This window comes from Sprattus sprattus (genome assembly GCF_963457725.1).
Source record: "Sprattus sprattus genome assembly, chromosome: 3".
Taxonomy (NCBI): domain Eukaryota; kingdom Metazoa; phylum Chordata; class Actinopteri; order Clupeiformes; family Clupeidae; genus Sprattus; species Sprattus sprattus.
The window spans coordinates 18,003,692-18,075,780 of record NC_137922.1 but is presented as its reverse complement, the minus strand read 5'-3'; the positions used below and the strand labels follow the sequence as shown (position 1 = coordinate 18,075,780).

At 42.7% G+C, this 72,089-nt stretch overlaps 5 protein-coding genes across 5 annotated transcripts; 3 read left to right on the top strand and 2 right to left on the bottom strand.

Annotated features, from left to right (window-relative positions):
- Positions 1–19,684: 19,684 nt before the first annotated feature.
- On the bottom strand, positions 19,685–20,966 carry c1ql2 (complement component 1, q subcomponent-like 2; the record flags this gene model as incomplete). Its single annotated transcript, XM_080835196.1, has 2 exons — positions 19,685–19,864; positions 20,385–20,966. The coding sequence occupies 2 exons, from the start codon at positions 20,964–20,966 to the stop codon at positions 19,685–19,687; spliced, it is 762 nt and encodes a 253-aa protein (XP_080691322.1).
- A 7,960-nt stretch (positions 20,967–28,926) lies between these two features.
- Positions 28,927–37,102, top strand: steap3 (STEAP family member 3, metalloreductase; the record flags this gene model as incomplete). The annotated part of the gene is made up of 4 exons (XM_080836026.1): positions 28,927–29,996; positions 30,457–30,984; positions 33,247–33,411; positions 36,818–37,102. The coding sequence occupies exons 1-4, from the start codon at positions 29,511–29,513 to the stop codon at positions 37,100–37,102; spliced, it is 1,464 nt and encodes a 487-aa protein (XP_080692152.1). The 5' UTR covers positions 28,927–29,510.
- Positions 37,103–40,165: 3,063 nt separating this feature from the next.
- dbi (diazepam binding inhibitor (GABA receptor modulator, acyl-CoA binding protein)) lies at positions 40,166–42,642 on the top strand. The gene is made up of 4 exons (XM_080834213.1): positions 40,166–40,229; positions 40,630–40,747; positions 41,405–41,467; positions 41,633–42,642. The coding sequence occupies exons 1-4, from the start codon at positions 40,221–40,223 to the stop codon at positions 41,710–41,712; spliced, it is 270 nt and encodes an 89-aa protein (XP_080690339.1). The 5' UTR covers positions 40,166–40,220; the 3' UTR covers positions 41,713–42,642.
- Positions 42,643–43,178: 536 nt separating this feature from the next.
- On the bottom strand, positions 43,179–47,960 carry sctr (secretin receptor; the record flags this gene model as incomplete). The annotated part of the gene is made up of 13 exons (XM_080835947.1): positions 43,179–43,343; positions 43,720–43,761; positions 43,845–43,983; positions 44,344–44,435; positions 44,569–44,638; positions 44,727–44,787; positions 44,972–45,122; positions 45,563–45,695; positions 45,817–45,926; positions 46,636–46,742; positions 47,355–47,450; positions 47,708–47,807; positions 47,916–47,960. 13 exons carry the CDS (start codon positions 47,958–47,960, stop codon positions 43,179–43,181), a joined length of 1,311 nt encoding a protein of 436 aa, XP_080692073.1.
- A 995-nt stretch (positions 47,961–48,955) lies between these two features.
- cfap221 (cilia and flagella associated protein 221) lies at positions 48,956–62,739 on the top strand (the record flags this gene model as incomplete). Its single annotated transcript, XM_080835380.1, has 23 exons — positions 48,956–49,085; positions 49,256–49,356; positions 49,484–49,570; positions 49,698–49,793; positions 50,091–50,191; positions 51,108–51,211; positions 51,498–51,654; positions 53,520–53,628; positions 53,909–54,029; positions 54,252–54,364; positions 54,481–54,564; positions 55,231–55,320; positions 55,682–55,777; positions 56,050–56,146; positions 56,316–56,404; positions 56,590–56,670; positions 57,794–58,084; positions 58,422–58,583; positions 59,011–59,111; positions 59,797–59,892; positions 61,362–61,463; positions 61,821–61,886; positions 62,613–62,739. The coding sequence occupies 23 exons, from the start codon at positions 48,956–48,958 to the stop codon at positions 62,737–62,739; spliced, it is 2,601 nt and encodes an 866-aa protein (XP_080691506.1).
- Between the last annotated feature and the right edge of the window lie 9,350 nt (positions 62,740–72,089).

Here is a 72,089-nt window from a genome sequence, read left to right as displayed (position 1 = left end):
CAGGACTGATAGCAGCTACCTCATATCAGCAGAGGTGTGTGATAGTAGTGTGTGTGTGTGTGTGTGTGTGTGTCTGTGTGTGTGTGTGTGTGTGTGTGTGTGTGTGAGCACACGTATGCAGGCTTTCTGGTAGTGTTCAGCCTTCATGATGGATTAGCGCATCGCCTCTGAGTTGCTCATTATGCACGCCGCTCTCTGAATGGAGACGTAGCGCACTTCTGACAGGGGCGCCCAGGCCGCGGCGGCCATTCCCACGTCCGTGAATCACTTGATCACCATTCCAGATCGGGCCACAGCGCCCAGATATGAGGGCATAATTCAGCCACAGGCGCTCATCTCTGTCCTTCTGTCCAACTCGGGAAATGGAATTATATCCCGGGCCAGAGTGTGACAGTAGGGTTTGATGAGTCTCCTGTATGTGAAAAGCTCACCCCTGGAATGCTAATATCAGCAGATGTGGAGGATGTGTGTGTGTGTGGGGGGGGGGGGGATAGGGTGGTTGACTTGAAACACTATGAACCAATGCCACGGTCCAGAGGCATAGACATGGATGTGGTCAGGTTGAGAGGAGAGTGAGGCAGAGTGCAATGGTTCATCGCTGTTTCAGTTTTTTTTCTTTCGGTTTCTGTTTTTTCGTTTGATTGTTTTTTTTAAGCGAGCAAATGTCAACATATTTGAAATTACACCGTCATGTTCTTGTGCCGTCTCAAAATGTTTAAGATTTGGGATTCAAATCAGCAAAGAATGTCTTGTTACTTCCTCGGGTTGAAATGTTTATTTGTAGAAATGCATAATGGGGTCAAATGCCGGATGCAGCTAAAATGTTTCCACACCCGGATTAGTTGGAGAGCTAGCGCTGGTACGGCCCACACAGAACTCCTTTTTCTTTACCGTCACATCCATTATCATTTGTATTTCATCTAAGCTCACCCTCTTTGTTTAACAGCCACTGCAGTTCTGTTTTTTCATTTGCAATTGCCAACAAGTGGAATGGTCTTCTGGGTCTCGTCCTTTGAAGTCCTTCAAGTAGTGACGGAGTGGGTCTGTATGCTCAGAAAATCACAGCCGGACATCAGCCTGCATTTCAATGCTCATCAGTGAACCTGGGCTTTGACTAGCTTGATTTTGACTAGAGCCTTGTCTTGTGAAATTAGTTGAGATGATAAAATGGTTTGTTATGCCTAACTAAGGCTTGAAAAATAAAAAACACATATACTCAGATGTCTCACCCCTCAAGAGAGATATGGATAATGGATGTTTAAAACAGCCATTACGTGACTTTGAAAAGCATTAAATGTCAATAACGAATTAAGCTGTTTTACTGTGCGTGCCACATTTGCTTTAGCTCCTGAACTAGGTGTTCAAAAAGTGGCTGCAGATAAAGACACTGCTCTAAACCTCTCAGTTCGGGGAGTTCAGATTCAGAGATATTTATAGGAAAACCCTGGGGCCAAATATCACATTCTCAAGATTTAAACCATGGGCCCCCAGGGCATACTTTAGTTTAAAGCGAAATTTCCAACATGACACCAGGATCTCAATTTAGCAAAAATATGTATTTGAGAGGATTAAAACGTTCAGGAAATGAATGTGGACTTACTGTCCAGGGTGGCATAATTCACACTCTGCTAAGTAAAGAAAGAAGGAAAAAGAAGGAAGTCTGCTTTAAGTATTTTGCAGTATCCCCAAATGTCCCCAGTTCAGCACAACAGCATCATGCATCAGTGCAGCAAAGCTTAGCTTCTTGGCTAGCTGATTTCAGAATGTCATAGTGGACACAAGTCCTCTGGACTTCAAAGACTGTGTTTATCTTTCGAGTTAGTTGCTTGCAGTGCAGCAATTATGCATGATTAGTGATGATGTTACTGTGAATGATGCAATCCAATCAAGTTCAAGTCCAAATGAGGATTACAGACGCCTGCACATCACACAGACCATGAAGTCATTTGTGTATTAATCCATCATGAGAAATAAATCCAATCCATGAGGAAACAGGTTACAAATTGACATGTATATGAAGCTGTTGAAGTGCAGCCATGAGTGAGACAATAATTGAAAATCATCTTAATTTCCAATTTGTCAAAAGAAAATCTAAATTATTTGCCCTGAGTTTGATTGCAATGCAATGTATCTGTGTTCCCAAAGCAACAGCATTTGAAATAACAGCTGTTTTTGTAAAGAAAACGTGACTGTGAGTCTTACTGCACGGCCGTTTTTATTGCCCTAGCTCAGTTAAGTTGTTATATGACTGACTTCATCACTGAGCTCTTCAATTCTGGACTGCCACTCTGAGGGTGAAATACAATGTGCCTAGTTAAGGACTGCTCTGCCATGAGGAGAGAGGTCAGGACTCTCTGAGACGTGCACACACGAACACACACACACACACACACACACACACACACACACACACACACACACACACACACACACACACACACACACACATACATACAGACACACACACACACACACACACACACACACACACACACACTGTCTCTCTCTTTCTGTCTGTCTCTCAAGCACACACACACATATACACACAACACACACACACTCACCTATCCTGGGATGTGCTTAAATCTAATTGAGACCTAATTATTCTGCACACACAGTGGATCTCTTCCTCTCGTACACTCCTCCAGGTCAACAGTTCTGGTTCAGGGGGTCAGCCAGGTCACTGCCTCTGTCACATGCTAATGCAGGTTGCTCCATTTCTATGGTGACACACATTACTGGGCACTGAATGTGTGTGTGTGTGTGTGTGTGTGTGCCTGTGCGTGTGAGAGAGAGTGTGTGTAAGTGTATTTTATGTATTTTTTGTTAGAATGTATAAGTGCTTACGTTTGCAAGTTATAATGTTGATGTTATGTTCGGGAAAAAAAATAATATCTCTTTCCCTCCCTCACTCTCCCTCTCTCTCATATGCAGTAGTTCTTTGAATGTGACTCTGATTTGAGTATTCAGAGAGTAATGTACTATGCTTGTGAACCCATGGACTGTTTGAATGTGACTGATTTGAGTATTCAAAGAGAAATTTACTTTGCTTGTAAACCAATGGACTGTCTGAATGTGACTGACTTGAGTATTCAAAGAGAAATGTACTATGCTTGTGAACCAATAGACTGTTTGAATGTGACTGATTTAAGTATTCAGAGAGAAATGTACTATGCTTTTGAAAGAAATGGACTGTTTGAATGTGGCTGATTTGAGTATTTAGAGATAAACGTACTATGCTTGTGAACCAATGGACTGTTTGAGGCAAAACGGCACATGCAAAATCAAAACAGCAAGACACAGACAATTTGTCAATTTGCATACTGATAACCCATGCTATAATTCTAAACATGAACATCACTCTGAGTTTTTGGAAAGTGCTCTTAAAGCAATTTTAAAGGCAATCTAATCATACACATGTATACTCTTATTTGCTGAGTTTGTGTAAAAAAGCTCTTTGTCCCCTTTAAAAGGCTTTGTTTCTTTTATTAACACGGCTTTTGAATAGATGTACCAGAGGACGGTGGGAAGCTTCTCTATTTTATGAGAGTGAACCTGAAATTAGAACTACATGAAAATGAGAGTCAATTTTCAAACAAGAGTAGTTTTTCTCTTCCGTAACTGCCAAATGTATTTAGACATCTGGTAATTTACTCCATTACTGAGCTGCACACAAAATGTCAGCACCATGTCTAAGAGTAGATATGTGCCTTTAGGCGGTGTCATCACTTCTCAGTTTCCTATTTAAGCCATCTTCAATGCAGCTGATTAATCTATTCACACTGTGCGTCTTAAAACCTTTTAATGTCCTTAGGGGGATATATATATATTACATGTTACAAGTCAGTATGGGAGGAGATGGTGGTGCTCTTACTGACACCAGACCATGATTTCAACACACATTTAATTCTCACCTTCTGCTTTTTAAAGACATTTCATTGTACTGTTCGCTGCTATGCTATAAAATGCTATATCATGACACGGGTGTAAACAGGGCTAGCATGGAAGACCGTTATTATCGTGAGTCCTGTTCCTCTCTATTTTAATCAAATCAAATCAAACTTTATACGGTGCATTTTGTACCAAGAGGCAACACGATGCGCTTAAACCACAGCATAACCCAGACTTATTAGCATCAGCGCCTTAGCTGGAGCTCATAGCAGGGGTTTCCGGTCGATGCTGGATCCATGGCTCCTAAACCGTGGGGTCAGGGGCCTGAGCAGGCCCAATCCCTCCCTTAATGAGTGCTGTCAGTGGACACTCCATGTGCGGGCGCTTCCCCATTCCATTTGGTCCTGAGCTGATTGAATTAATCATGAGCTGCTCACCCATTACCCCGACACCTCTGCTCCCACCTCTAGTCAGACGCTCGCCACCAGCCAGCTGCTAGACGGGCTACAGACATCAGATGCTAATGATCCCGATTGTGTGTGTGTGTGCGTGTGTGTGAGAGAGAGCGTTTGTGTATGCATGACAATGATAGAGGGAGAAGGGAAGCTAAATCTGTGCATTTGAGGTATGTGTGTGTGTGTGTGTGTGTGTGTGTGTGTGTGTGTGTGTGTGTGTGTGTGTGTGTGTGTGTGTGTGTGTGTGTGTGTGTGTGTGTGACTACAACAGATTTTCAAATTGTGTGCCCATGCATTTCAGTGTAATTGGTTCAGTGTGATCTGCATGATTTCAGGCCCATTGATTCTGCTTCACACTGTACACACAGACACAGTCTCATTTGGAGTAAGTAGAAGTATAACCTATTAATGTAAATGTCAAATATGTCTTAAACACTTCATTGTAGGGCTCTTCACTCATGCCCTTCTTCTTTCTTCCCCAAGCAATAACCGTATCATCCCTGTCTCCTCATCTTGCTACATGTTGCCTAAGTACTCAATCTGTCTTCACATGAAATTGGTGGTTTTAATGAGGCTTCCATGACTGGGGGCTAATTGACAGCTGTAGTCAGTGTGTCTTCCTATTGTTAGAGTTTATTAAATTTTCTAATTACTCAGACCTATGCAGTCTAAGGAGTATTTGGTGAAGGGAGGCTCTGTGCTTTATTAATATTCGTCACAGCTTGAGTTCCAAGGTCTCTGAGACAAAAACACATTTGCGTGGTATTATGAGCACAAGTATGAGGAAATGTTGCTTCATTCCTACAAAACAAGTGCATTTTATGACTTTAAGTGATGGCTGTTATGTACAGTGCCACTTGAAAGTATGTGAACCCCTTGAGCAATAAGAGTTTTCTGTTGTTTTACCATGATTTTTCATTTTTTGATCTGTGTGGGTACACCTTGGCACTACAGTAGTTTGGTTGGTTTCCTCTCTCTTTTAATCTGTGATGCCCAACCTTTTTCCTAAGGATGTCTCAGTTGATTGGTTTGCTTAATTGACTAATTAAGCACCCAAATATGTTTCACCGAATCTGTTACCTGCTTGACTTTACCAATGCAGCTGGGGGTTCACTTACTTTTGAAAATACACTTATTCCACGATTCATGTAGTTTTTTGGCTACTCCTCCAAACAAGTACATCGAATGATAAACATAAACCTGACATTTCATCTATGGAAAATTGGTGTTAAAAAATGAAAAATCATGGTAAAACAACAAAAAACGCTTAAGTGCTCAAGGGGTTCACATACTTTCAAGTGGCACTGTATATGTCTAATGGGTCTCTCATCAGTAGTATTTGAGATACTTCATAAGACCTCTAAAAGGTTGTTATACAATGAAAGTGAAATTATACATGTCAACCCCTTTGGATGCCAACTTGAACAGTATAACCTTCTGGAAAAAATACGTATATCCACAAAAAACGTAAGATCTAAAAATTGCCCAAAAAATGTATTGTTTTGTCCCATTGAAGAATGCTACTTATAGGTGATTGAAACAGATTGTGGCAGCAAGGCCCAGTGCCAGGATGAAGTGACTGAGGGGGGCAGTTAAAAATGTGAGGGGGCAAATATTTTTTATATAGTAAAAGAGTAGGTTATCATCCTGCTATGAATTTTTTTCATCCTGTGGGTGGCAATGTAGTGTCGTTTTGACTAGATGCGAACAATTCCCTACCCTACATTTTCCACGTGTCAGGGAAAAGGGATATAATAGGGAATATATATATATACAGTTGCGATCAAAATTATTCAATCCCCATTGCGTATTAGGCTTATTGGCTAATTGAACAATTTTTCAGCTGTTTGCAATAAACAAAGTAGACTAGTAAAACACTTGAAATAGTTAATAAAACTAATATTACCATGGTTTTCATCCAAATTCAATACAAAATGCTACTTTGGATCACTACTGCAATCTCAAAACTATTCAACCCCCTGTCTCAAGCACACCTGGTGCAACTTATCAAGGGCTTCATTAGTTCAGGTGTGCTTGAGATAGAACAAATAAATACCTGGACTGGCTAGGGTTTTGTTGTTAGAAATATGGCTAAGTCAAAAGAATTGTCCAAAAAGTTCAGAGAAGAGATAATTGCACAAACAAGGGAAAGGATACAAAAGATAGCAAAAGCACTGAATGTCCATAGAGATACAGTTGGCAAGTTCAAAGTTGAAGGAACAGTGGCTACACTACCTGGACGTGGCAGAAAGAGGAAGCTATCAGCTGGTGCCACCAAATTCCTGAGGAGGCAAGTCGTCAAAAACCCTTGAGTGGCTGCAAAACACATGCAGAAAGACTTGGTGGCAGCAGGCACTGAGGTTTCAGTTTGCACAGAAAGGCACAAACTATACACTAAAGGGTTCCATGCCCGGACTCCAAGACGCACACCACTACTGACCCAAAAGCACAAGAAAAGTCGGCTCCAATACGCTGAAAACCATATAAATAAGCCACCAAAGTTTTGGAATTCGGTTCTGTGGAACTTTTCGGGCCTATGGATCAGCGGTATGTCTGGAGGAAGAAGAATAAAACATATGCTGAAAGAACACCCAGCCTACAGTGAAGAATTGAGGTGGCTCAGTGATGCTCTGGGGCTGCTTTGCTTTGAGTCATACCGCCTGTGATGAACCTGAAGCTTGGGCTTTATTGGACCTTCCAACAGGATGATCCCAAGCATACCTCAAAGTCCACCAAGGCTTGGTTTCAGAAGAAGAAATGGAAGATTCTAGAGTGGCCGTCACAGTCGCCTGACTTGAACCCCATTGAAAATCTCTGGTGGGATTTGAAGAAGGCAGTTGCAAAACGCACAACCAAGAATATTACTGAACTGGAGGCCATTGCCCATGAGGAATAGGCTAAGATTCCTCAGGAACGCTGTCAGAAGCTGGTGTCTGGCTATGCATCACGTTTGCATGAAGGGGTTGAATAATTTAGAGACTGCAGTAGTCATTAAAAGTAGCATTTTGTGTTGAATTTGAAAAAAAAACTTGTTATATTAGTTTCATTCAACTTCTTAAACAGTTCTTGTGTAATTTGTTTATTGCAAACAGCTGAGAAATTGTATATATATTGTAAATGTTCAATGGGGGTTGCATATTTTTAATTGCAACTGTAGGGGATTGAGAGCCCATCTGGGTGTTGTTCTCTGTATATCGTACACTGTTTTCATGTGATTTTATGTGTACGCCCGTAACCAATTTAAATTCTGGAAAACCCAGACACTCATCTCATAGTAACCATAACACCATATTAGCTCATAAGCCTAACAAAAAACTCAAAGGTAACAATAATGTGGGGTTAATGTAAATCTCCTTCATTAAAAAGTAGAGGAAGAATGACACATGTTAAGTCCTTAAAAGGTTTCCTTGAAGTGATCCCTGCATTTTTAGGTAGCATCTTATAGTGCTTGTCCAACAGATAAATCAGAGCAGTTTTAGTCTTACACAAAGGTTTGTAAATCTTTACTTTGAGAAGGAAACCAAAGGAATTGCTCACAGAAACTGAGTATTTCCGTCAGTGTTTCGTAATGCTACTTGGATGTTTGTATGTAGGACCAGATTTGTTGAGGCACTTAGTGTTGTGACATTGCTGCTGGTCACAGGTAGGGCGAGTGATGGGGATGCCAAGTTATTTATTCGTGAGGCTGCCGCGACATGACTGAATGTGCCTCAATGTGAGTGGCAATCAGGGAAACAGACACTGACACCTCTCCCAAAATAAGTCAGAGTGACAAATGAGACATGGGGACTCTTTGCTCTATCCATTTCAGCCCAAAGCCAGGGATTGGAGAAACGATAAAAACTATGCTTGTTGTTAAAAGTAAATAGATGAGGCATTGTTTTTCACAAGATTTCTAATGTGGCGGAGTGAATGGAAAACAAATGGCTATCGCCCACTGACTCTAATCAGCACTGACAACAAGATATTACCTGTTACAAGCTACGGTGATGTGCAAAAGACCTGGACAAGGTAAGGAGCAGAAGCAAAAGCAAGACTGAAAGGAATGACTTTCTCCATAGTGAGTATGTCTCCATAGTGATTATGTCTTCAGTCGGAAGGAGAGGGTTCTGAACAACTGCATTCATATAAGCATGGAAAAACATCAGGCACTTGTACTCACATATTTAGGAGAGATCAGAGGACATTGGGGAAACAGGAGAAACAGAACGGATGTGGAGTCATGCAATGGCAACAACACACCTGACATGCCTTTCACATACTCTGAGTTTAAAATTATTCTCCTTTTTTAGATCCCCAACTTTTGCCATCGTGGCACCAACTGTCCCTGCAGGCAGCTGCACTGTGTTCACCCAGTACAGCAGGCATGCAGGGAAAGTCAAACAGTGGGCCTGAACTCCAGTCCAGGGCTACCAAGCCACAGAGAGACGACACCGGAGTGTGAATACGGGCGCCTCTAATTGCTGCGGCACACCGTCAGTAAGTCACCTGTCTCAGTGAATCACGTCTCCAGCTCTGAGCCAGACTGCCCCACCAGTATAATCCCCGAGTCTGCGGCTCGTCCTGTCCACCTCCCATCTTTCACCTGTCTCGCTCATACGGCTCAATCACCACTTCGACTCACCATGGTGACACCTGGATTGTTGATGTTGCAGTAAGTGTGAGGTATCCTACTATGGGGCGGCAAGTGTTACAGACCTTATTTTCTTGGTTATAGAACGCATTCTGAGCGACGTGCTATGAAACCATGTAACACCGTTATGCCTTTTGTCCACGAAAAACAAGCACGTTAGCGTGGTGTCCACAAAACATTAAACAAGCGCCTTAGCGTGGTGTCCACAACACATTAAACAAGCGCGTAAGCGTGGTGTCCACAAAACATTAAACAAGCGCCTTAGCGTGGTGTCCACATCACATTAAACAAGCGCGTTAGCATGGTGTCCACAAAACATTAAACGGCGCACAATTCTTTCGTGCACTGAAAACATGTTATGCACAGAATTGACTGTTGTGCTTTTCATTTAGTGGACAAAAGGCTAAATGCACTTCTGACTTTGTGGACAAAATAAAAACATTTCACAGACAAGCATTTATACTAACGCAAGCGTTTATTAGCAAGCATTAATACTTTAATGGTTCAAAATATACAATGCGCTGCACTTTGATCATTCTGAATAGCCACTTTTTCCACTTAACTCTGATAATACCGACGGTATTGCTGTGCTATTACCAAGCACTTACGAAGTACACTGCAATACAGTGCACTTACATCTGTAGTGCGTTCTGGTGTTGATTAGTGTTGTCTCAAATGGAACACTGAGCGATGCAAATGTGCAAGCCTATTACCCATAAATCTGTGTGCCAGCTAACTCCGGCCAACTGAAAATTTTAAACAAAGATGGCTGACCAAACTCCGTTGACGGGTGTGTTTTGAATGCAAATGTACATCTTTTGGCGTTTTCCCGCCTAGATTTTTCAAAGGTTACCAAGACACTGTTTTATCAGATAACACAGTTATTGTAACCAGCAATAATGGTTGAAGTGATATGCGTTGCGTCAGTCAACCAACTTTCCAAACTGAAAAGCTGTAAGTGCGCAGTATTAGACTTAGACAAGTCACCAAGTTTCAGGAGGAATTCTGTCCACAAAAGCTAAGGCTGCTTAGTCTGGGAAGTCCCGCCCCACTTCTTCCGGCCAAATTGATTTTGCCTCTGCAGTGGGTCTGGTCAACTTCGGATAGCCGTTCATTTCAAGATTTCCAGAATCCTTGGAGCCAATCACAAACTGGCTTTTGGCTACCTGGCGCGCCATTGGCGGATTTAAATTTACCACGGCTACGTTACAAAATCTACTGCACGGAGAGTTTTTAAACATTGGACATGGTGGCCGCCAAAGCACCGCAAAACTTCGATAAGGCAAGTTTTCTTTGAAAACAGAACAGAAACTTGCCCTGGAACAATTCATACAGAAAAAATATGTGTTTGCTTTATTACCGATCGTTGTATCGTTGTATAGTATCGTTGGTCTGATTGGTTAAAGGCGTGTCCAATTACGTGAGTGAAGTGGATCGCTAATGAGTAGTTGGCCAGACCAACTGAACAAATGGAATGCAGTGAAGGGGCAGGGAATTCCCAGACAAAAGGCTGCTTGTACTTTCGTAGACATCAGTGATTTGCTAAAAAATTTAATAAAAAAGGAATTATGTCCAATAGGCTATATTACTGAAAGTATGATGTCGGCAGGTTACAGAATGTGTTCTGTGCTCATAAGCAAAGGCAGCTTAAACGTTTGTAGGCTTCAGTGTCTGTTCAAACAGTGCCCCAAATCCTTGTTCAACCAGGCTCTGGAGGAAGCTATTAAGCAGCAGTTGAACTTGTGAAATTTGTGTTCTTCGATTGATATTATTATAAATCTGTCTTGTTATGTTGACAGTTTTAGCATAATCAAAATCTTCATCTTCCAAAATTTTCATTTTAATACTAGCAAGGGATTTGACTGATATTTTTCTAAATTCCACAAATTAACTGTTGTCTTAGTGTCACTCTTGAGATAGATGCTGCAAGATTTAGACACAGAAGTGGGTGTGAGGGCTGTGCTGTGATGAGAGTCTAATGTCAGCTTTCACCCAGCTGTGTGTCTCATCAAGCCGTCTGGAGCTGGAGGTCTGGGCTGTCTCCCTGCATCGCTTCTGGACAGGAACGCCTCTGATCAATGCACCTGCTGACCACTCAAGCACATGGGGTTCAGCTTGGTCTCTCTCTCTTTCCTCTATGTCTCACTCTGTTTATCTCTCCCTGTCTCTTCCTCTCTCTGTGTGTCCCTCTCCCTCAATTTTTTCTCTCTGTCTCCCTCCTTCTCTCTTTCTTTCTCACTCTCTCATTCTCTCCTCTCTTTTGCAAACTGCCTCAATCTGCTATTAAAGACAATATCAAAACCACCTCCAAAAATCATCATCTGGGAGAAATCAAACTCACTGATATTATCTGTGAACTAGAAAAAGCAAATGGTAAATGGAATAATAATTATCAAATTCCTCTTTATTATTAATTTCACCCTAATGTTCACATCACAAGAAAATCCATTCTTAGGTTCTACAAACACTGAACTGAATTCTAGCACGCAGTGCTGCTAAGGCTGTGTTATATTCTCCTCAACACAAAGACACCAGGGGTGAAGTCAGGAGCACCTAAATATAGAGAACCCTATTATTGTCCTAAACACTTATTTTTCACCTTAGTTGCTCTCACTCTCCTTAGCTATGGGTCAGAAGAAACATGAATGTGGAGGGGATTTGGCCATCCTCAAGTAGGTCACATTGTTATGTAAGATGAGGGGCCATCGGCTCTCTTAAAGCGATATAATGTCCAGCAGACAGGGTAAAGGGAACGTTTCGAGTCTCTCGTGGCCACTATCGGCTGACATAAGAATGTGTCAGTAAAGATGTCTGTGTTTATTTAATGATGGAATGAATACTTTTTTAATATATTTTAATGCTAATTTCACACACCTCAACCTAAACAATAGTGTTAGTTCAATGCTAGATACATAGCATCTCTGAGGTCATACGTTTTTGCTTTCAGTGAAAATATGATTTTTTTTGGTGAAGCTGGTCAGTGATTTTGGGTTGTTACTCAATCCTCAGTACAATGTGTAGCTTCATTTTTCTGCTAAACATTATGAGTGCCTCATAAGTAAGTATGGCTACAAGCAGCGATCATAGGGGTCCAATTGTGTGTGATGTGTGTCAAGTGGCAAAAGGTTGAAGGATCATAAAGCTTCAACAGGTCAAAGAGGACATTGACACTTTAGGAAATGTGAGCAAATAGGTAAAAGCACACCAGGTTTCAAATTTTTACATGAAGCGATTCTTGAGATAATGAAATTTTGTCGAGCCCTCTATGGACATAATATCACCAAATTTGGAATGCATCTGAAGAATATGATGATTGACTGTATCACTGTAAGGCTAGTAAGTTTGTACCTTTACATCAGAAGATGTAATTCATTATAAATCATTATGGGTCCCCATGGGTTAGTTTTGGGAGCTTTCAAGGAATCAGATGGAAAAAAAATATTTTTCTTTCAAACCCATATGGTTCTCGAGATATCAGCAAGACAAACGTAAATGTGCTTATTAAAGCACTCCCTACAGGTGAAAATCTGTCATTTCACTTGAGTGAGAAGATTAAGAGTCCATGGTTTAGATTTGGTGCTCCAGCGACTTAATGCTTTTTTTTCATGAGAGAAAAAGAAGTCTCAGAACAAATACAATAGGATCCCTAATTAACGGTTTGTGTGTGTATGGTGATGTGTTTGTGTGTGTGTGTGTGTGCATGTGCAGTCCCAAAAAAAGGTTCCAGAACATTCTTTACAGTAGGTTTCTATACCGCAGTTGTTTAATCTGTGTCATTTGTTGTCCCTGCACCGTATCTCTCTCCCACCACACCCTGTTATTTCACTGCAGTGTACACGCCGAGAAGAGAGATGAGCCAGAGGCTGTTGTCAGACGTTTTATCCACAAGGTGAAAGGGGAACTCCAAGGCATTATCTGAACATCTGGTGCAGTGCCCATAACCCCTGTCTATAGACCCCTGAGTGAAGTGGCTCCATTACCAGTGGAGAAATCCTGGATGGGTCCACCCTACATATCATCTTGTCTTTGGTTTGGACTATCTGCATGGGAGTGTCTTATGCCTGCTTAAAGCAGCAATAAGGAGTTCTATTCCAAAACTACCTAAAAGATATGCAGCAACCTTGAAAACACCACCAACAGCCCAGTTGACACTGATAGAAGCTTGCCAACACACAAACTGGTGTCTTTTGGCAGTATAGCTGGCAATGACATGCTGTAAAAGCTTTTTCTTCAATTTTTGCATAGAGTTACATAGAGAGACCAGGGCCTCGTTTCCCGAACGCGCACTTGCACGTGCACTTGAAATCGTTCGTAAGAGGAATCGTACGTTGCAGACGGTTTTCCCGACGCGGCACTTAGCTTATATCTTTCGTTGAGAAGAATTCTACGTGTGGTCAGGACCAGTAGTAACTTCACACTTAGCGATGCAATCCACCAGGGGCGTCGTTCGCCCTATTATAGAAGAAATCCAAAGGATGTTTCTGTGTATAGCACATCATGAGAATGTCATTGTTTCACCTGCCTATTCCCATCAAAATAGAAATAAAGAATATTGAGTATTTGAAAATAAAGATTAGGCTATACAAAACTAGTGCAGTGCCAGTAGGAATTATGCATTCTGTAGTGTTAGCAGACGTAGAGCTGTTGGGTAGTGTAATGGCGACATTTTTGCACTCCACATAGGTACAGGTTACACTGAAGTATTATTGTGATGCATGTTTCCTTTTCATTAAGAAATGTGTTAATGGTAGCCTTTTTGGAGAGTTACCAACAAATAAAGTTTGAGATTATGTGGATGCAGTTGAATATAGATGTCAACGTTGCTGTCTAAACTATAAACTAAATGTCATAAAGAAAGAAATTATTTAAAATGAAGTTATGGTTGAAATAGGATCACTTCTTTATTGTAAGGGTAAGGCCGAATCTCGATTCTTCTCCTTGCCCCTTTTGCTTAGTCTTGTCTTAGTCTTAACCCTAGCACTTGCAAGTGTAAGGGCCAAGGGCTGAGATCTTTCCCCTATGAAATGAGACGCCACTCGGTTTCGGGTACGTCATGCGTGACTGTATGAGCTATGAAACTAGCGATTTAAAAAAAGTCTAATGAAGAACATGGTTGCAAACATATATGTATACAACTGTGTAGAGCACGAAACAAGACTGTCGTCATTTTTAAATTAATTATAAGCCAAAAATACTTACATGTAGTGTATGTAGCATGATAGCTGGCAAGCTACCATATAAGCCAATGGAGTGGTGGTATACGCGCTAATTTGTATCCTAAAACTACCGTTTGAAAGCTTCAGTTAAGACCGACAATACTATGCATCGTTCGAGTAGCACATTTCAGATCAAACCGAGTCATTATAAACATATAAAAAGTTGTGTAGATAGCTTTATTCATGTAAAATATTCCTCGCTTCAAGCAGCCATGTTTTTTTGAAAATTCCCGAGCTGGTTTCGCGGTGTGCTCTGGGATAGCCCTTGGAGGAGTAAGGTAGCTCTCCGATCATCTCAAAAACGAGGGCCATACACCCCTTAAACTTACCCCTTAATCTTGATCAAGTTGGGTATTGAGACACCACTAGCTCTCACATGAACGCGCAATTTCAAGGGTAAGGGGTAAGATACGGGGTAAGGGGAAGTATTGAGAATGGGCCTAAGTGTAGGGTAAGAATGGTCATGCAGTTGGACTCAAATGTAGGTTAATTTTATTGAATGTATGTAGCCTACTGTACTGTATGACTTCGATGATGCTAGCTTTGACAGCCCACTCTCAGACAGATCGTAATAAATGTCCTTACAATGGGAACACAGTTTAAATACTCTGAGATGGCGTTACTATCCCCGCCCCGAATTCAGTGCACACTGCACGTTCGATGCACGCATAGGCTAGCTAATTTCACAGCAATTAACGTAAACAGGTTAACGTGACGTAAACAGCTCCTAAGAGATACTTAAGAACTCGTGCATGTTGCGCTCGTGCACCTGACTTTAAGTTGATGGTTGGGAAACGCACGTAAATAGAAAGTGTTACTTAGTCTACGATGTCGCGAAAATCCACGTAGGCCGTTAAGATACGTCGTTATCGGGAAACGAGGCCCAAAACAACATCGGTACTTCATTTACATTTATATTTAGTCATTTCGCAGACGCTTTTATCCAAAGCGACTTACCAGGTATACACATTTTACAGTTCACTTCAGTTTTAGTAATGTGTTAGAAGATAGAACTGGGCCTCGTTTCCCGATAACGACGTATCTTAACGGCCTACGTGGATTTTCGCGACATCGTACACTAAGTAACACTTTCTATTTAAGTGCGTTTCCCAACCATCAACTTAAAGTCAGGTGCACGAGCGCATTGTGCACGAGTTCTTAAACAGCTCTTAGGAGCTGTTTACGTCAGGTTAACCTGTTTACGTTAATTGCTGTGAAATTAGCTAGCCTATGCGTGCATCGAACGTGCAGTGTGCACTGAATTCGGGGCGGGGATAGTAACACCATCTCCAGCAGAGTAGCCTATTTAAACTGTGTTCCCATTGTAAGGACATTTATTACGATCTGTCTGAGAGTGGGCTGTCAAAGCTAGCATCATCGAAGTCATACAGTACAGTAGGCTACATACATTCAATAAAATTAACCTACATTTGAGTCCAACTGCATGACCATTCTTACCCTACACTTACCCTTACAATAAAGAAGTGATCCTATTTCAACCATAACTTCATTTTAAATAATGTCTTTCTTTATGACATTTAGTTTATAGTTTAAACAGCAACGTTGACATCTACAGTATATTCAACTGCATCCACTACATAATCTCAAACTTTATTTGTTGGTAACTCTCCAAAAAGGCTACCATTAACACATTTCTTAATGAAAAGGAAACATGCATCACAATAATACTTCAGTGTAACCTGTACCTATGTGGAGTGCAAATATGTCTTGCCATTACACTACCCAACAGCCCTACGTCTGCTAACACTACAGAATGCATAATTCCTACGGGCACTGCACTAGTTTTGTATAGCCTAATCTTTATTTTCAAATACTCAATATTCTTTATTTCTATTTTGATGGGAATAGGCAGGTGAAACAATGACATTCTCATGATGTGCTATACACAGAAACATCCTTTGGATTTCTTCTACAATAGGCCGAACGACACCCCTGGATAAGGTGTCGAGGGGGTTGAAGCGTACGTCATGCGTGACTGTATGAGCTATGAAACTAGCGATTTAAAAAAAGTTTCAATGAAGAACATAGTTGCAAATATATGTATATAACCATCTAGCTATAAAGCTACCATATAAGCCAATGGAGTGGTGGCATAAGCGCTAATTGTGCCATAAAACTACTGTTTGAAAGCTTCAGTTCAGTTCAGTTCAGCGACATACTCTGCATTGGTCGCGTAGCACATTTCAGATCAAACCGAGTCATTATAAACATATAAAAAGTTGTGTAGATAGCTTTATTAATGTAAAATATTCCTCGCTTCAAGTAGCCATGTTTTTTTTTTTTAATTCCCCTTTCTTCCGAACGACGGTCGAACGACGCCCCTGGTGGATTAAATCGCTAAGTGTGAAGTTACTACTGGTCCTGACCACACGTAGAATTCTTCTCAACGAAAGATACACTTAAGCTAAGTGTGGCGTTGGGAAACCCGTCTGCAACGTAGGAATCCTCTTACGAGCGATTTCAAGTGCTTTTTAGGCTAAGTGCGCGTTCGGGAAACGAGGCCCTGTTCAAAAGGAGCTTTATTAGAAATGGATAGAGCATATTTGTAAGCACTGTGGTAAAAACAAAATCTTCTTAAGTAGCATTTAACATAAGCTATTGTCTTGTGAGATGATGCAACAACACCCCTGTAATATGGTATCGAAAAGGAAAAGAATGATAGATACTGTGTTCTGAATTACAAATATCTCTCAAGATTTGTGTGGCGATTAGATATTAGAGAAAATGTGACCTTTTGGGCAGTGATTTGAAGGTTTAGATAATCATCCTCCAGTTTCGTTTGTCCCTCTGAAAAAAAATCTCGACTTTTTGTTCTTTTAGAAATGACTTGTGAATTGTGCAGAAGAGAAGCACATGGGAAATTATTCATTTACATTGGAATTAATCAGCTCTTCTCTGAACTGTCAGGCTATTTTGTATAACGCATCCTGACAAGAGAATAAAGTTCCGCTTATCTCTATATTTCAGCAAATGATTGCCTCCTTATTCTCCTGTCACCAGTCATTGTCATACGGAGGTGGCAGGGTCAGGGGTATTTTTAAATGCTAGCAGAAGACATGGCTGTCGGTGTCTCTCTCCTGTTGCCTCTTCTGTCTCCTCTCCCAGAGGCACTGTCCTGTCACCTGGCCAAACAGTCTCATGGTCCCTCTTGTACTGCCTAATTCTCAAAGGGCAAAAGCTGTCTCACAAAAAATAATCTCTCCTCCTCCCCCCCCCCCCCCCCCCGCCCCCCTCCTTTCTCTCTCACTCTCTTTCTCTCGGGTCATCTTTTTTGTTTTCATCATATCTTCTTTCTTTTCTTTCTCTTCCTCTCTCTTTCTTTTTTACTCTGTTTGTTTTTCATCTGCCCGCTTCACCTGCTAAAGGATGACAGGGGGTTAGGGAAAGTGTTTGGTGGGGGTGTGGAGATGAGTGTTGGAGGGGGGGGGGGGGGGGGGGGATGCAGACTGTCAATCCCATCCACAGAAGCTTTGTAAAATGTGCTGTTACATTTTTAATAAAGGCAGAGGAAGCTGTGGTAATCATAAAATACGACTAGCACTTCCGAAGATGAAAATTGATCACCTAGCCAAATTTTGCATGCAGATGTGAGAAGGAAGCAGAAGCGGTGAGCTTAGAAGTGTTTAACAGTTCAAGCTAATATTGGCTTTTCTTGATTGCTGTTTAGTTTATAGGTCTCAACAAACAGCTGGGGAAATCAAAACGCAGCTGAAGGAGAATGAAACAGACAATTTATCAGGTGCTCGAAAAAAAGAACGGCCTGCTTTGTTGACAATGCAACGCAACTTAACCGGACCATCCACATTATTTGAATAGCTTGTATTTGCTTTAGATTTGCACTGCCCGTCACAAATCAAAACATCTTCTCCCTGCCATTCAGCAGTACGACCTCATATAATCCTCCAAGGGTATGCACATATTTATGGCAAGTGGAATGCATACAGGCTTCAGTGTGACCACTGTTGGGTTCTCCAAAGGTAAAATGCCTTATTTAGATCTGAATTGGTCAAGGGCATATCAGATTAATGTCCCAGTGGATGTAGACCTGTCTTGACGTTTTTTTTTTTTTGTTTTTTTTCAAGTTGGCAAAACAGTGGGCCGTTCACCCTTACAGATGCCAACGTGGGGACGCATAGATCACTGCAGGATGGGGCCTGCCATCTCTGGCCCTACCTGCCTTAAAACCCTCATCAATCCATCATCCCCTTTAGCCTCTGACGCCTCCTCTGACAAGCCGAGCAGCGGAGGAATCGAAACAGGGGCTGGGTGGGGTGGCAACGGTGACAGGGAATACAGATGGCGCAGAGGGAGGTACACATTTGTAAATTGTATGGCCACAGGCTGTCTGTCTCGCTGCTTGGACACAATTAGGAACGTTTGGTGGGGTTCTGGTTATGGGGGTGGTGGTGTGCGTTGGCAAACTATGTGTGTTTTTTTGGGCTCACACAAGGTGTAAGACAACAAGTGTTTTGGTATATGTCTTTGTGGTTGTATATGTGTGTGTGAGGGTGAGAGAGAGAGAGAGAGGGAGAGAGAGAGAAAGAGAGAGAGAGAGAGAGAGAGAGAGAGAGAGAGAGAGAGAGAGAGAGAGAGTATGTGTGCTTGCACAGGTATCTGCATTGGGAAAAAAAATCAATTCAGATTTAAAAAATCTTTCAGTGGTTTAACATCTCAGCATGCTGCCTACATGTTGACTAAAAGCAACAGGAATTCAATTTAGGGTGTATTCCATGTCACAAAACTGATGGAATTGATTGATTGTGCCATGGTATTCCTGGTGAATGCACATGAACTAAAATACCAGGAAAAGACAAATAATTCTAGTAATTCAACAATGCTGGGCAAGTCTTATTTTTAAAATTGTAAAAAAAATAAGGCTTCCTGAATCAGCCGTATGACAGAATACCCTCCGCCAACTCTTGCTGAGTCATATACTGTGGTTTAAGAGTCACTACCAATATGCTGTTTATGAGTAATACACACAATTAACCCTTAACCAATGCAGCCACACGTGGAATAACTCAACACAACATACAAAAACAGTGTTTATTGATATGCATACTTGGTTAATGGCAGTTATCATTTTATATGAAAGCATTAAAAACATAATTTAACCTCCATGGGGACATCGCACATGGTTTTCTTTTCCTCAAAACTTTTGTTGCTTACATATAATTGTATATCACATATAATTATTCATAGAGACATATTTCTTGTGATTACAACACAGAGGTCACATTCAAACGAAATAAGCTGCTATGTCTCCTGCTGAACTACAGTGAACAGTGTGGTAACTTCTGACTTGCCCTGTGTGTTCTCTGGTCCTCAAAACATAAAATCAATAACAATATCACAAAATAAATAACAAACGATAAATAAAATCCTAAGAAGTGAACCGTACTTTGGAGTTTGGAACCATTTCTTTCCAAAGTAAGGAGAGTCACGAATGTGTGGCGAGGCTCATTGAGTTAATCTGGGTACAAAATGAAACCAGAGAAAGTGCTGTATTTGTTGTTGTTGCCCCCATGAGCTTTCCCTCCGTCCAACTTGACGTAAATTTCATCGCCCGAATCCAGATGCAGCACGACGCTGTTACTTGCGTAATCGTAGTTCTGGTCTGCGTCTTGGGCTATTGCACTTGCACGGACCTGTAGATTCAAACGGAAGCCGTTCAATAATTTTGTGTATCTGATCAGATGCTTTTTATCATATTGCTTGCTAGCATTTCAACTTTATTACATACATTATGGACTATGCAAGATACTTTAAAACAATAAACTCTTTTTGGCTTAAAATGTAAAATATAGTCTGCTCAACTCCACTTCCTGTGATCAACAGAAACAAATTGTGTGTCCGATGTTGTCTAGGGTGTAACATTCCATCATATTAAAGGTCGCACAAATAAGTCTGTCTTTACTACTATTAAATACAGTAATCTCATTATTTAGCAGACTGAACGGGCAGAATGAATGTAAGCACGAAGAGCAGATGCTCATAGCGCCTGTGAACTAAAGTTACGACCTTTGAATTACACACAAACTTTTCCTCCATGAGTTTGGGTGTAAATCTTGAGAGGGCATACTGTTAATTACCTAACAATTACATCCTTGGCTTCCTGCAAACATTCATATTTTGAATTCGTTCAGATCAGGAATGAAGACATATTACCTGTCCATTTTTGCAAAGATCGGCCCACATGCTTGTCCCATCTCCTCCACGCATTAGTACGTGGTAGGTGAAGAAATAGATCCCGGAGACCTGACAGGTGAATTTGCCTGTAGACGCATCAAAATTGTTTCCCAAGTTCGTGACCACATCGTCGAACTTTAGTACTTCATATCCTTCATGAGGGTTCTTCAATCCAACATAGAACGCTATTTTAGAGCTCCCGAAAGCCGCGCCGACCTCTTCCGTTTCGGTCCGCGCAGTTCCTGACGCCAAAACAGGGAAACCGGGTCTCCCTGAGTCGCCTTTGTCCCCGGGAGGTCCTTTAGGACCTGGTGGTCCCGGCTCTCCCGGTGGACCTCTCGGTCCCGGTTTCCCCGACCTCCCCGGTTCCCCTCTAGTCCCTTGTGCAAATGGCGGAGACGGAATTGCGCTTAAGTCCTGCATAACCTCCATAGCGTTGGCACTTGTTTTCGGGGTGTACGGATCGCAAATCATCCGACAAGTGCCCATCATCTCGTAGTGTGCAGAAGTCTTGGAACTTTGCACAAGAAGCGGTATGGCGATGATCAGCGCTAACACCATGACGATGCCGACAACAGCAGCAACTAGTCGCTTCCTCTGGAGAGCCCGTGAAGCCAGCGACAGAAAGTCGGGAGGGCTTTGAGAAGTAATCGTGAACGGTTTCTTTGTGGTGCGTTCTGGGAAGAAAAAACTTGATCCTAAAGCCGAGAGGGTGCTCAGGAAGAATGCTTATTTTTTCAACGCCACCGTTCTGTCGAGAGCGAAAGCCTCAGGCGGTCATGCCAGTATCACAACGCTTCAGAGAGCAGACGGAGGGGACGCATGTTGGCATGGCTGGACGGGCACTCGCTTCTCAGGACTGAGCGTGGAGCGCTCCAAGCAATCCCAGTCCCTCTGCGCGATGGAGAGAGAGAGAGAGAGAGAGAGAGAGAGAGAGAGAGAGAGAGAGAGAGAGGAGAGAGAGAGACAAGCTTTGCTGACGTAACTTCTTAAGAGGCGAACCGCGTTGAAATTTGGATTATGGTCGAAAACAATAATCGTGCAATCTTTATGTATGATTTACAAAACCCATTTCAGGACGACGAGGGAAATATTGAATTACAAAACTACCTCAGACGCTTTATACGTGTCAGATGTAGGGCTGTTGATCCGTGCGTCTCAGCCGCAATGTTTTAGGGTTTTAAAAAGTGGTTTCTTCGGCGAACTTGACACAACAGCGGAAAGTGACGCTCGGAAGAGCTTAATGCCACCGCGCCACTTCGCTGCGCCTTTTGGATGGTCGCTGTCCTTTCAGCACCACCGCGCTTGCACCAGTTTGGAGACACGTTAGTACATTCAGTATGTGTCACTGACTTTACACTCTTTATTCCCTTTCATAATGTCCTTTCATAAAGACAAACGTTTAGAAATGCGAGATGTGTTTGATCCTAATAGGCCAATCCAACACGCTTAGAGGAATGTACCATTAACATGTATTTAATGAGAAAATAGTGCGATGAAGAGAATTGAGTAGAATGGGCTTTAGAAACATTGGGTCACTATCATTCATGCTCATATCACCTCTATCTGATCCACACTAGCCAAGCAAAATCACCATTTTACGCTCTTGTACTCACCTCTAATCTCTCATGAAGTGATGGTTTCACGTCTGAAACAAATCTGATAATCCTTGTCTTCTGGTGCAGAAGGTTTAAGTTTTCACACCCTGCCCTCTCAGTTAAGCTAACAGTTTAAAAATCTTCCACAGTCTTCCCTGAGGTTTGGCAGTGACAAAATATCTCAGAGATTGTCATCACAAATTTTGGGGCAAATTTTCACTTTTTTAGATAGCAAAATGTCAGTGAAAAAATACAGACTTTTGGAAAGGTCATACATGGAAGGAATGTCAATATAACCCAAATTGGTTTTGTGTTTGCTTTTACGAAGGAGAGTAGAGTTTGTAGGCTCTGCACTGTAAAGCTGATACAATGTATTCAAAACGAGCTCCTGCCCGTCTTATTAAACTATTCATGCTGCCGGGCTACCTCACCTTGTTTCTGTAGTTTTGTAGATCGTATTGAGGGCTTATTGTTTCTTACAGTGTGACAGACAAGAGTATTCTGGGATGGACCTGGCCCTGTTCTGCTGACCTGCACTAGGTCTGTTTGCAGTCTGTTCCGTAATCAGTAGTTATGTGGGGGATGTCATATGAACACTGATCTCTGTAATCGTCAGATAAGGTGTTTTTATTCCTGTGACTTTCCTTCCTGAAAAAAACAGGGACCCAGGAAAAGCAAATACAGTATGATGTGCTGCCAAGAAAAAAAAACCGAAGTGATAGATTAAACAAAGTGGGAAAAACAAGCTGGACCCAAAGTAAATCTGCACTTCACTTTCAGTTAGCTACGTAAAATGTGACAGGTGAGGTCAGTCTTTGTATAGTTGAGATTCTCTGAGATGGGAGTGTAGCCTTGTGCATATTCACAGGAACGTTGATGCTTATCTAATGTAATGCAATTGATTATTACACTAATAAGTATGTAACTGCATGAGTAGCTTAAACTGACAACCTATTGGATAAATGAAATGAAGGGGTTCACTTCATCCTCCCCCTTATGTAATGACATTAGTGTGCACAAACATACACACACACACACACACACGCATGCACACACACACTCACACACACACACACACACACACACACACACACACACACACACACACACAAATCAACATTCTCAAACATGCACAAGCAATACATGAGTGGACCTCATCAGCAACTTCTCTCTCTTTCTCTCTCTCACACACACACACACACACACACACACCAATAGACATACATAACACACACACACACACACATGTGCAGCACCACAGACTTTGGTGAATGCTGTGGCAGACTGACAAACAAGTGGAAGATATGAGATCATGGCTCTAGTTGACACCCTGTCAGATTCAGGCTTATCCCCATGGGTGTGGGTGGGTGGACTGGGGCTGAGATGGAGCCTTTATCTGCAGCCTCGGCGGGCCTGTGTCAGAGCCCCCATTGCGCTCCATGTCCCCATCATTAAACCACAGTAATCTCCAGTTGAACAGGTCACAGAAAACGGGGCTTAATGTTTGTGAGGCCTCTGTGTGGATTATGCAGACTCTCTCTGTGGGGTTGCATGTTGCCCGTGGCTTACAGTGAAATATGACACTTTTTAAGGGTTTAAAATTCAGATTAGAAGAAGAGTTATATTAATTTGCTAAGCAGTTAAAGTGGCCACATGCATACACATCATGCATTACATTAGACTGGTAAATATCCTGATGCTGTGTAATGATATGCATGGTGGATTGAGTGTAATGTGATGTAACACAGCTTTTAAGTTTTACATACGGAGGATACAATTTTCTGTCACATAACTATTTCCCCTTGTCAAAAGTGAGTTGTATGTAGGTAATATTAATGTTTTTGTTTGTTTGTTTGTTTGTTTGACCTCCTGGTCCACTGACTGAACAATATGACAAAGTAATGCACAAATTAATTCAAAAACCTGGGCTGTAAAGAAATACCTTGAAAATGGCAAAAACCTTTTTGATTGTCCTCTTGATACAGCAGCAAGTTAAACTTTGTGTCTAACTCAGTAGTTACACCATGAAAGGTCAATTTCATCTAAGAGCTCATGCATGGCTTCAGAGTGAGTTTTCCATTCACTGCAAGGTTACTTTACTTTCGACGAAAGCACCTGTTACATGGATAGACATAAACAGCATCGACGGGATTGGGGGGTCGGTGACATGTCGGCCACTTGTCATAATGAACAAGGACGATAAACAAACAGCATTCATTTCGGCTGGAATGCAGGAAAGGATGTTCTTGCTGTGCTTGCTGTCACATTGGCTGAAGTTTCAACCCTCACCTTGTCCCGCCTGACCCGTATAGCCTGCTGCAGCCTGGTGTGTGTGTGTGTGTGTGTGTGTGTGTGTGTGTGTGTTGAGCATCAGCACAATCCTAATGCACTGCCGCTTCTCAGCTCGCATTCACTCACACGGATGGCAGAGGTGACCTTTTCTGTGGAATTTGCACACCTTGCGGCTGTGGCGAATGGGGAGGGTCATGCCAGCCTGGCTGCTCTCTATGTGAGAGACTTGGAGCGAACCGTGGTACGGCAGAAGCCCCAGTCATGGCTTATCCAATGACACAGCTCAGAGGGGGATAGAAGCCTGCGGGCACACATGGGATGACAAAGACAGGAAGTCATGGCACAGTGAGAAAAAGCAACATTCCTACTTAAGGCATGCATGGCTTGATGTATGTCCCTCATTAGTGATTTGAATCATTCATGAATCACAAATTGCTTTCAATTAAGGATAAAAAAACTAAAATCAACTGTTGTTAATTAAATTTCATCCACTGTTGCATACACAATGCCAATTCAACAAATCCCTCTCTGTTTACTTGTCAGTGTTTGTGAAGACCATACTACAACCACAGAAAAGTAAACAGATCATGTCATAATCATCCTGATGTAGTTTCACCCATACACATAACAGCACAATCTTGTCAATATATGACTGCCATGGTGCGAAACATTTCAGTCACAAAATGCGACGCAAAATGTGATAAACAAACAGCTGTCCAGTCCAGTGTGAAAAACATCCTTTGATATGATGTACGACGCTCAGTCAGAACCATCTGAGCCTCTCACCAGCGAGCCCAGCCCTTCCTGGGGGCATCCGCCCTGCCGGTGACCCCCACAGTTCCAGCCCCCGGGGCCGAGCATGGCTGTGTTGCACCACGTGAGTTGGTGACATAACAAGCAATCAGCTGCATTCTCCTTACGACGTGTCAAACTGTTCCCACGTCAAGGACGATCTCACCCCCGAAGACAGCCCTGCCTAAGGACTGTGGAGACACCCCCCCTCTTCTGCCTGCCCCCCACCCCCACCCCAACAACTGATTAGCATCCTAAACAACTGAGCGAGGGACAGAAGGGGTTGAGAGAAGCGTGGATGTCTCATCGCCGTCAACAACCCCCGTGAGTGACAGCTGAGAGCAGGGGAGAGAATGATACTCTGTTGTGATGGGAGGAGGGAGAACACACGGGGTTCTGTCCTCACGAATGTGCAACAGTCTGACTTGGCTGCACGCGTGCCCGCACGTGATCTGGCATATAAAAAGGTCAAATTAAAAGATTTCGACCGTCGTAGAGGCGGGCATGTTTGAGGACAGCTTTTTGGAAATAAATAAAGGCATCTTCAGGGCCTTTTATGACTCTGTTTGGGTGTGGGGTAGGGGGGGGGTGGGCTGGTTAACTGGAGGGCGGAAGAGGCTTGTCATCTCCTGTCTCTCTGCCTTTCACGTCTATCTTGTCTTTGTGGATAAGATCAATGGAATTTGCAATGTTGCACTGTGCAGGAGAATGCACTAATCATAAATTCCTCACTCATCTGACACATCATCATGGTGCAGGAACGAAATTGTGTCTGGCATTTTTTTCTTGGTGCTCTTCTGACAATAATATTGCCATAATAATGTCATATTCAAGGTTGATGATACGATTGTCAATAGAACTTACAAAAAAAAATCTACAAGTGCTTGTGTACAAATTAAATATAAATAAAATGTATGCAATAAAAAACTACCACAGACAACTAGATTCTCAAGACCATCATCAAGCCTGATTAAAGCTGGTCAGCCTGATTATTACCCTCCTCACCACAAACAGTCATGGGTGAGATGGGTGGGGCAGGTAGCTGACTGCAGTCCCTTATCATGTGCATGGATGAAAGCTTGTTTTCTATTCACTGTCTGGCCTGACCTATATGTGTATGTGTGTGTGTGTGTGTGTGTGTGTGTGTGTGTGTGTGTTTTGGTGTTTGTTTGTGATTGTGTGTGTGTGTGTGTGTGAGAGAGAGAGAGAGAGAGAGTATGGGAGTCAGTTAGCTCCATGAGTTGACTCACAGGCCCTGGGCTGTGCGAGTGTGTGTGGTGCCTGGGTGTAGTGACACATCTTAACTTTGCCAGACAGATCTGGGCTTGCCACTGAAGGTTCCTTCAGTATGCGTTAGGGCAGGGCAGCCAGGCCCTCTTCTGTCAGTCTGTGAGGGTGACCAGACAAGGGTGACCCATATCGCGCCTAGGCAATGTGTAATGTTGTGTTAAGGTGGACTGGAGGTTAGAAAATAATGTATTAATGTAACGTGATTGATGATTAAAAAACTGCTTGGTGAGAATGAGACACAAATATAGCAATGCTGTTCCCCACGGTGTTAGTCATGACATTATATTTGCCATAATTTATCACCCAAAAGTCTGTGAAATTTAGGAAAATATATTCACTGTTTCACATGAATCTCGTGACTCTCATTAGACACTTTGCTTTTCCAAGTACTTTGTTTATATTTGGCACTGTAAGAATGAATATGAAGCTAAAAAGCTTCTTTGCTTTCAGGCAGCAAATGGTCACCTTCCCACAGGGGGCGTCCTGGATCACTTAGAGGATTTCATGTGTCACAGAGGAGTGACTAAATCAATGCACATAGTCCTGTTTCTAATACAGAAATGTGTGACAAATGTGTTGATTAGGGAATGTCTACCATGCATTCACTTTGATTCTCACTTCACATAATTAGCATTGCAAGCTCATTCATACCAACAACATATTTGCTTGATGACACAGCCATATTAGACATACTGACCACAACACTTGCCTCATCTGGCAGCACGCACAAGCAGTGCACACGCAGCAGTAGAGGAGCTGCTCATTTACTCTGTGATGCAGTGCGACTTGTCACTTCAGTTTACAGAAGTGTGAACAGGCTTGGGAGCAGAAGACTCAAACTAAAGAGTCTCACTTCAGCGTCCTTCTCTAAATGAAGCATGCCATCAAGGTTATGCTAATGTGGATGAGAAACTTGTGAGAGTAAAGTGGACAGGAATACGGGTGTGGGGGGGTTCTCTCTCTCTTTTTTGGAAGGACACGCTTGGCATTCAGTGCGAGCCAGGACAGAACTGTCGGCTGGGATGAGGGTAGAGTGGTGCAGACCCCATGTGTAATCCCCTTCTGTGATATGACACGAAACCCAAGGCAGACTCGCCTGTGAGGGGGCCTCACGCAAATGAATGCAGCTTGAATGAGCTTGAGGCAGTGACATAAGAATCTTGGATTCCATTCTATTCTATCTATATTCCACTCTAGCTTATTATATTTTGGTAAATTTCATTCTATTCTATTCTCGTCTATTCAATTCTATTCCATTCAGTTCCATTCTATCGTTAGGACCAGCCAATAAAAGAAAATTAGTTTATGGTCATATTTGTTCGGACGGTTGAATTTCAAGTTGGATCCATATGCATATGGCTCTTTCCAGCCCTCAACAAAATGTGGATGGCACAGGCTAAATCCAGGCCTGTATGAGGGCCTTTGAAATGAAGGATTTCTGATATTATTAGCCCTTCTTCTTCCCACACTAAGAACATTCCGCGCCAGTGCTGTGTCTTTCTTTTCAACATGCATTTGTCACCCGCTGACTGCTCTTTCTCAAGGGCAATAGAGAAAATGACCCGACATGGTCCCTGCTCACTGCCCATGATGAAAGCGAGGGGAAAAAAAGCCTGAGAACTGCCCAACGGCACATTCTGGAACATACTACAGCCTGTTTCGTCATAGGCTGTAGACAGCGCTTTGTAAGACATCGAATGTCAACATGTTGCCGGTGGGGGAATAAATGCTGACACTCTGGTCAGTCTATTGTCCAGGCAGCATGTTTTCCTTTGTTTCCTGGCCCATGTAGCAACTAGATGTGGCTCTATTGACATTTTGTGTTCCCCTGGTCAGCTTCCAGCCATGCACATGTCCACCTTCGAGACACATCATCAATAGGCAAATAAACAAACAACGATATTTAGAAGCGACGAGAGCACACGACAGATGGAGTGAGACGCCTGAAGGGTTTAACCTTCCTCTCCCAGCAAAGGCAGGCTGATGTAGTAGTGTTGACAGGCTCTCACCTGCGGTCAAAGCCCAACTTTGGTGTTTTCCAGTCCTTCCCTCGGCCTGGGATTTTAAGTCTCAGACACTACCCATAAACATGCAAATAAAAGACACACTGTGGTATTTCAATGAACATGAAAGGGAAAAAACGAATTCAATCCCATTACATTTAAATACTGTCATTAAAGAATACTGATGATATTAATACTGCCAGCCTATACTGGTGGTAGCACTACCACTATATTATTAATATAGCCCTACTAATGGAGGAATGTTTATGTCAATACATTACATGGTCTTATATCGTTTAGACTTGAATTACATTATATTTGATTGAAGTTTATTTATCAAATCCTTTTTTTGCTTTTCATTCGTCAGTAGCCTTTGTTACAAAGACTTCTAAATGCTTGTCCTATGTTCTCGGGGAACTTTTTATCTCTTGCACACAGAGCGGTGAAGGGCGGAGCATGTTACATGTTCGTCCCAACGTCAGGGAGATAAAGTTACACTGGACGGAAGGAGCAGGTTAAGCAGCGGAGGAGGAACTATGCCGAAAAGTCAACTTAGAGTAAGAGTCAAATAGGTAAATTATGTCACTTTATCCAGGTTAAATTGGCGTTTTTTCGTCGTTATATTCTATGATCTATGTTGTCATGTCAGTTTCATCACATGAACATTCTTTGTCAGACTTTGAGAGTTCAATCAAGGACGCGGGTACGTTGCTAGCTAAATTAGCTGAACGTTGATCATGCTGAAGTATCAGTCAATGCCGCTACAGTTACTCTTGCAACTGTAAACACGTTTAACATGCTCTTAACGCTGAAATGAACATAGGCCTATAACTTCTTGTTGACGCCTTTTCACTGTCTGTGCAGATCGCTTTGCGGATTTTTCGGCTACGAAATCATTGCCATCATAAAAACCTACAGATGTATGAATATATGTAAGACATTCAATCAGAAGACCATTTAGTAAGATTCATACAACGATTAATTTATTATTTACGTAAGCTAAGGACACCCTTTCATATTTGTGCAGATCTGCTTTATGTAGATTACATGAATTGGGCCACTTACGCTACAGGACGGAGCTATTAAAAAGGGAAACACCACGGCACACTTTCACAGGCTTGGCCTCAGTAATGAGTCAGGGGGATATGAAGCAGCCTCTCCTGAGGTCTCCACGGCGCCTGCAGGGTTCCCTAGCTGACCCTGGCACTGATGCTCCTCTAGTGGGTATCCTCGGCACGGGAGATTTCTCTCGTTCTTTGGCGCAGCGGTTGCTGGCATCCGGCTACCGGGTGGTGGTCGGCAGCCGCTGTCCCAAACGCTCCAATGGGCTCTTCCCTGAAGAGGCTGATGTGACGACCCAACAGGAGGCCGCTTCACAGGCCGACCTGGTGTTCGTGGGGATGTTTGTGGAGCACTATTCGACGCTAAGTGGACTTAAAGAGATTCTAGCTGGGAAAATACTGGTGGACGTCAGCAACGGCATGCGCATCAACCACGACGAGCCTTCCAACGCGGAGCAGCTCGCGGCGCTCTTCCCCGACAGCGTGGTGGTGAAGGGCTTCAACGTCATCTCCGCCTGGACGTTGCAGACCGGGCCAAGAGACGGCAGTAGACAGGTGTGTGTCATTAGATAACTGTGTGTGTTGGTGTTAACTTTTGAGAGGGTACAGTGCACCCAAACCATGGTTTCTTCAAGATTGCATAAACACACACAAACGATAGATAAGTAAGGCCTCAGGAACTCACAACATCTGTCAACCAGTGGATGTGGTTAACACCTGTTGTGATACATGAATAGCCATTACATTGACCCCAACTGCATGTAAAGACTGGATAAATGACCACACGATTGGTTAGATTAATACTGGGAACAAGAAAGTATAGAGTATTTTACAACTCATAATCTATTATTTGTGCTTGAATATTGAGGAAGAATTGTTGTGTAGAGGCATTACCCCTTGCATTCTTATTCCGAACACTTCTAAAAATGTTCTCATGTCATGTCCTGCTATTATGTCTTTTTGCCATGTTGCGTTTATATTTGTATTAAGTCATTACATTTCCTCCATTGTGCAGGTGCAACTGTGTGGTGACAATGCAGTGGCTAAGAACTCTGTGGCCCAGCTGTGCCGGGATATGGGCTTCATTCCTGTGGACCTGGGGCGACTCAGTTCAGCGCGAGACATTGAAAATGCCCCTCTGCGCCTCTTCCCCACGTGGACGACGCCCAACCTCTGTGCCCTCTCCCTCTTTCTCTTCTTCTACCTCTTCAACTTCCTGCACGACGTCCTCCACCCCTACATCACATCTGGCAGGAACGTCTTTTGGAAGCTGCCCATCGACACTGTCAACGTCACACTTCCGGCCGTCGCCATGGTGATGCTGGCGCTGGTATACCTTCCTGGTCTGCTGGCAGCGTTCCTACAGCTGTGGCGCGGCACCAAGTATCGGCGCTTCCCCGAGTGGCTGGACCGCTGGCTGCAGGCCCGCAAGCAGATGGGCTTGCTGGCTTTCCTGTGTGCCGCACTGCACGCCGTCTACAGCCTGTGTCTGCCCATGCGGAGGTCGGCTCGCTACAAGATGCTCAACGACGCCTTCAGGCAGGTAAGGAGTGTCCTTAAGCAGTGAATGTTTCAGAGGTGTTCTTATATAATAATAATAATAATAATAATAGTAATAATGAGTGTGTTACAAATGTATTTAGTTACTGAAACTGTGGGTGTTGAATTGATCTACCAACAAAGAAATTCACACGTACGCACAAGAACAATCTATCCAGTAGTGTGTCAGACCCAAAGCAATCATATTGAACACAACTTTTTTCTAAACAGCACGGGAGGGGTGCCATCATCCAATATCACTGTTCATGTTAAAAAAATTAAAAAAATGCCTACCCGGTCAACTGGAATAATGTATGAAAATAACTAGGCTCAGATGGCAGATCTACACAGCCTATTTGTTTTCTATCCCCTATCCGTCATTTGACCTTTGGATTCTTCTAGAATATTCATTTCTGAAGGCCGTGACGCCGCTCTACAGACATTCAGCTCGTCTCTCGACTTGATGGCGTCAGGCTTTTTCTCGCTGCTCAGCTCCTGTTCTTGCCACATCCTGTTTCCCTCGTGCCTTTTTTTGTCATACATCTGTGCCCCCCCACCCTCTGGCACTGAAAAGCCTGGGGACTGGCACTGGTGTTCAGCTGCTGTCTGTATCTCATGCCCCCTCCAACCCCCCCCCAGCCCCACAGCACCCAATCCATCTCCACACACCACCCCTACCCCACCCCACACCCTCACTCCCACCACCTATTCCTGTGGATGTGTTGAACCCATACTGTGGTGCCAGTGGCTCCCTGCTGCATCCTAACTGATACACAACACGTCGTGAGGTTGCACTAATCAACACCTCAAGGGAGGCTGTTGCGTTACACGTTGTGAGTGATCAACTACACACCGTTGTGATCCTTGCTGAAAAGAGTCGCTTGATTAGAGTTTACACAGATGTTGTGTCAGCAATTAGGTTTGAATGTTCGGGGTTTTAAATGCTATTGGTAGTCGACTTGTGAACTTGTGACAAATGACTATCACACACACAGCACAAAACTTGGAATTACTTCTCTGTTCTGTGTATTATCAGTCTCGCCATAGACAGACCTCTCCCCTGATATGTTCTCTACCTCTTACTCCTCCATTACTGTCTCTCTCTCACACACACACACACACACACACACACACACACACACACACACACACACGTTCTCTCACTCACTCTCACTCTGGATGTGAGAGAGAAGGCAAAGTAAACATAGGATCCTCACTTACGATCTTACCCCCTCCTTGTCTCCTTGGGAACTTGGTAGAGGTGCTGCATGGCAATGACATCCTTGCTAGTTAGGAGCGCACACCGTACGCTTGCAGCCCCTGTCCGCTCAAACACACACACACACACACACACACACACACACACATATCTCGAGTCTGTGCCTTACTCACCCCTTCTGGGTCTCAGTAATACTGCCTTTGCATCCCCAGAGGCCTATAGGTGGACCTACACGCATGCACTCTAATGCCACTGCATAAGTAGCAGGCTTGTACAGGTTGTGCATATTAGTAGGCTTCTGCATCAGTGGAGAGTGTGTGCCTGGATGCAACCGCACCAGTCCGTTTACATTCCTTTAACATTTGAATTAGGGTTCATGAAGCTTACATGAACATTCTTTGTGAAATGTCTCATTCTGTGTGCTCCATTTGACCCCTACCATATTTAATGGTAACATTTAGAGGATACTGTGCATATTTGCGGTGACCTTAATACTGGGGAGCTGACCCTAAGAATAACCGCTTGTTTTGCTTTCTTTTCTTTCCTTTGGCGTTGGTTTCTTCTCCTCAGCCTTTTCTACTCTCCAATTAAATAAGCAAAACCAGAGTGGCTCTTCTCAGTTCCTAAAACAACGTAACACCAACAAACCAAAAAGACTTGACTGCAAGCCTGCGTTTTCAATTACTTACGCTACTGATGTAATATGGCAGCTTTTTGGTCAGCCAGCCATTCTCAGAATGTTGTTCCTGTAGCTCAACTGGTAGAGCCAGTGAAGTAGGCAGAGGTTGAGGACCCACTGGGCATGTGCCAGCCAAGTCATAGATTTAAATACATTTTAATTAAATATGGCATGTAGGCTTGTATTGAACTGTGCTGAACTCAACTTGTGTGTGTGTGGGTTTGTCTGGTTATAAGTGTATTTTTTAAATGTATGTTTCTTTCATCATGCTAATGTTTGTGTGTGTGTGTGTGTGTGTGTGTGTGTGTGTGTGTGTGTGTGTGTGTGTGTGTGTGTGTGTGTGTGTGTGTGTGTGTGTTGATCTGCAGGTAAAGGAGGGTAAGGCTGTGTCGTGGGTGGAGGAGGAGGTATGGAGGATGGAGCTGTACATCTCTGCAGGCATTCTGGCCCTGGGGCTGCTCTCGCTGCTTGCAGTGGCATCTCTGCCCTCTGTGGGCAACTCCCTCAACTGGAGAGAGTTCACCTTTATACAGGTGAGCCTGCAAATAGACTGTGTGTGTGTGTGTGTGTGTGTGTGTGTGTGTGTGTGTGTGTGTGTGTGTGTGTGTGTGTGTGTGTGTGTGTGTAAAATGCAGTCATACAAAGTGTACGGTGTTCATACTGTTTTGTGTGTGTGGGTGAGTTAGTGTGTGTGTGTAAAATGCAGTCATACAAAGTCTGTATGCAGTTCATGGTGTATGTGTGTGTGCTTTTCTCTTTCTCTTCACATTCATATACATTATGTCTGCAAGATATCAGTGCCATATTTTTATACTGTATTTGAAACATGTCCACTTGAATGCTAGTCAGGCCAACCTAGCTCAGTGACTTTCTTTGTTCTTAACCAAGGGAGGCAGACAGATGGGGTGTATGCTAGGGTGGAGTGTAAAGATAACACAGCTCCCATGAGTTTCCTGCGTTCTGGTGAAGTTTTAGTATTTTATCTATTTAGCCTTGGCAGTATCAGTCACAGGCCTGGGTGAGAACGTCCCCTCTGAGGTCAAGATCATCTCAGTGTCTGTCTCTCTATCTCCCACTTTGTCTTGCTCTGTCTCTCACTCACACTGCCCCTCTCTCTTCCACCTCTCTCTTTTCCTTTCTCACTCTCTATCTCTATCTCTTACTTCTGCTGTCTTTCTCTCTCTCTCTCTCAGCTCCCACACAAACCACCACCCTGTGCGTATCATCATTTGTCGCGTTTCGCATTCTCTTCCGCCTCCTCTCCTCTTTCCCTCTCTTGTGTCCCTGGAAATGCACAGAGGTGGAACCCTCCATAATGGTTTCATTTAGCGGGGATTTGTCGTTCTCTGCCTCAGCCGTGGCCGCCGTCGTGCCATCTGAACTCTCTCTCTCTCTCTCCTTCATGTTTATGTTAAGCTGATCCAGACGGCATGAGATTAGTCACATGCTGCCGGATCCTGGGATAAAACTCTGGGCGTCTCTCTTTCTCTCTCCCTGCTCCCTTTCTGTCTCTCTCTCTCTCCATTCTTCTCTCTGTTTCACTTGTTCCCTCTCTCTGTCTCGATCTCTCTGCTTCTCAGACTGACTCTCTGCCCCCCCCCCCCCCCCCTCACTGTCCTCCGGCCGCTTTGGATCCGTCAGGTCCTCATTAGAAGCTCTTGAAGACCATACTCTTTAAAGAGCACCTCCCTTCCTAACGTGCACTTCTACTAGTACTTAACTTGCACTTACAGCAGTTACATTCCTGCACTTTTTTTCTATTTCTTATGTTAAATAGTATTTATTGTTACACTAGGTCTCTATTGCACGTAGCTTGACTGTTCTCTACCCTCTGACTAGTGGATGTAAAATTGTGGAGAAATCCCTGTTGTTAGCATGGAAATGGTTTCCAAACATATCACAAAACAGTGGCAACATTGTAATGTAACACACTATATTGTCATTCATTACAAAAACTAGGGCGACTGAATCAGACATGATTACCCTGATATCACCATTTCCACGATGTTTGTAGAATTTATGTTTTGTTTTGCAGGCCAGGTTCTCGTCAGAAGGATAGCCCATGCATAAGTAGCTTAGCGCCCTTAATTTGTCACATAATAAAAAAGGTCCCCAGATCTCTCACCAGACATTCTAAAGATTGTTGTGTGTGAAGAGACTTGTGCCCTGCCTCTCCCACACGCTAAACCTCAAGGCGAAAGCCTTCTCCACCTTCTACTCCTTTTCAACTGCCACTAAACAACCCTGTGATTCTACGCCTCGAGCACAGAGAATTACCAGAAACAGTAATAGAAGGAACAAGCAGGTGAATCACTTTCACAAACCTCCGCCTATTCCCACGCCCGCTCCATCCCCCCTCGTTAAGGTTAATGAATTTCGATTAGCTCGGGGGGTGGCAGAAATAATGACCGGCTCCTGCAAGGTTTGAATGAGCTTGGTGTCGGCACAAGCGAGGGCTTGAGGGGTCTCATTAGAGAAGAGAGTTTGCCCAGCTAGGTCACTCCAGCCTCCGAGGGCCACAACCATGCAGTCACACGCAGGCGACGTACAGCACACGGCCAGGAAACACTCTCATTGAAGTGGGTGTGTGTGTGTCTGTTGGGGTGCTTATGGTTGTGTGTATGTGTATAAGGAGTTTAAGGGCCCTAGCCATGTGGCTACGCACAGGTGATTAAAGGTCACATACTGCACATGGGTAGGAAAACGCCCTCGTTGCAGTGTGTGTGGTTGGGTTTGTGTTTGTATCGGGGGGGTGGGGGTGTTGGGGAGAATGTGAATATGTATTTGTGTGTTCAAGAAAATATTAAAGTCTCCACTTTCAAGATCATGCATAGTGTGGGGAAAATACCATCTTTGAACAGAACGTGTGCGTGTGCATGTGCGTGTGCGTGTGTGTGTGTGTAAACAGCAGTCTGTCATTTTGAATCTTGAGTCTCTACTGTATCTCATGCCCTCTGGTTGTGCATTCAGCCTACTGTTCTCTTCAGGAATGTTCTGGATTATGTGTCTGTGCTCTACTGAGTTCAAGAAGTCATGAAACCGTACTTGACTTCACATAAGTGTCCGTGCAGCACCAGATCATGCATAAAACATCTCCCCCTCTCCCTTCCTTCTCTCTCTCTCTCTCTCTCTCTCTCTCTCTCTCTCTCTCTCTCCCCCTCTCCCTTCCTTCTCTCTCTCTCTCTCTCTCTTTCTCCCCCTCTCTCCATTCCTTCTCCCACCCTCTCCATTGCCTTCTTCCCTCGTTTCTCTCCCCTTCTCATTTTCTTCCCCTCCTTTCCCCCTCCCTCTTTTACCTCTACTCTCCCTTCTAGTCCTCTACCTCTTCGTCTGTTCTCTTATTCTCTCTTTCCTGCCCCACCCTTTCCTCTCCTATTATGATTCTCTCTCTCTCTCTCCTTCACTTTGCTTCTCTTTTTAAATCCCCTTTGTCTCCAGCACTATTATTCCCCTATCCTTCCCTCTCTCTCCTCTCCTCTCCTCATCTCCTCTCCTCTCCTCATCTCTCTCCTCTCCTCCCCTCTCCTCATCTCTTTCCGCCCCTCTCCTCATCTCTCTCCTCTCCTCCCCTCTTCTAATCTCTTTCCTCCCCTCTCCTCATCTCTCTACTCCCCTCTCCTCTCATCCCCTCTCCTCCCCTCTCCTAATTCCTCTCCTCTCCTCTCCTCTCTGCATCTCTCTCCTCTCCTCCCCTCTCCTCATCTATCTCCTTTCCTCTCCACCCCTCTCCTCATCTCTCTCCCCTCTTTCCCTCTCCTCATCTCTTTCCTCCCCTCTCCTTACCTCATCTCTGCCCTCTCCTCTTCCTCCTCTCCTCATCTATCTCCTCTCCTCCCCTCTCCTTTCCTCATCTCTCTCCTCCCCTCCCCTCTCCTCTCCTCATCTTTCTCCCTTCCACTCCACACTAATCGACCTCCTCCCTCCTCTTCTCTCCTCCAGTCCCGGTTGGGCTACACCGCCCTGTTGATGTCCACCCTTCACACTCTGCTGTTTGGCTGGGACAGGGCCTTCCAGCCGTCCCAGTACCACTTCTACCTGCCCCCCACCTTCATGCTGGCCCTGACCCTGCCGTGTGCGGTGCTGCTGTGCCGACTGGTGCTGGCTCTCCCCTGCGTGGCGCAGCGGTTGGCCCGTATCCGGCGTGGATGGGAGAGACAACGCTGCATACGCTTCCAGCTGCCTGAGGAGGAGAGGAACGGAGTGGAGGACATCAGTAATGTGTGAGTTTGTGTGTGTGTGTGTGTGTGTGTGTGTGTGTGTGTGTGTGTGTGTGTGTGGGAGACACAGCCATGCACATCAGGGGGCTATCCCAGAAAGCGGGTTTGTTACTGTTGAGATGAGGGGAGACTCTGAGTTGTCCATTCCAGAAAAAGAGAAAACTCAAACTTTGTCTGTTACCACGGTAAAAACTAAAATCCGCAACACCGCTGCCAACCTGTGTAAAGCTGTTCCCCCATGTCATTAGAAAATCAATAAAAGTATTACTGTTTGTTCCGTAAAAATCATCTTTGTGCAGTTTTGAGTAATCACACATCACATTTTCTGGCCACTGTCCACAGTAACTGCCTCTGTGAACCTAACCTGCTCGCTGGCAGGTTTTCTTCAACAAACGATGAGCTTCTCCCCATGTCCTCCATCCTGCTGAGCAGCTATTCGACATGTGTCCTCGTTGACCCCTCACTGTTCAAGCCACAATAATTTGCATTACCTTATACTGTATGTCAGGAGAGGATTTTGAGACCCCGAATTAATGTGCCGTCATTCCATGATGACTACCTAATAAAACGTTAGCATTTTTTAAATAAACGTACAATTTTCTTCAGTAATACTGCACCACTTTTTCACCTGTAGCCTAATATTAAACGAAAGTGTGGTTAAATTAATAAACTACATTCAAACTCATTGACACAGCAAATTAATATAAGTGTAGCAGTTATCATCAATGTTTAATTACTTAAAACCACACAAACGATATTTTTTTTTGTGACATAAACGAACAGGAATAATTGTATTCATTTTCTAATGACATGGGGGAACAGTTTCACAAAGGTCTGCAGCAGCAGTGTTACGGTTTTGTTTTTTATCGGTCGGAAATGTGCTCATACTCACCATGGCATGTATCAGAGTGGTGAAGTAGGACAACCTTGTCATGTTTTCTTGCTGGTTGCCATGGTGATCTGAAGTATTGGAGCTCCATTAATGATTGATTTTTTATATTCATCAGGCATGTGATTAACTCCGTGTGAACATACTCCGAGTTGATTGAACTAATTCGGATCAGCTGTTCTGGAACAGAAAACTCAGTTTCCCATCTCAAGTGTTCATCCACTCCAAGTTCAAGGTTAGGCTCAGAGTTTGATAAACCTGCTGGAATATCCCCTCCCCCCCCCCCCCCCTCCAAAGGACTCTTACACAAGCAGAACCACATGCACACACATGCTTTATAATGTAGTATCTTTTTAATCAGAGGCACTGGTATTTTCATATCCTTCGCAGTGCACAGGTCCTGCAGGCTTTTTGGTCAGTGACTTCCTGTTTCGTCCTAGCCTCAGACGTCCACAAATAGCCCTCTTGTGGTGTCTGCCGCACTGTTATTTTAGCTGCTGTAGGAAGGTTTTCCTGGAAGCAAAAAATGTGTTGTGTGACAATGAATTGCTTGTCAGTAAGGATTACTTTTAAAACTATTAGGATATTTCAGTGTGAGCACTGCAGTTGGGAGTCACACACTGCTCAGATGGAAGTGCAGGAGTAAATGACGTGCCACAAGTTTGTTGCCCTGCCACAGATGTGTTGTCAGAGACACGGGCTCAGAGAGGCAAGGCAATTAGTAGCTTTGTGAGGTGGATATTTCTCTGCACACAAAGATTATTCAAGGAAGCAATTAGAAAATGAGACGCCTGCAATAACTGGTATTAGGGGATAGTGCCTATATGAGCAAACAGTAGGGATAAGGTGCTTTTTCATATTGTTGTTTATTATTACTGATGCCAAATGCTGACAGTGTCGCCCTTGCACCAAGTTGTAGGCCTACCCTTCCACGCCTCTTTGTCCAATCACTGCTTGTGGCCTCTGCTCAGCGTCAGAGACGGACACGCGACTGTCCTAGAGACACGCCGGTAGCCAGACTAGGCCGCGGTCTGTCGTGCAGTCCCAGGGGGTTAGTCGAGGACTAAAGCGTGACGTGAGAGAGCGTTAGCCACCCTCGCAGAGTAGGCCTATTTAAATCGGGGGGCCGTCGTCTCTGCCTTCGTGTACCCGACGCAGTCACCCGACGCTGCCACATCTGTCGGTTCCCATCGCTCCAAGTGAGGTTAACGCGCCGACTTGACTTTGCTGGGGGAGGGAAAACATTATGTTACAGGGGGGAGTTCTGATAGCAATATGCTTATACGCAAGATGCCTGATCCGTTGCAATTTCAATTATTTTTTCCCACATTTTCACCTTATGTCTACATGTTGTGTGCAGGTGTATTGTGCTTGCCATTGTTCACATGCATGTCATAGCCACACAGGGATATGCAAAATTGCCATTGCAATCCAAGTGCCGTCATGATGCCATCCTAGGTCTACTTGTTAGAGTTACAGTCAATTTTGAATTATGGGCTTCTGTTTTAGGTGATTAGTTTACTGTTAAACAGGTAGCATAGGTGTAGCACAATGCCAAACCTTTTTTTATATATATATATATCTGCACTATATTTTGCAATCAAATAAAGCCATTGTAAACATTTTCATCTAGGGCCTACCTGCTGTTATGTTTCTTAAATGTTGTTGGAACAGACTTTTATCGTGTAAAGGTTCTTGTGAGTTTGAAACAAAAATCCCATCAACAAATGATCAAAAAATTGAATGAATGAATATGTAGAAATATTTGATATGGAACTGTTACGGATGTTTCTGCTTTTAATGTCTGTTCATGTGTTTGTACAAATTTTAAATAAAAATATATATGCTTTTGAGTCTTTATACTTTTCCTTTCAAATAACCTATCCATCTTAACTGTTGTCTTGCGTAGGCCTATTACTTAAATGCTTGATTCATAACAAAGTATGACTTATATACTCAACATAATAGTCTACGAAAAAAAACAAAAAAAATGTAACCTCGACAAGTATGCGACTCGAATCTTAGCCCTCCACTTGATTTGTACCAGGAGGGGCTTATTCGAAAAGAGGGCGTGTCAATCCATTTCTAAAGGTTGGCATCTGCTGTCCTCGTGTGGTTGATCTGCGGTACTTCATACATCGCTTAAGTACTTCCTTCTCTCCGCCCATTTACAAACACTTCCTCATTCCTTTTGCATGTGGCTGTAGGAAGGATCCTCTATTTTCTGTGCGGTAACATGTCTCAAGTAAGTCTGACGTCTGAAGTTATTTGTTTGGTGGTCAGTTTCATTTAGGTTAGTTTGGCAACCCAGTGGACCATCATTACATTGTAGAACTAAATTGAACACGATATTTTGAAGCGGAAAGACAGTCTTCCGACAAAGTAAACGTAACTATTTTGAGATTGAGACGGATAGGCCTGAGTGAGATATCTGCTAGCTAAATCTACAGAGTAATCTCTATTTTCTCAAAGACCACTCATTTTTTCTCAATTGTATTGCAGCCAACGGAAAGGAGCAATGACTTGTTAAGTGTATAAAGTAACCTTTCTTAAACTTTATATAAACCGACAATTCCTGCTTGGTTGCACACAGACAATGAGATTGTGAGTGCTATTGTATTTCTCATCGTATGATCTCTAAAAAGGAGGCGTTCGACCGGGCCGCGGAGCAGGCGAAGATTCTGAAAACGCAACCAGGAAAGGACGAAGTTTTGCAGATCTATTCTTTGTACAAGCAAGCCACAGTGGGGGATGTCAACATAAGTAGGTCTGCGCGACTCCTCTAATGAGGAAAACAATCTTGCATGTGGTCATCCTAACGGTTGTTCGAATAATGTGTCAGCGTCAGGCGTGGTATACGCGTTGCGATTTTAAGTATGAACTGAAATATGAAACTTTTAAATTAATTCAGAGTGAACAAACTCACTGCCATTATTAGAATAATGCAAGTCTGACGCAAGTCTTCTACACTGTAGTAACCCTCTTTCGCAATGCAACAACTGGGGCATAGGTTAGGCTATTCTATACCAACGGGAGTAGGGACGGCATTGAATTTCATTGGAGGTCACTGAAACTGCTGAAAGAGATAGGCCGCTTTATTACAGAGTAAAACAATTGAAAACTTGTCGAATCAATGCTAAATCCGCTAAGTATAAAATACCAAGCATAATCCCAATGGAAAACAAGAAACCATTACAGTGTTCATTTAACACAGTTTCCATTATAACGACTAAGACCAGTAGAGATTGTATGGTTTCTGTTGTTTTTCGCTGTGACATTGAGGTTTTAACCTTATATATTAGACTTGATATGAGACTTGGTGAAGTTTTGCACAGATGTGACGTCATTAGGCTATTCTTAGTGGTAGAAGAAATGTTAGAAATGCCACATATGTGATAACCTGTTTGTTCGCTGTTTCAGGCCGTCCGGGAATGTTGGACTTTGCAGGGAAAACTAAATGGGACGCCTGGGAAACGAAGAAAGGTTCATACTTGTCTTATTATTGCAGTTATAGCGAAATACAGTATTCTACTGCATGGGGTTACATGTGTATAGTTCCTCGCCTACCCTTAGGCCTGAGGTTGACATTAACATTGTGCTAATGTCAGTGTTTCCTTGTATTGACTATGTTTCTTCTGTGACTTACAGGGATGAGCAAAGAAGATGCTATGAAAGCCTATATCGACTTTGTGGAGGAGATGAAGGGGAAATATGGCTTGGCGGACTGAAGTCTTCTCTTTGTATTTGACCATGGTGCTTCTGGGGGCGTAGATCCAAGGGCTAAATTCTATTTGTGAAGTCTTGCATCTTACAAAGAAACGAGACTCCTCAGGCGGCCATGTAGGTTTCTAATAATCCAGACTATAATAGTCTGCAATCTACCGTCAAAAGTATACATTTATTTAAATCACGAAATAATCACAATGACCCTGTCTTGAAAATTGGATGCATTATGCTGGTTTGAAGACTGATATGCATTTTGTGTGTCTGTCTGTTTTTTAATATTAGCTTGCTTTGATATTGTGAATGAACTAAACTCAGTTTATCCAGAGGGCTCTAACAGCAGTCCAAAAGAGAAGCTGTACTGTTTCACCGTGGCACCAGTTCATTGTTCGGTCAGAGACTGATCACAAAGCTGCTGTGTTTGACTGAATGCAATTTTTTCAGTAAAGTGACTAAATTGATGAATGAAATTGGCAAAAAGGAAAAACAAACAGGCAAATTGTAGAGAGATTTCTCTTTTGTATTGCAAACTTCAATGAGATGCCACTAAGTAGGAGCTCTACTCTGACAGTTTCATACATTCCAACATGTCAACAACCAGTGCCTGAAAGTTTCACCTACAGAATACAATAATCAAGAGTGCTAGCAGTAGGCCTATATAATCACATTTTTTGTGTGTGTGTGTGGCTTTGTTAGGAATGCTGTACTTAGAACGTGTGCCATTGAACAATCTGTATTGGCCAGAAACATTTGATTTTATAACATTTTTCAATTGTTGAAATACAATTATCATTGTGCTGTTTCTGGATGATGTTTGACTTTGTGAAAGGAGGTGCCAAGTTTTCACTCGCAAACAATTTAGCTTCACATGATACTTGTAGTCCCCAAAAGTCAGAATTCTGATTTTTTTTCATTAAAGACAGTTTGAACTGGGAGAGTTCAGTCATTTTGCAGTTTTGGTCTCTTGGAAGGCCCGAAAGTCCATGCTGACATGATTCCCTTACATTTATATTCTCACCCCAATATTTCCAGAACCCTCCAACAACTCTGTTCATGTCCATTCCGTACAAAACTTGCTTGGAGGAATTTGAATTTCATATTAGTTTGCTCTTACTGTAGATTGTTCTTTGCTCCCACCAAACCTTGACAATAAAAGGCTAGTGGTGAATGCTCAAACCAGCAACCGTTATACCTGTGTTTAATGCACGAAGTGATGAAACTACTGTGAACATTTTGATAGGTATCAGCCATGCCATCATACATCTATATTGAACAATAGTATTCTTGGTCAATACGGTTTTATTCCTGTAGGTAGCACTAGTGTTAAGATCTCAGTGGTACAAGTAAAGTCATTTTGTAGGCCTCCTTATAGGAAACGGCTGTTCTAGTTCCTCCACAGTAGAACAGTCAGTGTCAGTCTTGCTCTTCCATGTCCTGGGGGAAGGAAACATCCTGGGTTGGCGTGGTGGGTTCACACCAGGCTGAACTGACGGCTGGCAGGGCTCCTGGGCATCAGGGACACTTGTGTTAGTGGGCAGCCGCTCTGGCTCATGGAGCCATGGTGCAAGTTGGGGGTGCCGTTCAACCCCTGCTTCATCCTCCACCGGCGCCACTTCCTCTGGATCTCATACTGAACCTGCAGAGTGGTGGGGAATGAACATGAGTATGCACTACTGTCTTTTCAAGTGCTCTATCTGACCATTATGAGTATGCAATGCACCAAACTTTGACATTTTTTATCAATCTTACCACACAACCCAATCGGTTTATGTCCGATACCTAACTTTAATGCTTTTCAGCAGTTACATAGGCTGTATGTGAACAACAAAGTCATGCATTACGGCCGTTTACGCTGTGCTCAGAAGAATTGTATGTGTCAGTGTAATTATTGTGTGAAATTAAGAATCATTGTCATGTAGCAAGCTGTCGTTACAAAAATGGAATACACTGAAGGAACTCATAAGTTATAAATGGCTTTGAACACACTTTGGACACCTTGAGGTAAAACATACCTCTCCATTCAGGAAGCAGTAGAGAACTGCCACTACAAAGCCCTTGAACAGAGAGATGGAGAGATTAAGGTATGTATGCATTTACAGTATTAAGGCAGAAGGAAGGAACCATTAGAGCTCAGTACCTGTGTTGAAGCGATTGCCAGCTCTGTAAAGTTCCATATCATGTAAATTAAGCCGTCTAGTTTATGCGGTAGGAATGCAAAGAGAATGTAGTACAGTCCAAACAGTGCCACCAGGAGAAAAGTGGATTTGGCTAGTCTCCTAGAAAACAAGCAAGTACAACTGAAGATATATGTAGCTGAACATTGCATATATTCATACATAATGGTCTTAAAAACAACAAATGTATACGTGTGAATATCAGGACAAAATAGACAGAAAAGCTAGCACTGCACAATGCAATACATTATGCACCAAGTGTTGTACTTTGTACATAAATGATACCATCTTATTTATGCAAAACCATATCATGGCGGATAACTATTGAGTATTGCAAATATTATTGTATTAAGCTATTGAGGGCTTTTATCATTAGCCCTGCTCAACCTAGCAGGCTCAATTGGCTAATTAGAGTGGAATGACATATTGTTATGATTTGGTGAACAGACGACTTGAACTTACTTAAACTGATTGAATTCATTTCCGTGAACATCAGACATCCTCAATTTGCCGACCAGTATTCTGATGATATTCAGGAAAAAGAACAGGTTTACCTGCAGATTTAACAGGTCATAATCATTTATGGGGTCAGTTTCATCGACAAAAATACTGCCTGAAAAGTGGTTACAAGTCCGATACTAATGCAAATGGGGCAGTGTATGGCAGTAATGTGTAGCATTTACTTACAACAAGAAACAGGAGCACCGGGACTCTAAGAATCCACCATATCCAGTCACTGCCTCTGGTCTCCCAGCACCTTTCATATGGAAGACAGAGTTTTGTAACCTCCTCTTTACATTATGTGTATGCAGTTGATGCAGCTGATGTTCACTATTTAGACTTACCCTTCGTCCTCATAAAAATACTTCGCCAAGCCCCAGGTTCCCACAGTAACCATTGGCATACCTATAGAACAACATTCAGTGTCAAGCTAGGTGTCCCAGCTTTGAAAGTAATGATAATATTTCCAATCAAGAAGTTACAGACATCAACTTGAATATAGAGGGTTGTAATGACATCAGGTTTCTTGAGAAGCAAAAAAAGAAAGAGCATTGATGGATAGCACATGAAGTTGCCATGGCAGATGTACCCCATCCAAGGACCACATAACACCAGAAGTATTTCCTCTCTGAGAAGGAGACGGTGACCAGGGTGTGAAGGTAGTGGCCCTCCACCAGAAGCCAGCTGTAGTTAGCCATGATGCAGTAGTTTGAAACTAGCAGCACTAGCTTGCAGGCTAACTGTGAAGAGAGACGTACAGAAAGAATACACATGTGACCACCAGTCTCTACTCAGAGGTGTTGAGCAGTCATTTGTGTTGCCTTTGTAGTGATTAATCAATGTAGCTATTGACATTGTTTGGTACAAAATCCGTGCTGTTCATCACACTGATAGCCAACAGTAGAAATATTACATGAAGCAAGTAAATTGAACACCTATCAATTGGTGATGCAAGGTAGACAAAGTATGTGGAGATGGATGAAAAACTGTTCTGTGTAACAGCAGAGCAATAGTTTGACATCTGTCAGGAATGACAGAATTAAATAAGACTAGAATTTTTTAAGGAAAAAATCCATTAGGTTTTGGCAGGCAAGTTTGCTTACTGTAGGCTTGCCAATGTCTGTTTTAAATACACAATGTGTCTGTACATTTTGGTCAATTCTGTGTAGAGACAACATACTGAATAGGAGTCACAGTGGTAGATGGCTTCACTGGAAAAGAGCACATAGTCTTTAATGAAAATGAAGGCTGCTCGGAAGATGAAGGAGAGGAAGAGTTGGATGTGGATGTAGTTCCTGGTGCAGTGCAGTTTCCTGAGAGAGAGAGGAGAAAGAATGAGAGGAGGTGGATGAGTGTGTGTGTTTGTGTGTGTGTGAGAGAGAGAGTTTAATTTGGTAGCAGTATAGTCATAAGCAATATATAAAAAAAACTTACGGGAACAGACAGAGGATGGCAATGGCAATGACTAAAGAGATGAGAGAGACAGCATAGCCAACGGTGTACATGGCCTTCACATAGGGCAAATAGGAATGGAACTGTGGAGTCTAGGGAAAAGTAGATTAATATCAGACCAATTTAATAGCAGCTCCAGCTATGTGATGCAGTTTTGTCTGTATGTAAAGTTACTGTCTCTGTCTCTACATATGTAAGAAAGACAGAGAGTCTGAGAGCCAAAGGATAGTACAAGGGATATGAGTATAAGGCAGACGTTGTACAAGTACTGTTGATTGTTATAGCACTTCAAAACAGTGAATAAACAGTAGGTATAAAAATATGTTGTAATGTTTGTAATATTCTCTTAAATTAAAGTTAATTAACTTATTTTAATGCTTCTCTAGGTTAGCTAATCTTTCAGTTGGACTGCTGCCAGAATGAGCTCATAAATCAAGGTAAGAGTTCAGATTGAGTGGCAGATACCTAGATCGCTACAGTCAGTATATGGCATAAGAAAAAAGCCCATTGGTGACTATTTCTTATTAGAATTGTTTATCCTTTATGAATAGATTGTGACTTGTCACTTCCTAGTCTTTCCTTTCTACTGGATATGACACAGTATGGTCTAACTAAATTGGCCCAGTTTTAGAGAAAAGGTCACACGCGCACACACACACACACACACACACACACACACACACACACACACACACACACACACACACACACACACACACACACACACACACACACACACACACACACACACACACACACACACACACAAGCAAACAAACAAAGCACCCAATAAACATTTACCTCACTAAGGAAGGTAAAGGACTCATTGATGGCAAGTTCACAAGCCGATCCATGTGGAGAGAAGGCGTCTGACCAACCCTGCTCAGTGCAGTTCCTGTAGATTCTCCCTGGGGCAGAAAAACAAGTCAGCACCGCACCAGTGCAGGTCCATTCCAGTCTGTGTGCTCTCTCACTACGTCATTTAGATTCTTTAGAACATATGTTAGCGAGAACTGATACATTAATGATTGCAGTTATTGTAAAGAGATCATGATCAATTACTGGGTTAATAAAAAATATACACAGCTTCTTACAGTTGGAGACCATGGTCAATCCCAATGAGACATGGACCCCAGGATCCCATGATACCAGGGTGTATGACCAATGATAATATACCCAAATAAGGATGATTATGCATCTAAATTAAATTCCTCTAGTTTGCCCCTAATCGACTGAGATGCTATCCAAGCCATCAGTCTCTATAAGAGTGTTTTGATAGCGGTACTCAAATGGCATAACATGAACAAATCAAAAATGCTTTGCATGACTTCTTCACTGAATAGTTATTTTCTGAGATGATGACAATATCACTCTCTGATGTCGAGATGACTAAGATTCCATGCTAGCATACATCCCATGTATAAATAGACATAAATACTGTGTGCTGCACATGTCAAACAAATCTTGGTGAAGTGGTGGAACTCTGACAGTGTCATTTGTTACTGGGAAGAATCTCTTACCCAGTGTTTTGAGGAATTCTGGGCAAGGCTGTGATACGGTCTGACCAATCTGAGATGGTGGCCAACAGTTCAGGTCATCCCACAAACCTGGGCAGTCTACAGTAGACACCAGAATGGGAAATGCATTGAATTACTTAATAATGAATGAATTAATTAATTAATACTTAATGTATTGAATAATACTTAATTCATTACTTTATTTACTTGACCTTTAATGCTTTACGTTATCCTAATCTCTTGAACGAAGCAATGCATTCACATCAGCTAATAACAGACCAAATTGCTCGTCACCAAAGAATGGCAATACGGCAGCATGAGAAAAAGTTGTTCTTGTAAAAGACATGGTTGGCTACCTGGATGAATTCCTGAAAGGTTGAATGCGTGCAACTCATTGTTGCAGGCTTCCTCTTCTTTAGCGTGAAGGTTCTGAGGCTCACATTCAAACGCATGGCTCTTGATACAAAGACAAAACATATAGTCACGTTTCACATTTGTTTAAACACAACTCAATTTAATCTGTTGGGTAAAAATGGAAAGGAAATTAGATAGGCCATTGCTTACCTTTGTGATTAGGGCAAACACAATTCCAACAAATACGACTCTCATTTTTGAAACCAGACTAGCCTATACGTCGGACAGAAAGCATTCGTGCTCTATATACCACTCACTAGGCTACTATAGTGGCGTTTTAACAGTCTATCCATGGTGAATTTCAAAACCTCTTAAATGTAATTATATTCGTCCTATGTCGTAGCAGTACATAATCCATTGGATGAAAAAAAGGAATAAAGCATGCTTTAATTAAAAAAAATGATTCAAAAATGAATATTTCAGTTATTTGATCCAGGGACCACGTTTGTTTGCTTCAAATACCTTCAAAATGCAATGCCATTATTCCACGATGCATAAAAATAGTCCTGACATGGGGTGTACAGATATGCGTGGTAGAATGTGTAACAATTTCTTCTAACATTTTGTCTGTGTTTTTTTTCTTCTGATTTATGCTGCGCTCGAGAAGACCTGTCATTTTTATAATCGCCCCTCCTACATGTTGGTGGGACTGCCCTTTTGGGCCACCTCCGAGCAACACTATCGCCATGGTGACGAGAGTGTTTGCAGGAGAAGTGCTGTGAAGAGGTGGGTTTACAAATGTGTCGCTTGTTGTAGTGGAACACACATTGTTGAAGCAAAACATCTGTTACAAGACCGAATCAGGTGTGACATATATTCTTATTTTCTCATAAGCTGGCTAAGTTTGGTTAAAAGTGACTTCCTTATTAGGCTTAAATGAGCTGTAAGTTGCTAAAAGCTTAATGCGAGCCACCTATCTATCACTATAGAGCTAACGTTAGTATCGATAGATAGCTAGCTAGCATTGACGTTAAATGGAGAGACGATGGTTAAATTCATAGTAAATTGAAGTTGTTGCCACAAAAGGGACACTTGTTAGGTAGTAACATTAACTTTAGCCATCTTCCTTCACCGTAGTTAGTATCATCCATGGCTTTCAATCTAAATGAGCTAAAACACCATTCAAAGCTACATCTGTTGTTTCATTTGGTAGAAATGGAGTCTCTGAATGGATCATAGTTCTTCTGAAGATGGACGTGATACAGTCTGCCCCTGAAAGTTTCACCAGCACTTTTGGGAAGAGGACTCCGCTTCCTCTGCTCCAGCTGGTTGAGGAAGTCAGGAGGGATACAGATGTTCCTCATCATCTTTTGGAAACCAGTAAACCTATTCACCCTCTACAGAGACTAAAATCATGATCAATAAGATAAAGTAAAATAAACGTAGACAATAGCCTCTGCTTAGAGGTTTTCAAGTGTTTCACATTCCACATTTCACATTTCACATTCCCTTCAAGTGTTGATATTCCTGTTTTGTCTGTCATCTCACAGAGATCTTTGCCAAACTCCAAAACAACAGTTTAATTCAAGCAGAGCCCTCAGAAGTACATTTTAGAGGATTTGAATTGGGGAAGGATTACAAGAAGTTGTTGGTAAATGGCCTTTTTCAATTAAAGAAATGCACGTAAAATTAGTATTCCTGAAATACTGCCAACATATAGAACAAGTGGTATTTCTAAGTATTTCTCAGTGCTGCAAGACTCTTTTCTCCCCTTGCAGAAACTTACCAACATATCCTCTGATGTCATCGACATTCATATTATTCCAACTCAGACAAAGTATTTTCAGACAGCGTACACAAAACAGGTACTGTGATGTTCCATACTGCTATTGTAATGTCATCGGTGCTATCATATCTGTGGCACATGCATTGGTACTTTACAGAAATATGGTTTAGCATGTCCTCCCCCTACTCCATATCTTTTTTTTACAGCATCGTTTGGTTCCAGGGCTTTCCTATACAGTAAAGCTGAACTTCTTCCCTGATGAGTGGCGGTACTTTTATGACTGCATTCGCATTCACTGCAAGGTCATAATTCAACTCTTAGCTTAGGCTTTGTGAACTATCTTTAATTTTTGTATTAAACACAGTTACATGTTAAGGCTAATTTCCTTTCTCAAATGTACTGGTTATGGTGTTGATGGATTATCAATTTTTTTAATTTTTTGACACTTTTTCAACCCTTTTCAAAACCTGTAACCCGTAAAGTCATCTCATGTAAATTTAAATCAAAATGTTACTCTCATAAGGAAAAGGTAATCATCTCTGTTATTGTAGTGTAGATATAGACCTAATGCAGATAGGAATTTTTTATTTATTTTTCAGAATGAAGAAAATATACTGGTACCTGTCCATGCCTATCCTGTGATTGATGACCTGGACATCCCATCACATATCAGCCTACCAGCTGTACCACTAGGGCAGAGGTGAGGGACAGAAGGGACAATCATAACTGCATTTGTGTGTGTGTGTGTGTGTGTGTGTGTGTGTGTGTGAAATGCAGTCATACAAAGTCTGTACGGTGTCCATTGTGTTTTGTGTGTGTGAGTGAGTTAGTGTGTGTGTTTGTGTAAAATGCAGTCATACAAAGTCTGTGTGTGTGAGAGAGAGAGAAAGAGGTTGGAGGGCGACTTTGTGTATATACACAATTTGTCAGGCTGTGTTTTACGTTCCTCGCAGCGTTTGTTTTATTTGACATGATTTAGTTAACCGAAAGATTTGCCCAATCTATTGTGCTGGTTTAGAAAATCAAGGACCCCTTGTCTAGCATGATTCCATTATGCTAGGGCTCTATCTAATGTATTATGTAGTTTGTGAGGAGAAAGACAACACTGGCGTTCAGTGCCTCAAGATACGTGTACTAATAGCCCTGCAGAATAAACTGCTTAGTAATTTCACCTTTCTGGCATGAACCACACTGACCTGTTTCTACTCTGTGTGCACGTTGTGTTTATGCAACACATTATGAAGGGCATTAGATGGATAACCATCCTGTGTGAATCCTAATTTAAGCTACAGCAAAGCTTGGAGACCATGCTTTATTTTTATTATCCAGAGGAATTATAAATACATCGTTATTTCTTGTAGAGCTTCATCTTCAGAGGGTGATGTTCTATACACAGGTTATGAAAGACACACAGGCTACAACTACGTTTTTTTTTTTCAAGTAACAGAGTGTGAAGATCTCTCCCTAATAATCTTTGGTTATGTCAGTGGTTCCATTGTTGTGTAGGGTATGTTTTTTTTTTTTGGGGTGGGGGGATATTATGTATTTATCTTATGTTGTCTTGATTTCGTCTAGTATTATAAAGTTTTGTCTTTGTCTTTTGTGCTATTCACCAGTTTAGAACATGTAATCCCCCTGAGCTGCAGCTGCCCAGTTGACTTTGAATTCCAGGTCTACTGTCTCCAGCCCAGTGAGGCTTTCTCCATACAACCACTCTCAGGTGCAACAGCATGATAATAGTTTGAAGGCTCTTCTTCTGTCTACTGTTGTTTAAGTGATGAGAGTACAACAGTAGTCCCTTCATTTCATCCCTGTCTTCCGAAACAGTATTTAACATTCAGTGCCTGTTTCATGCCTGTCCTGCAGTGTTGTATAGTTCATGCCTGCATCGTCACAGCTGAAATAGAATTGTAGTGTCAATATGATTGCATCTCTGTGTTTGTGTGTGTGTGTGTGTGTGTGTGTGTGTGTGTGTGTGTGTGTGTGTGTGTGTGTGTTTACTGCAGGAGTCATCCCAGCCAGAGGCGTTGCCGAGGTGACGGTGAAATTCACGCCTTTCCAGTATGGCAAGGCCCAGGTCACCATCCAGCTGGTCATCTCCCAGTTTAACTCCAGACCCTACGTGTGCACCCTTAGCGGCCGCTGTCCAAAACTGGCTCTCAGGTACTGAGGGTCTGTATGTTGAGGGAGGTGTCAACAAACAAAATGGCGCCTCCTTACCTTCATCCCATAAAAACAATGTTCCATATAAAGTTATGGGCAGTCTGTAGTCTGTAAACTGTTTTGATGAGGGATCCTTCTCATGTGACACTGTCCACCTGTCTCCAGTAAAAACAGCGTGGGCACTGTACAGCTGGCTGAGATCATTTGTAATAGTCTAAGCCAAGACAAAAGCTATTGAGAGCACTTGGGTGTAGCGAGTATGTAAAGAAATGTGTTTACTAGACATCAGAATGTACTTGCAGAACTTATGTGCTTCTTGATTGTTACACATAGCATATGTCCACATGTGACCTCAAAATGAGTTCCTCTTATGTGACAAACCACTGTCACTGTCAGTGTTTGCTGTAAACTCTGGACAAACAGGGCAAAGCAGTGGCTGGCGTCAGATGCGAAACAAAGGCAAGGTGTTTTCCACGTGCTTGAAATGCTGCTGTTGCTTCGCAAAGCCCACATGGACAGTGATGAAGTGCAACGCAAACAATGTCGGAGATTGGAGGATAATCAATCTCTCGAAAGCACATATGTGTATGACGTTGCATAAGGTCGTGATTGTTGAAATGACGTGAGAAAAGAATTATGCACAGTTAATATGTTGAGGACGTCAAGTTTCTCAACAGAATGCATTCATAGCATTATGTATTCTGAAAAGATGGGTGGCTCTTATTGGCTGTTTGTGTTTACTTAAAATACACTAAACAAAATATAGCTGACACCAGACTCCTTTTCCTACACTTCTTCAAAAGCCATGGTTGAGTGAAGAGATAACTAAATCAATATAATCTGCATTACTTTAGAAAGATTAATGTAATATCTGTGAAGACTTTTTTTGGAATCAGTTCACCTCCAGATAACTGGATATAGTATGTGTAGGACAACACAATATGAAAATAAAAGTAAAGCAATCAGAATGGATCTTTTAAATGTATTTTCTTGTGACATGAACATAAACCTCCTTAACACGTCAAGGTATCCTATTTTTGCTCCCAATGATTTCATGATGACATAAATTCAGTAAAACTAAAAATTGCCAATTAAACATTGTTGCCAGTAAAGACCTCCTTCCCATGAGAACATTTCAAGCCATCATGATGAATGATCCACTGTAATGAGCAAAGGCCTGGTCTACTTCCTCACGGCAGCCCAAGCGGAAAGTTAATGTGTTACCCAGGAGTTCACTATTAACTGATATCAAAGGGACACTCATGCATGGAAACCTAAAAATCCCAGACCTGTTTTTTTTTTTTTTTTTTTTTTTCAAACAGTAGTTTAGGTAGCCCTCATAAATGTTTTTGGTGTGCAGGGTGCAACTGGCAGGGTATGTTTTATAGATGAAAGAGATTGATTGATTATTTGAGTCAAATACACAGGTAGCGTTTATCCCAGCGGTCTAAGCTGCGAAATGGCCAATAAAGGTTGATGAACAATAAACTGCTGCCATTGAAAGGAATCTAATTATGTTTGTTGTACAATGATGAGGGACTGTTTTATTTTAGTGTTCTTTTAGTGTCAATGGGAAGTGGTTGCTTTAATGCAAAAGGCACATTTTGCTTTGAGGCTGTTTATGAAAACAGAATTCACAGCAATGTAAGATAGTATGTTTATCATCGTTCACCGTGTATTGTTCTCCAAGTGAAATGGTTGTCTGTATGAAATTCAAAAACGTATTGCACATTGTTTTTGTAACACTACTGATTTCCATACCGTGTGATTTGGTAAAGAGAAATGAGAAGCACAGTGTATTTGTGAGATTTTAGTGTTCAATCAGTTATAGTTCAAATGAAGATCTTGTATATCTGTTGCCTCAGTCAACAGTATCATGATGAGGAGCAACCAAAAGGTCAGAAAGGGCCCACGTCTTTATCGAGGGCCACTAAGCCTAAGCTTCGGGCAACCCGTCCCCAGGTGAAAATGAAGGTATGCATCTCCAATTAAATTATAAAAGTGTATATTCTGTTTATACTGTATATTTTCCTCAGTGCAAATTCATTGAAGAGCAGCAGGATGACATCGCCTGAATATTTTGGTGTATAGTGGATTGGGTACAGTGTTTTGGATCAAATATCTGTATTTGCTCACTACTGGAGTTAAAAAAGTATATCTACCATGGATAATAATTTGAATTAGTGTATGAGTTTTGTACAAAAACATTTGTACTAGTTGTAATTTAATAATATGCATGTTAAATCCTTTTTAGGACCAGAAGAAACCCCAGGCTCCATGTCAGAAGACCCCGATAGATGTCCGCACGCCTGCAGGAGTGGCCAAGCTGCTCTTGAAGCCGATAGACAAACTGAACGCCAAGGAGCTCCGGGAAGGTAGAACTTCACAAGATGTTTCTTTCAGTAGAAAGGAATTCTGTGATTGTTAAAGTGGGCTTATTGTATTCTGATCTAATCATTTATCACCTCAAGTTGTATGTGACATTGTATTTCATATGTGTAATGTGAATAGGAAACTATTGCTAATAGGAAAGCTATGCTTGACATGTCACACCTTTCTTACATTCAGTTGTTAGTAACAGTGGCCTTGTTTTTCAGCCATGTCTTATACACAAATGGAGCACAAGAGCAGACAGGTGAGAGAGGCCATCTTTGAGAGCCAAGTCAGACAGGATGTCCAGGAGGAAAGAGCCAATCGTCTGAGATGGTTTGTGGATGACACTCAACAACTCATTCATAAATCATGATGATTCTTTCATATCAGAATGATTACAATGCATTACTGTCATACTGTTTGCTAATACTAATGGCATATGTACACAGGCAGGTTCATCTAGGGAAGGATCCACTCTCAGTAGAGGCCAGGGTCAAGATTTTGGAGGAGAGGAAGTTTGCTGATAACGAATACAAGGTAAACCAAAAAAATGTGTTTTTACTTTTCTCTTTAAAGAAGCCCCCTCTCTTGTGTGGTGATTCAGCTCTGCCTCAACTTAAAAGGCTCATTTTCGTGCACAAACCATATCTCTGGGTGATTCTTGCTAGCCTACGGAAAACCGTTAGTGATAGCCACAGTTGCGTTGATGTCAACCATCCGGTCTGGACTGTGTTTTCAGATAAGTTTTATCTCAGCTTGAGTTTTTATTTTTTACATGAATGGTTTATGTGCTTTGAATCCTGTGCTTGTGTCTCCCCTGTCTGTTTATTTTCCTCTGAAGGTCTCTCAATTCTTGCGAACGGTGCATTGTTTTGTGTGGTCATTGCGCAAGCCGGCAGACATTTTCCAGGGCCGTTGTGGACACTCACCAGCACTTCCTCCCGTGCGCCTGTTCTCTGTCTGTTTATGTTTCTTCATTTACTCACTTCGTGTTTTATGAGAAGCCATTCGTTGCTTCGCTGTCGAACAAACTCCTCGTGTGGACACTTGCCGGCTGCGGAATCCTGGGGTGCAGCCAATCCCCTTAGTAAAAAAAGAATGGCCGTGGTCTCTTGTCCTTAGCCGCGCTCGTCCTTAGCCGCGCTCTGTATGCCTTTGACCCGTGGCACGCACTTACAGCTGTGTCTCTGTCCCACTGTCCAGATCAAGAGGGGAGAGCTGGAGGACCCGGAGGACTTCAAAAGAGCCCAGACCAATGTCTCTACGAGGCGGGCGGTTCGTGGGGCAGGCCAGGTAAAGATAGCATGTTTTTGTGTCGGGTCGCCACGCCACTTGTATCTGTCCCCTAATCAATGACAGTCTAACCATAGAGCTGTTCTGATGATCAGAGAAATGACAAGCTCTACAATTCTACGACTCTTAAGCCCAATCAAGCCCTAATGCTAACCTCTGTCATTTTAGATCATGTATGTGCTGCCAGTTCACATAATAAGGGAATTTGAACATTATTTTTTTTTTTTTAGACCAGCAGCAATGCCTGTTATAAAACATGTTGAGTATTGCTTGAGTCACTCTATGGAGTAGGAATAAAATGTATGGCTGTTGTACTGTGATACCACAGACTACTCAAATATATATATGTTCCTCATTCTAGTTACCAGACTGTGTTCCCAAATTCCACACATTCTTTGGGAGCCATCTTGAGATCAGGCAACGAGCTCTCAGAACTTTCCAGCAAGCAGCTCGTAAGGTATGCGCATGCTAGGCTAAACAAATCAGACACTGTAGTTCTGCGTTGTTTAAGGATTTGTAAATCATTGTATAGAGGGGGATTTCATTAGAAGAAAATGTATTTATGAAAATGTAAATTACGAAATTAATGAAACACCAGACATAGACCCCTCTTTAAATTCATCCAATCTAGTCTTAGTCAAAGGATCAATTTATTTGGTAAGCTAGATTTGCATAGGTATGAATGTGTAGTATTCCCATACTATACTAGTATGTTTCCCATACTTTCAGGTTGTCCTACGTTGCAGAATGGACAGAAGGCTCTCCTCTATAAGGCAACCAACAGAGAATGTGGAAAACCCATCCAAAGTATCGCTCAATCTCAACGGTAACCTCAAGACAAGGCCACCCTTGCTTGCCAGTTATTTTACATTTGCCGAGTAAATTGGAAGGAGATAATTAGAAGCCTCTGGAAACTTGTTTGGGAACTGATTAGAGAATAGCACTTACAGTATCTTTAAGTTCTCAGTCGCTTGTCTGGTATGGATTTGTCTCAGAAATGGACGATGAATCCAATCCTGTGATAACAGCCGACACGGACAGGCCAGCCTCTGCTCCAGAAGACCAAGAGACCACAGATGAAGTTGTAAGTGCTAATGCAAAATCAGATGTCATCGCAAAGCCATTCAAAAGATGATGTGAGATCATTTTAGAGTTCATGTTCATGTTGATCTAATATGCATTGTCCTTCATCAGTCTGATTTGCAACATTGACATGAATTACTGAAAAAACAATCTGTGGTTATGTAATTTTGTTCTCATCTTTCACAGGATGCAGGCACACAGGGGCCACTTTCTGTAAAGCCATCAGAGGTTACGATTACGACTCAAGTCCCTACCGTCGAACCAAAGGTATCACCCCTTCACCAAACCTGTCTGTGTGTACCTTGCATGCATTAAGTTCAGATAGCAACTAGCAGTTGATTGGTGAAAGCGATAGGTGATAACATATGACACAAGAGAGTCCTCCTCACAACTCTCTCTCTCTCTCAGACAAGTTACATTAGGGCCGGTTTTAACTAAATCAAAACATTTCAATCTTATGCCAGCATGCAGCACTCTGTAGAAACAGAAGCCTGGCTTGGTGTGACTGTTTATAACTTCATAATAGGGGATTTAAAACAGCTGGCGGTAACGTCGCTCACGGATGACCGTAGTATCCCTTGGGCTTCTGAGACCGGCCGGGCCACAGAGCACATCTGTGTGGGATCCAGCAAGGCGTGCTCAGACAGTTAAGTCAGCTATCTTTAGTTTGCCATGTTTAGGCAATTCACTTTCCCATCGGTGACAGCCATAAATATCCATCCCTGCCGAGTTCAAGGTCCCCACTGTAATAACCGTTGCATAAACACAACTCATTTTAAAGAGCTGTCTTCCGTCTCTGTCTCGTATAGTCACGGTCGACGCGTCTCTTAGCTACCACAGAGCAGAGCGCCACCGCTTGAAACGCCTGTCCTCAGTAGCAGGAATGCAAAGATGAGCAGGGATGAGGTTTTTATGTCATGCTTAGCCATCCACCGCTGTGTAAACACAATGTAAAAAACTAAATGTGCATCGTGAAAGTTAATGTCTCTGCATGGCTCCCCACTTTCCTCAGTGAAGTGTTAGTATGGTCTGAACCCCGCTGCACTTAACTCTGCTGAGTTGGGCCTTGAGAACTCGCTGTCACTTGTTGAGTAGATAGACTGTTGTTGTTGTTAAATGTCCCTAACAGTCCCGAAGTGGTCAATTATGATTCTTTTTTTGTTATGAAATGTCTGTTGCAGTGTTATCCACTGCAGATGTCCCTAATAGAGAGCAATTTGAGCCACTTTTTCCCTTAAAACGTCCCTTGTAGTGAAAGTGTAGATGTTTTTCTGAGTAAATTCTACCAGCTGTCCAAGAATATGAAATAAAAACAAAAGTATCTAAATCCAAAGGTACTTGATTATGAAGCTTCCAACACACGTCCAAAGTTGTGCCCATCTTCCCACAGGAGGAGCTGCAGCCCCCTACGCCCCAACGGCCCTCTTCCTGTCCAGAGCCTCATGCTGAGGAGGAGGTGGAGAAAGAGAGGAAGAGGCGAGAGGAGGAGAAGAGGAGGAGGCGGGAGGAGAGGAAGAGACGCCAGAAGAGGAGAGAGGAGAGGAAGAGAGAAGAGGAAAAGAGAGAGGAGAAGAGGAATGAGGAAGGGATGAGTGAAGCCATGGCTAAGATTATCCATTTGTCCTTCAGTGCCCCTGGTGCCCTGATGGAACCCCCTCCAGTTCACCCCCTTAGGATCTTTGTAAGGAATATGAGCACCTTATCACAGACATTTAGCACTAACAGTAACAGTAGCACACAAACAGGAGTGTGTTATGTGTCTTGGCCTGGCTTGCTGAACCTCTGCTGTGTCTTCTTATTTTAAGTTAACTTATTGACAGTCAATACAGTTTCATTATGATATGAGAAGTGAACCATTGTCAATCTAATACCAGCTGCTTTTAATTTATTTGACGATAAATATAATATTTTAATGCTTCATTCACTGGATCATACCCTATTCAGCACTAGGGTTTCTATGCACTGCTAACACATCCTTGTTTATATAGAGACACTGTGCCATCTTCTCCCTTGTGTAGAACCCCTGCCCTGGTCTCCATGCCTACAGGCCCAGCCTGAGCTACATGGAGTGTGACCTGGAGTTCCACCTCTGCCCCCTGCCCAGGTACACTATCTCCAAGGGCAACCACATCATGAACGTCCACACAGTGGGAACTCAGAAGAAGTTTCTGGATCGGACGGTGAGCTGCTCTCACAGTCGTAAATCATGAAATCCAGTGGCAATAAAATCGCTATGGTAACAGAGATGACCGTGACTCGATAAGGTTTTTCAATGATCATTCAATGATATTTCAATGATTCAAAATTAACCATAACAGTAAGTTTTAAGCATTTCTGTTCACCAGATCGGTTCAGTTCAAACCGAGTTTCTTCACCTCTCTGAAGTCAGTCGAGTTTCATCCAATTTCATTAATTTCTGTTCAGTTTTGATTGTATTGTATTACAAATGAGTCATTGTCTCAAATGCCCTCCCAGAAACTCCCCTTAAAGGGCAGGGCCTATATAACACATGAAATTGTTTTCGACAGCACTTGACTCACATATTTACTGTGACTCACATTTTTCTTATGGTTTGTCATTTTGGACATTTTTTATGTTTAACCACAGGATGTTATCTGTGGGGTCATGACCTGGAAGAAGTTCACTGGAACAGCCGTGTCCATCCTGTCCAGCACCTCAACCCTCACCAGCAACTGGGCCCCTCACATGTAAGCCCATCTACCTGAGAAGAGAGGCCAGTCTGAAACACTACATGTAAACCGATAGGGAAATATGAAACTCTGACTTTAATCAAGGATGTATGTGTGTTAAACATAAACAACCAAAGTTGTCAAAATATGAAACTTCCTACAAGGTCTTCCTACTTATACTGCTACCCCACAATGTTGTGATCCTGCCCAGTGTCACTATACACAATAAATCCTCTTGAAGAGGGTGGGATTCTGTAGCTGAGCTGTTAGAAGAAGGCAGTAGCAGGATTCCCCATGGGGTTGTGTCCTAGGAAGCAGAGATGTGTATATTGTCCCACTTGTGAAGTGCTTTGAATAGAAGCAACTGCTGAAAGGATAAGATTAAAGTTTTTCCCTTAAAACAAAGAGGCAGTCACTGGAGGACTTGTGAAAGACCAAAGGTCACCTGTACAGTACATCACTCTCTATTATGGACCAGATCGTTGAATCATTGCTCCAAAAAGAATGAAGGGTATATCTGCAGGTGCAGCTATCTGTGTGTACCTGTAAGCCCATCCATGACATACAGCAGGGTTATCATGACAGGTTGTCCACAGGTTGGTTGGCTGCCATCTCAGTGTATGGTGAGGTTACGTAGGTTGCACTGTTTACTGCCTGTTATCTGAGGAAAGTCATTGAGAGCGTGTTTGTTTCCCTCTGTCAGGTCTGACCCCTTGAATGCCGCCCTGTTGCCCTCCAAAGCTCCGTCACCTCTAAACGACCTTCCTGAGGAGATACGGGAGGAGGTTCAGGATGGACAGTAAGCAGAAAACCCTAGCGTCATATTCAGTAAATGATTGTTGACTGTTGATATTGTATTGTTGATTGTTGTTATGACTGATGTCATAAGTGTATGGTGTGTGTGTGTGTGTGTGTGTGTGTGTGTGTGTGTGTGTGTGTGTGTGTGTGTGTGTGTGTGTGTGTGTGTGTGTGTGTGTGTGTGTGTGTGTGTTTGTGTGTGTGTGTGTGTGTGTGTGTGTGTGTGTGTGTGTGTGTGTGTGAGTGTGTGTGTGTTATGCATTGTGGGTCAAATCGAAAATTGTCTCTTGCATTCCCAATGTTATATATCATGTGGTTGTTTTCAGTGTTTCATGTTGTGGTTAGAAATGTCCTTGATATCATCATATCATGTCTCAGGAGTTGTACCAAAATGTTTTAATCATGCAGTGATTGCCTTTGCTAAAAAAAAGTCTAACCTGGATCTAGATTTCCCTTCTAATCCCCTCTATCTCTCTAAGCCTCCGTTATTTATCAAAATACTTGGGAAATACAGTTTTTAATCAATTACAAGATTATCTGAACCAAGAATAGGATCCTTTATATGTACCAATCTGGGTTTCTGCAATGCACGGCACTGAGTCTGCCCTCTTGATAGTTACAAACTATCTGCTGCTCACTGCTGACTCAAAGGGCTGTTCAGTTTTAGTCCTCTTAGACCTGACTGTTGCCTTTGACACAGTGGACCTCAGAGTGTTGCTTTAGCGGATGGATCATTGTATTAGGGTAAGGGGAAAAGCACTTGAGTGGTTTTCCTCTTATTTATCTGATAGGCCCTTTGTGGTCAGTTCTGGTGGTATCCTCTCGAATGCTGCCCCCCTAACTTGTGGAGTTACCCAGGGTTAAATTTTAGGCCCTCATCTGTTCCTTTTGTATTTATGGCCCCTTGGACAGATTTTCAGGAAATATGGGATTTCCTATCATTGCTATCTATTTCCCTCTGTACATGACAGCCTGAAAGCTATTTTTGACTGCCTAGCGGATATTAAGTTATGGATGGCAGTAGCATCCTGAAATGTAATGAAAGTAATACAGACGTAATTATCCTTGGTTACCCTGCAGCCAGGACAGACATTAGCACTGTGCTTGGTCCTCTCTCACCATACCAAAAGCCTTGGGGTGTTCTTTGACGGAATTAAAATTTGTCAGACAAATAAATTCTGTGGTTAGTGGTTCATTGCATCAACTGAGAAGAATAGCTAAAGTGTGAAATTTCCTGTCCCCAAAAGATTGTGAATAGGTGGTGTGTGGTGTATGTGTATGAGTGTATGTGTTTGTATAAGTGTGTGTCGTGACTGTGTATGAGTGTATGTGTGTGTGAGAGTGTGTATCGTGTGTGTGTGTGTGTGTGTGTGTATCATGTGTGTGTATGAGTGTACGAGTGTATGTATGTGTGTATGTGTGTGTATGAGTGAACTCATTATCTTTAATTTTCTAATGCTGTGTGCCCAGAGCTGATGGGGACGAGGTCACCCTCACTCCAGAGATGGTGCAAGCCCAGTTTCCCTTCCTGGAGAGCCATGACACCGCTGAAGAGGCTGCCAAGGCTGACAGGTAGGCCCTGCTGTCAGGTGCCACCAGTAGGGGAAGACACTGATTATGCAGGATCATGAGTTCACTTCCTGTAAAGGACCACTGTTGCTAAAGAAAACTGAATTCTAGTGTGAGATGCTTAGGTTGGGTTTTGAAAGGCAAGACATGTAGGTGTGGCCAGTGATTCTGTCAGAAGTGATAATTGACTTAGTCGATGAATATGGAGCACTTTTGTTTCGGACAAAATCAAGTGCTTCCAATTAACCTTTTGTTACCGTTCCTTGTATTAAAAAGACACATAAAAAGCATGGTAACCGTTTTATGTCAGTTTAAGTGGTAGTTTATTTTTACAACTGTGCTGTTGCTCTCTTCTCACAGCTGTCAAAGCCAGTACAGGAGCCCACACACAATGCAGTCTCACAGTTCCGCAGGGTCAATATCCAGGTGAGTCGTGCCGTGCATCGACACTGATGATGCACTGCGCCATACTTTTATGAACTCAAGGTTTTTATTAAGACCATCACTCCAGTTCATGGTCTATTGCAAATCTAATAGGCCTCTATAACAACTTCAGCTGGCTTCTCACTAGTGCTGCTCTGATGCTTTGAGGACCTTGGCACAAGCTATAAACAAAAGCATGAATTGCTTTCTTCCACAAAAACAAAAAGCTGTCCTTTTCCATAAAACTCTGAGAACATGTCTTTGTAAGTGGGCTTGGTAAAGCTTTGTTCTGAGAGACAGTGGCTTTTTATCAGTCAGTTAGCTTTAAAGCATTAGCTGATAATTAAGAGTAGTTGACCTCTCTCTGCTGTCTATAAAAGTGAAATTGATCAGATTAGAAATTGGTTGGAAAACAGAATGAGCTACCACATGAATATGTTGTTTTGGCACATAACATAACACTTGCCATATGACTTCATAGTTCATGGTGAATACAAAAAAAAAGTATGAGTGTTTATGTGTGTGTGTTAATTTGTAAAACAGTGACTGTAGATTTTGAAAAGCTTATAGACTAAACTAGTCAAAAATAGGACACACTTTTAAGTTTTAGCCAACAATAATCTTTGCATATTATAATCTATATTTACTACCAGTAGTCATCTTCACGTGACTTGTGTTTTGAAAGAATGTTCTATTGTATGGCTGAATCACTGTGCTGTGTGTTGGCAGAGAGATGAGGGAGCAGCTGCAGTGTTGGTCTGCGCGGGCTCAGTCCCACAGACTGGGCCTGAAGGTGTGGTCCCGCCTCAATCACCTCCAGGCCAAGAACACCTCCACTGCCTCAGATGATAAATAGCCTCGCTTTGCCTTTAGTGTGCGTCCCCTGATTGGAGCAGATGCTGGAAGCACCAAATTCAATTACATTTGGTTTTGTAAAGATGCTCACTTGGGCTATTCATAATACAACTGGTATGAACTTTTTCCTCACAGAGTTTGAACATCATTTCCAGGGGTGGTGGTGGGGGGGAGGATTAATAATAGTTTTAGGGAGTCAACTTGCTCTTATATGCATATTATGTCAGCCATACTGATAGGCTTTGTTACTTCATAAGAGACATTCCTCACCTTGTATGTGTTTACTGTTTAACTGACCTAACTGCCTCACACAATGAGGGGCAGGTGTTTGCATGATAAGGTTTCTTTGTGAGTTATTATGGGATAACCTGTCCAAATTATGAGCTGTTCAATAGACACTAAGCTACCCTTTGTTCGGTACTGCAGTTTGAAAATCATTAAGCCAATGTGCTCAGTTTTGCCAATTTGAAATGAAAGTCAATAGGAATAGTAAATATAATGTAAATATGAATATCCTTACAGATGCCCCGCCCCCAGAATGAAATTATTATTAATCCATTTCTGTTTGTCAATAGCCATGGTTAGCATGGTTAAAGATAAATTTAAATTTCACTTAAAGATTTTCATGCTGGCTCATCCATTAAAATCATTCAAATTATTATCATTCATCGTGCAATGAGTGGTTAAAAAATTCCAGTTTAGAACACACCTCTTCATTGTTTACAGAATCTTTAAATGAGGAATCCTTGGAAAACAGCCTTTGCCTTTGTGGGTTCTAAAAATACACACACCGTCTCTCCCTGACCTACACTAACACTTCTATGACATCACATATAGTGACAAAGACTACAGTACATAAATACAGAGAAGTGTCTAGGTCCATAGGGCATGCACACTTTCACACGTTCACACTCTCTAACACGCATAGCCACAGGCACACTGTACACTTGCATTCCCTGTCCTGATGCATTGATTGGACAGGTGCTCCACCCTGTGGTGACCATGTGTATTTGTATTCATTGCTCTCAAGTTCCAAGTGTTTAGACCTGAGGCAGTACTGCATCTGCCATCAAAATCATATATTTATATTTATTTGATATTTGTAACACCGCTCTGCTTGCTCAGTAACCCCAAATGACAGTTAGGGCATTGAGGTAATACATTCTGGATTGCACAGGATTTGCTATGACATTCTGATGTGCCTTATCAACCACATATGTGTAGAAAAATACTGTGAACCCACTCTTACACAAAAACAGGCTTTTTGTTCAATTTATTGGTAAAATGTTCTTGCGGGGGGAAAAATGAATGCTTAAGTATCAGTGAATTTCAACTTGTGAAAGCTTTCCACCAAGACTAAGAGGAAACAATCAAAAATGTTCTGAACATCTTTAGATGGCAATTTTCAGTTGTTTCATCAAATTTTTGGTGAGCTAAACTGTGACTTGTTGAGATTGTGATACTTATTCTTCCTAAAAGCCAGTGCTGCTTATTTACGACCCAAATTTACCACTTAGTGACATTCTATCCCTCCGGTGTCCTGTTCACTCTCCTGATTGAGGAGCTCCACTTGTTTCACGTGGCACTCAATCATCTCCTCCATCTGCTGGATGACCCGGTTCTGCTCCGAGCACAACACCATCAGCTCCATGTTCCTCTCCTCACTCTGCTCCAGCGCATCCAGCAGCAGCTCGCGGTCCGACCCCGCCACCATTTCCTCCACCTTTTCTAGGAGCTCAACCACCTGCCTCTCCCCACGTCCATCCACGTCCAGTTTGTGGTACCTGGTCAAGAGAGAAGTTCACTGTACAGGTGTACAAAACATATTTAGACCCTTTTTCACTTTAAAGGCATAAAGGTAAGCTTTTGTGGAGATTTTAGTTATTAAGCTTGTGATTTTTGATAATATTGTAATTTTGAAAGCATAATGCGAAGAAAATCAGATATCTCTTCTAAATGTTCATGCACATTGATAATTCTTGCTGGTGTCTTAATGGCTCTTTATTAGTTGTTGTATGTTAAGGGTTTATTTCCCCATACTTACCCTGATAATAGCTCCTGCTATAGTATTATCATTAACAAGGAAAGATAACATGGCGGCCACACCCTCTAATGTGGTGAGTAAGGGGTAACGGCTCTGACACCATCATCAAAGAAAGTATACCAGAAATGGGAAGGGTTTACTAGTTATTACAGTAAGCAGGGGTCTACATAATAGTAGTGGAAGGCCAAAATATAGTGTCTCACTGATGTCACTGTGACAAGTGATGGGGTGAAACTATGAGGAGTCTTGAAGGTATTAGAAATTATGCGCTGCCTCACCTCTGTTTGCAAGCTGCAAAGAAAGGTTACACCTCTCAACACACTTTGAGACTCCTGACTCTTTTTCTAGGGATTTTCTTTGGCATATGTATTGTTCTGGTTTTTAAAATGTCAAAATCCTCAACACTTGAACACTTAGGAAAGCTAGGAGTGCACAGGAATATTTGTAAATATCTTTTCATCGTTCTTTTTGTTGATTTTTTAGTACCAATGTTTCTCCATTTGATGTCTGCCACTGTTTGATGGACACTCTCCAACCCACCTGTTCCCACACCTCTCCACCACCCAGCGCAGCGCCTTCCAGCTCTCTATGTGTTCCTCTATGCTGACCTCCTCAAAGTCATAGCCCTCTGACAGGCTGAAGAGCACCAATGCGTTCTCCCACGGCTTCTCCCCCAGCAGCTCCAGGTTCTGCTCCAGGGCCTTCCGGTCGTTCTCCGTCAGCCCCACGGTGCTCGGGATGACCAGGAGAAAGGCCGGTGGCCCGGGGCCGCTGAGATTCAGGCTGCGGACCAGCTCCTGTCTCACGGACTCCGACGTGTCTTCCAGGGATCGCCAATCCCAGCCGACCGTGTCGATGATGGTGAGATGACGCCCAGCCACTGTAATGCATGCCCGCTGGCACACTTGCGTCTCCTGGCCGAACTCCTGATGCCCCAGGAGGGTGTTTCCGACTGCACTCTTCCCCCCGTATTTGCCCCCCATGAGGAAGAGGTTTAAGTCTGAGGGCATGTGTGGTACTCCTGTGTATAGGATAGGATAGTGATGAGGGTTGTGGGTTATAGGGATAGTAGGTTATTGTAGGTTAATATTGAGGGATATAAGGAGAGAGACAGTCAGAAAATATAAGTTCAGAGATTGATCAACTGAGCCCATGAGGTCTTCACCTTGAGACCAGGATATGCTTGAATCAAACCAGAAACCCAGGTTCCATAACTGTAACCACTACTGCTCTGCCAAGATGTTTCTACTGTGACATAAAATGCTATTTGGCTATGGATTTCATGTGTGTGTGTGTGTGTGTGTGTGTGTGTGTGTGTGTGTGTGAGTGTGTGCACTCACCTGCGAGAAGCCCTCGAAGTGCTTTCCTTCTCTTTTCTGTCCTCTGCAGCCGCCTACTTGCTCTCTCCCCCACCTCTCTTCTTCTCCTCTCCACCTCTCGCGTGATCTCCTCATCCATCTCAAAGCACCTCCCACCTTGAGCAGCAACCATCTCCTCTATCTTCTCCAGCAGAACCTCCACCTGGTGCCCATCGCCCAAGTTCTTGTTGTCCATCACGTGGTACCTGTTCCCGCACAGTCTCATAAGCTCCCTAACCTCTTTGTGGATGAGGGTCTCGATGTCGGTGTCTCCCAGTGCATCTCCCCCTGTGATGAGCACGATGGTGTGGCCCCAGACGCTCTCGATTGGGTACTCCAGAAGCTCCTCGACCAGCCACTCTTTGCCCCGAATAGTCTCCAGGGGGATGACCATTAGCAGCGCGTGCGGTCCCGGCGGGCACAGAGACAGGTTGTCACTCAAACGCCTCTGTATGGTCTCCAGGGACTCCAGGGGAAAATAGCGACCCCTCCAGGCGGGAACCTCCACCACGGTGACCTTCCTGCCAAAGACGTCATCTTCCTGGCTCACGCACTCCTCAGTTGTGGCTCCGAACACATTGCGGCCCAAGATGGTGTTTCCTGTTGAACTCTTGCCTGAGTATCGGCTGCCCATGAGGACTATCCTCATCTTAGATAAGACATTGCTTCCCCCTGCTGGCAAACAAGTATAGCCTGTCAGAACAGATGCCCGCGACTATTGTGCCACACCTACTTTCAAACATTACATTTCAAAAAGAATCTTTTTTTTATGCCTTATTTGTTTTCAAACAGATAATACAACGTGTACTGCAGCAGCCCTATTTAATCATCATCTTCTCCTAATCTGCTGAAAACTATAATGACCAAAACAAATGGTAATATCAGCTAGTTCAAATATAACCCTGACATCTTCACATTCTTATTAATCATTGCCTCAATCAACGTGTCTCAAAGGTGTGTTGAGGTGTGTTATCAAGGAACCTACCATGACTTGCAGTGTCTGTCATTGCACGATCACTTCTTTTGACTGCAATGAGGGGGGGGGGGGGGGGAATCACTTCTTATTCAATCCCCACCTAAGTATCACTACATGAGTGCATAGCTTGAATACAGACTAATGTGTGTTTTTAGACAAGGTGTGTCCACCATGACTGGCCTCCATTGGTGTACTGACCTTGGATTTTATTCTGGCTTGTTGGGAGAAGAGGCTTTTATGCTTTTATGAGTGTTGGAGTTTGCTCCTGTGCGTTGTGGCACTGCGCCAACTCCATTCAATTCCGCCTCTGAGCAAACACTCGGGCCGGCTCTTTAATCAAGCCTGGTATCGAGGGGCCTGCCGGTGTGCTGCACAGTAAATGTCACAAACACATTTGCCTTCCAAACTTCAATTTAGAAAATAAATTAATTAGATGCCACTGGATGAACGACAATCTCTGTGTTCCCGCACTCATCAGTTGTCAATTTTCAATCAATCATTTTAGTGCCCTGATTGACAGAATGTCAAAGTTTTTCTATTGATGTGTCATGACCTAAAATAACTATGGTAACTGCATTATCTCACACATAAACTGTTCATTGACACTCTCTCTCTCTCACACACACACACACACACAGACAAACATGCATACATAATGTATGCGCACACAGACATGCAGACAGACAGAGAGAGAGAGCGATTCTCACACACACACACAAGCTCTACATAGGCACAGAGCTATGACCTTTTGGCATCAGGTCAGAATTGTATTTCTCACAAAGGACCTAATCATAATAATGACAACATTAACATGGCTAGAGCCTGTCGAGCTCCTAAAATTGAGTACCTCAAAGCTCTAAACAAAATGGGAAACAGAAATATCCCCCAGTAATCATCACATATTTGCCATTTGTAATCACTTTTTAATGCTACGGATCATCCCCGAGATTCTGTCATATTCTCCCTGCCAATCCGGCATAATGACAGAACCACAACAACCAAAATTACAAAGTAAACAGAGATAACATGGTATCATCTGATAAGGTTATATATACTCTGACTGCTTCATTTAGATTAAGTCAGCATATGGTGCCACCTTGAGAAGGGTGTCAGAAGATGGAGGGTGGACCCTGGACCCTGGCCTGAGGCTGGTTTGGCAGTGAGAGCCCCTGACATGCAGTGGGGTAGCTGTCCTGTGGCCTGAACAGGAGGGCAGCTCTCTCCTCCTCACAGTTGTGTAACGCCGTTTGGTTGGGATTAATGCAGCTGAAACACCCAGTCTAATCTATCTGCTGCGACGAGCCGGGGGGTGGGGGGGGGGACTCCAGGAAGACGCTGCATGGAGATTTTTTTTTTCTATGTGTGTGTGAGTGTGTGTGTTTGTGTATGTATGTGTGTGCGTGTACATCTTTTGGCCGAGGGCCAACACACCCTCTTCTTTAAATCATGGTGTGTGCTTGTGCTAAGGAGCAGGAAGGGACTCCCAGGAGTGGACAGTTGGCAGATTGCTATGAATGAGATGTGAAGCTTTGCCTTGTTGCTTTCATAAAGCTGGTGAAATGGAGACCTATCAGTGTCTGCAACCCTTAAATAGCTGATTTCTTTGGCTTTGTTAGTCTTCAGAAGGCGAGCACATAGACAAATCATGTAGTAACAAGAAAATGCAGTCATCTTCCTTTTATAGGACCCTTTCGTATGCTATAGTCCTCCTTTCATTTGCAGTCGACAACATATCAGAAGGAGAAAGTCAGTCATGTAATATACGGTCACAATCTGACGTCTAGATTTTACGCAACAGAGATTTTTTGACCACAGCAGTAACACTGACAAGTATATGAATATACTTAGGTCAACTTGACATCATCATTATAACTATCATAATCATAATATCAACGTCAACAGGGGGATGTCAACGAGGCCCACTGAATTGTTTGGAATGGGCGGCATTCCCTCCAAAACAAAATGAGGATTACGCTTTTGGATAATCCCCTGGCTCCACATTGTAAGCCCTTTGTCTGATATTAACATGCTCTGGAATTGCTTTAGGATTGGACAAGGGCCTAAAAGCATCAGCAAGATAGCTATGTTGACCAATTCAATTAGATTTGGATGTTTGCCACACCCACACACTCACCCACACACAGGGGGGAAAAAAACCTTAAAACAATGAATGCCATAGGGATAATACTGTGCAATTTTCTCAGTGTAAGATCTCAGTGAAATACATTCGGCGAACTGTCACTGCACAGTGTGACATCCACAGAGACCATTTTTCACTTTGTTTGATTGGAAATCAAATTAGACTTTTGAAAGATTGACTTAATCGTGTGTGAGGCATGCAGCGCATTTGTTTTTGAGACTACAAATCCCTTGGTGCATTATTTGCTTCCTTTTGTGCATGTCTTAATTAAATACTTACGCATACAGACATTCCGTGTCGCACAATACACATGTTTTCATTTTTAGCATTTTGATGGTAGTTGATAGTGAGAGACAAATGGCTTTGCAGTCTGTGTGACACACCATTAGGGAAAGGCCTAAAACATGAGTCAAGTGGAAATGCATGCAAGCAGACATTGACTGGATTCTGGTCCATTAAACATGTTACATTCGGGGAACTAGTCTGACTGTGGCTCTGTTGTAATACATTTGCAATATCAACTTTAGTAACCCCCAAAAGCATTGGAATACTCTAAACATATTTATCCCCACAAATTATTCAGTGGCAGAGAAAACAGTACACAGAGAACAGTGCTGAAAATGATGTAGAGAAAAAAAGGATCTTGTGGGAATCTACTTTTGTAATGTAATGAGAATTTAACCCTCTGACAAAGTGCAAAAACTGTGATAGTAAACAAGCAACAAGCATTCTGTGGATCTTGTTTTTGAAATGGCACCCACAGGCTACTCCAGCTACAGTCCAGGACAAGATCATGATCTCATCGCCTCTGCTGATGCTGTTCATATCCTCAGCGTGCTGGCCGGTTCTTGCGTGGTGTCAGGGTGGGGGCGACGGAACAGTTTTCAATTAAAACCCGTCCACTCAGACGTGGGGATTGAAGCTCCGTCAGGACGAGCTGTGGGCTTCGCCTCTGTGTGCCACGGGGGGATTAAGCACGCAGGCCTGCTTAATCTTGGCCTCAGATTAAACGCATTCTCTGTGCGCAAGCACACCCAGGGCCGGCCGGCGCCAACAAGTAGCTGGGTGCTGGATTAAAAAATAAGAATAAAAGAACAAGAAAAAAGGAGAAAAAAATGGTTTGGTTTGTGATATTATTATTTTTTAAAGTGTTGTAATTACACTTCTATTCGAAGAAGAAAGCATGTATTTGTAAGGATGTATTTTTCTTCTTATACGTTATCACTCATACTTACTGACATATCATTTCCATAATACCTCAACTGTGTCATTTTGAAAGTAAGAAGGGGCTGATCGCCACTCCTCCACCATTTTCTGGCAAGGGCACTTATCCTGCTCCAGGGGGAGTGCACTGATACTGGATCAGATAGCTTAGTCTAATGTTAATCTCCGTTATTTTGACCCTGCAGAGCAAAACTGATCTGAGATACACACATCAGGACAACTTCAGCCACGTCCTGCGGGATTCCCCTTTGCCCTCGACGCTGGCAGTGTTTACAGCACCAGAGGACCATAAACGAAGTCACGTTTTCATACAGTCTCAACCGCAGAGCCAGGGGAGTTTGTGTGTGAGTGTGGGGGGAGGGTTGATCTTCTATCCTATCAGAACAGAAGCCTTGTTTATGCCTTTTTATACAGCCTTTTATCTAAATATAAAAAGTCACTATAATATATAAACACACCAAATACACGCTGAAACATACTTCAGTCTGTCATATACCTCCTAAAAGCCCATAATCTATGACCTCTCTGGGAGCATAAGGTCCCTGTCGAAGACCATAGGTCACTCATTCAATGTGGTTTATGCACCGAGTGACAGAGGCCTTTATTATGGCGCAGGAATGAGCCGTAAATTACCCACAGTTCCTGCCCGCTAAACCTTGACCTACGTGGGCCAGAGAGGCCCTGTGATTTAAAACACTGGCTGGCCTGTCCACTGCCCAGAGCTTGTGCGGATAGGACACCTTTCCTATCACTGTGCCACACTCAGAGACACACAGATCTGTACTCAGATCAGGGTCTTTACACCTGAAGTGTCATCTTCAATGGCACTTTTTTTTTTACTTGCGTCTCAAAATCTCCCTGCTGAAAACCTGCAACCTAAGTGCCTGCATCATACTCCCAGTGATTCATTGTTTCTACTTTAGTAAGATATGACGAGTATTAAGATGAGTATTTCCATGTGTTAAATATATTGAATTTATTGCAATATTGTGATGCTTTATAAAGCCTACAAAAGAAGCCACTTAGTAGAGCTTTCCAGATCTTTCCATGTGGAACCTCTTGGGAAAGTCATGTAACTCATGGTATAGTAAGACCTCACTGAGCAGATGTAGGTCAGCGTGGTCAATATGTTCCAGTATGGTTGCATATGTGCCTCCTTCTCTTTAGGGAGAGCAACCTGAGGTAGAGGCTGAGCACTCAGAGAGGACGTGTGGGACTCTTCCATAGCAGAACTGGGACAGGAAACGTGTTCAGCTTGTTTGTGTACGCTCTGTGTTATTTACCTGAGTCCAGATGCATCTCAGCTCGATGTAGGCTCATGTGTAGAGGAACCAACCCCCTGGAGAGAGAGCGAGAGAGAGAGAGAGAACTTGCGAGAAAGAGAGCGAGCGTGCGAGAGAGAGAGAGAGAGAGAGAGTGAGAGAGAGAGAGAACGTGCGAGAAAGAGAGCGAGATAGAGAGAAAGATCTGAGCACATGCTCAAACTAACACACACTTCTCACACCCTCTCCCCCTTCCTACATGCCTTCAGAGTTCTCATAAATCCTGTCTGGAGTGCATTTGTTTGACTGTAAAAGCTCTCTCACTTTCTCTTACACACACACACACA

Bases quoted from the DNA above. Each gene is read 5' to 3' on its own strand.
- dbi (XM_080834213.1), top strand. The intron at 40,748-41,404 runs GTAGGTCTGCGC...TCGCTGTTTCAG, and splicing joins AGTGGGGGATGTCAACATAA to GCCGTCCGGGAATGTTGGAC. The intron at 41,468-41,632 runs GTTCATACTTGT...TGTGACTTACAG, and splicing joins CGCCTGGGAAACGAAGAAAG to GGATGAGCAAAGAAGATGCT.